Genomic DNA, 55,803 nt, shown 5'->3' on the forward strand with positions numbered 1-55,803 from the left:
GGCCGCTGGTTGACGGCCGGCTGACAAGAGAAGAACGTGTGTTTTGTTGTCGATCACAAGGCTGGTTCAAGAGAGAGTCCTCACAGGTTTTTACATTTAACATGATAGGCGCAAGCTGTGCAACTTTACATTCAAACCAGGAGACTCTGTGGCATTTTAACAGTCAAGGAAATGAGTGAAAATCCACGCCAGTAAACCTATTCCTTTATTCTTTTTATTTCTGATGATTCTGATAAATCCTATTCAGTCAACTATTAAGCTAATAGAGTGTGTAACTTTGTGCTACTCTTGTCCAATAAAAGCTAAGTGGATCCATAAAGCTCTTCTTCAGCAAATCAGGGTAATATCGTTCTTCTATCTGACATATGTGATGACATATAAAATCAAAAGAAAATATATTTATGTATTCCAATTATTGTCGCCATTCTTTACTCTGTACAAAATATTGTGCGTGCGTGTGTGTGTGTTATGAATTATCAATGTCAATCAATATGGTGCAATGATCTCTACACAAACTGAAAAAAAAAGGCCAACAGACTTGTCACAAGAATTCACACAGGTTCTCTGCTTTCTCCAGATCCGTATTCAAACAAACACAAACATTTTCCTTTCACGAAGGATTTGACTCTGATTTCCAGCCGTAGTCCAACTGGGGTTTTGTCACGTGGTGCTGATTACTTTTCTATATCCGAGAACTAATCCAAGAATGAAAACTGGCATCTGTATTTAGATCCACTCTCAGACAACATTGTTCATCTGATTATTGTCCAATAACTTATCAGACAGAGACCCCCCTCCCCCCCCTCAATCATTTTTCACTGATCTGACTGTCAATTAATAGCATGATTTCCCTGTTGGACCAATCAGAAGAAGATTCACTCTGATTCTTGCTCTAAACAACAACAGATGGGTGATTTGTGTATTAATGACTTGTTTGATCGTTATCGTTAAGCGTACTGTTATTTCTTTTGTAAAAGCCAGACTCCTGGATTTGACACCACTACACAAAAATTATGGCGGATATTTATTCCGTTTGAGAGGTACAAAATATTCACCATAACTGCAAAATAATACACATATTCTGGTGCATTAGGATACTGCTGTTGTTGCCATGATAGAATAATTTGATGAAAATGCAACATGGTGGTATATATTCAATTTGCATATTCAACGATCTCCAGAGGAAATATTCGGTAACCCTTTGTTTTACAGTCTAATTTTTGAATAATTTCTAAGAGGTTTCTATGAGAGAACTGCACCATTTGGTACAAGGGAAAATAGGGAGGGTGTTAAATTGATATAGTTCCAGTTAATTAATTCGTTAGGCAGTGCAAAGCAGGTCAGCTGAACATGCCAAACATACTAAATTTGTCCACATGCAAACATAATTCAAATTTATCAACCAGTTGGTATTTCTATTTAAAAAAATAAAATAAAATGGTAATCTGCTCTACAGAGCGTTTTAGCACCTTTCAGCCCATTGTTTTGGTTTATTGGCAGCAACTTCACAGTTTTGCTTCTCTCTCTGCTCTCATCTGCGTTGTCTGTTTAGCAAACACAGTTAGCATCTAGCTGGTGAGCATAGTGTGAGTGTAGCAGCTAAAGAGCCAGATATTTCCCTCAGGAGTTGGTGGAGACCAAAAAAAAAGAGCTAAAAGAGAGTGAATATTTGACTTGCATTCATCATGTGGCCAGAAACACGACTCCAAATGAAAGATGTTTGCTAAGATGTTCAGCGTAACAAGTTTAATGAGGTGATAATATGTCAGTGTTGTGTTTACAGTGTGTTGAGGCTGTAATGGAGCAGTTCTTTCAAAAATGTTCCTAATTTCCCGACAACCGCTACCAAAATACTTACAGTACTTGTTATGAAATTTTGCATCTGTAAAATACGTTTTACCAAATATTTTTGATAAATTGGATTTATTAAAAAAAAAAACCCCAAAACAAAACAGAAGCTAGAAACAAGCTGACCTCCTGCTGGCTGTGATGTCAGAGCTCTGAGTCTGGCTTTGAGTGTCTTTCGAGGCATTTCAATTGTTTTCCTGTTCAAACCCTTGTTGCTTGTAAAAACACCTCATCTCCAGAGGCTGTACGCTTACTACCCTCCACATTTTTCTCTGTGTAAATTAGATACATACAGAAATGTACTCACATGCATTTGGAATTGATGTTTCTGCATGCCGATTCCCTGCATAGAACTGAGAGAATCAAGTGACGTCTGGAGTTCTTTGCAGATTGGGAAATAATTTGGCCAATCGTCAGAAAGTGTATTCATCGTCACAAGGTTGTTGCACGACTTTTTGGCTCACTGTACTCTCAAGTCGAATGATTTCATACTCGCTGCTATTGAATGAGCACAAAGAGACTTTAGATTTTGGTTTAGGGTGTCGATGACACAATAACAGTATATTATTACCACCACACACACCCCTGATTTTCTTCACACACTTTTTTTCAAAAAAAGACCAACAGCATTACTCACCTTGCACTTGGTTTTTACATATACAATGAAAAAAAATATTTTGAATATGATGCCTGCTGAACCAGGTGCCTTAATCAAATATATGAGAACACAAATCTGCACCTTCTTTCAGTCTGGAGGGGGTTTCCCTACAGAAACAATGGGCTGGGTTTCCCAAAACCTAAACTTGAAGTACAACAATGAAATGAAAACCTCACTTTATCCCCAGATCAATACAGTTCGTATAATAATCAGCCTTTAACCGCAGATAAAGGTGTTTGCCTTTGGATAGAAAAATTAACTCTGCATGGGAGTTCCCTTTTGAAGTAATACTGAAGAAGAGCATAAATGACAACTTGTAAACTAAACTGATGTTTTGGGAAACCTGGGTCTGTTTTGAACTCTTTCTCTGCCCACTACGCCACGTTATTGTGTTTTCTGTATTGGCTGCTGCTGCTATCACCGCTGGTGTGTCCATGTAGAGAAGAGCAGACTTCCACTGTGTCTGAGGCAGAGGGAGACTCGGGCCTGCTTTTTACCTAGTCAATTACAATGCATTCTTCTTCTTCTTCTTCTTCTTCTTCTTCTTCTTCTTCTTCGGTTTCGACACGGAGCACTGTGTTGCTGCCTCTCGTGACCTTTTTGAGAAAGGAAAAAAAAAAACAAAACAAACAAAACACACACACACACAACAGAACTTTCCGTTTCTTAACTTTGCTATTAAGAAGTGCCAGACCCTCCTTGAAGTCAGTGTTGGCACTGAGTCGCAGGTTGCGAATGAAGCGACAAACTGAGCATGGAGGTAAACTGTGGTGCTAATCTGTCAGTGGCTGGGTGCTAACATGGCTGTGTTAAAAAGCTGTATTAGCCATATTATTCCTTCTGTTGATGACTCTGGTCAGTCTTGTGTTTCTGACTGCTGCACTGCTGTATGCTGACATAGCGAGGTATAACTCTGCTGCTGCTTTGCTGATAAATGTAGACTAGTCTTCTTGTTGTCAGGATCCAGAAAGATCATGAATGTTGTATCTTTATACGGCCGCTGTCCTGCTTGTATTGTTAAACCTTTTTTATTAATATTATGGTTTGATATTTATGCTCTGACTCTGTCAAATGTTGCACGTTTGAATTTTTTTTCCTAAATTATATTTTATTGCCTTTTTTCCCTGATCCCAGTGTTCATGCCATTTGTTTGATATTTATTTGTTGAGTCCTGTAAATTAACATGTAAGGAGACAATTTGTTTAAAGTAGACTTTATAGCTTTTCCACTGAAGCAGGCTTTGCCACGAGTCAGAGACTTCACATGAGATTCACAGACACCAGTTACAGTCACAGTGAAACATAATGTGATGTCATTGACTTTGACAATATCTACATAATAACTACAACAGGTATTTTCTCGTATTTTCACATAAAAATGTTGTTAGATTTACTTAGAGTACATCTGTGCAATCCTGCTACTGCACATTGCAAATTGCCGTCGCACATGCAAATGGTGAAAGACAATCATTAATTAATATTTAAGTAGACATTAAAATAAATAGATTGGATTGTAAAACAATGAATAGACACTTTGACGAGGCATTGAGTGGTTGGTCAGATAAAACAAGTCAACTGAAGACGTCAACTTAGGCTCTGTGAAATTATAACAGGCATTTTTTGTAGATAAAACAAATAACTAATTAATTAAGAAAATAATTGGCCAATTAATTGATAATGAAAAAAATAGTTAATCGCAGCCCTAAATCAGTTCAAAAATTGATTTATAAATCATTGAATAAATCAATAGCTACAATAATTTAGATACATTTCAATTAAAATGTGTAAAATCATAAGAAAATGCCACTAAAATTAACGACTTGGAGCTTTTAATATGGGCATTAAAAACTTTCAGGTCGGGGGAAGTTGCTCCACATGCTAAAGTGACCATTTGACCTTTCGGACAATATATTGTGCACTTTTTTTTGCCAAGAGTTGCATGAGAAGATTGATTGCTTTTATCATGTCTGTACAGTAAATATGAAGCCACTTGCCAACAGCAAGTTATCTTAGCTTAGCATAAACACTGGAAACAAGTTTTCTTGATGCAGACTGAATCTAAGATGAATAGGCTAAAAGCAACACATGGCAAGCAACACCAGATGTGTCTATGAACAAAACTTAATTTTAAGCCATTGGAATAATTTGAAAGAGTTTCGTTGCGACTGAGTAATTGTTGTCTGTGAACCCCATGAAGTGTTCTGTCATTGGAGGTTTGACGCGGTAAGAAGGGGCAGTAGAACCCTAAACCAGGCTCGCTGAGTCAGCAAACAGAACCTCCCCTTGACACAACTCTTCTTTTGTCTTGACTCCTCTGGGCTGAGGTTCGGATGCTCCACAGCCTTGGAGCTCTGGTAAGGAGTCGGCTCGCCTGCTCTCTCTATCTTTGGTGGGGAAATTTGAAAATTCGATCACAATCATTTGATCGAGTTTTCTGGGAAAACTTCACCACTGCGCCAGATGATGTTTAAGCCCCTTTCTGGGTGCTTTTTTTGTTGTTGTTGTTTTTTCAGAAGGGCTTTGGTTTGCAGTTGTCTCGTCAGGGAGCTCCTGAGATTAGGGTCTCTAAAGGCTGGTGGGCAGAGACCCCTTACCCTCCTCTGCAATGAATTATGGGGAGGGGTTTCATTTCCTCTTCTGCAGACTGATCTGATTAAAGCAAATGACAACAACCCACCCTTGATAATAAAAACAAAACCCCTCTTTCTATATTTACACACGTCCAACTCATCCAACACCGCAATGATTTACATCTCCTTCCAGACTTGCCAAAATGCATAGGGCGAGAGACATTTATCAAAAATCTAATGTTTATCCTGAAACATCTGTTCTGTTTCTTTTCTTTTTTTTCACTTTTGATAATAACGACAGACAGTAAGAAGATTTTATAGGAAATCCATACAAGTCCAAACATGTAGAGGATGTGTGAGGTATCGGTCATTCTGAGCTCCACAGCTACATGCCATTGTTATGATGCTTCTGGTCTTGTATGGTAACTTATTTGACTAGATCAACAGCATGGGATCTTTCTGTAGTTAGTCCTGTGTGTGTTCCTCTCACCAGTCTCAGTAGGAAGGCTGTACTTCATTGCTAAGTGCTCTATAATAGATCTCTTGGTGATTATAATTTCATAAAGAAGCAAAACCTGCAGAAAGTGTATCCTGCTGAAACTAACTTGATCCTCTCTTTAGCAATGACGTCTATATTTGTAGTTCACATATATGCCTGTTCAAATACAATATCTTGACAGTTGTTATATTTATGTTGTGTAATAAATGTCGTGCTGGGTTTATACTTTTGTTTTAACTAACTTTTTCTTTTACATGGTATTTTTTTTTTCTTGGAGGCACATTGGGTGGTTTTATGCACAGGCATGAAAATGTTCAAAATGTTTTTTGTTTTGGTTTGTACTGTAACAGCTCATTCTGTTTCAGAGCTTCTGACAGTTTTTGTCTCTGGCTGCTCCACATCCTGCAGACACCTGCCCTGAATCTCTGTTGTGTTTTTGTGCCTCTCTCTCTCTTTCTTTTTCTTTCTTTCTTATTTTTTTTTTCTTTTGAAATAATTCTTTCTCTGTTGTATCAGCCAGGAGTTGGTACCACAGCTTTGCTTGTAACCACAATAGTCTGATTATGTTTATTGATTTTAATATCAAAATAATAAAACCATTAGCACCCCATTCCAACTCTTGTATGTTCTTGTATGTTTAACTGTGTGCAGGCGGGTTTCATTACTGAAATGAAGACTCAACTGATTTATAGCAATAGATAGTTTTATTATTAATCCTTACGGGATTAATTATCTATCTATCTATCTATCTATCTATCTATCTAGTTATTAAAATGGTTTCTTTATAATTTCCTAAAACAATTAGGCACTGTAATTTTAGCAACGGTTTGTCAAACAGATGGAAATATGATTTAATACAGTATAAACTGGTACTCTAGTATTGAGCATTTACAGCACCAGGATGACTTACGTGGGACTGACTTAAATAAATACATAAACTACAGAATTTACCATAATGAAAGAACATGTCACCCAGTCAAACAGTGTAGCTCAAATGTGTGTGGTCTTCAGTTAAGGTCCCATAGTGTTTAAAGTTCACCAATAAATAATTTAAACCAGGGATTGGAAAAGTTCTTATTGTGAAATTTACCAAGAAAAAATTAACCAGCAACTGAAGGAAACATTTAGTTCCACAAGAAACAACATCACATCAAATATCCGTTAGTGGACATTAGTTTAGTTCCCATTTTTCTGTTGGTAAAAAGCGTAAAATCATGAAGACAGTTTGCTCTTGTTTAGATGAAGCACTATGAAGTCGGCTATACTCGCCAACTGACACAACACATCTGACAGTTATTTTTCCCACTGAAGCTTGAGGTGATTTAACTTATTTTGTTTGTTTTCTAACTATAAAACAGTATATTCCGAGAACGGGGAAAGATGTGTTAAAATGAAATTGTTTTACTCTCTTTTTAATTCATCTTCTATCGTACATTAACAGAGCTTCAGAGCGGCCTTTTTCAAGCAATGTAACCGACCGTTTTGCGGCAATGTCACGTACCCACGTCAGTTTACAGTTAATGTTTTACGATTTATGTCAAAAATAACTAGCCTGATATTTTAAAAGGAAGCGTGAGTAAAACTTTACGGTCGTGATGCAGGTGGAGCAGCAGTGAACACCGCCGAGGAGGACAATGATTCGCCGTGAAAGGAGATCCCTCAAAGTTGTGAAACTTGGCGTGAACGTGCAAAGTTCGGTGCTAAAATGAAACGAAAATACAACACTGACTACATTAAATTCGTTTTTTTCTGGACTGCGGATGAGGAGGAAACGGACGCAACGTACCGCGAACGACTGCCTGTGAACACAGCCCTGGGATGACTCCTCCCCCCCCGCCAACCCCCTCATCAGGGCCAGGTTATTAAGTGCACCTGCTAGCTGCTGAGCAGTCGCGTGCTGGTTCCTTTCAATTGTGGCTGGTAGCATTGGCCTGCAGGTAAGTGGTAAAAGAAACATAATTTTACACCCAACATCCAGTCATTCTACCACTTTAAATTGCAGTTTTATACAGTATGATGAGCCAACTAATTCTATTTCTCTTTTTTAGGTTCCCCTGCTGTTGTTTTGCCTTACTTCTACATACTGTGTTTGGCTTTGTGGCTTATTTTGCTTTGCTGGTGTCATTTGTTTAGTCAACTGGCTTGTTTTGTTGTTGGTTGTTCTTTAGTTGTTTATTTACTTGATTGTTTGGCAGTGTAGTCGAGTGCTGCAGGAGGCTATAGGCACCCATGGTGAAATCCCCACATTTGATGCGTGCGAGTAAGAGTAGTGGGACACAGGTGTTTTTGGGTCAGGTTTGCTCAGGGTTTGCTGTGCTGTACCTGAGGTGAGTAAGTAGTAGCACCCCTGGGTACTCAGCAGTCTGCCTCTTCCGGACCGGCCTCCTTATTTTGCTTTGTTTGTGTTGGACTGACTTTTATTTTTAATAATAAACTTGAGTAAATTTCTAGAAACTTAAGATATTGTACAACACCACCTCCCTTTTTTTTTAATTTTTATTTTTTTATAAAAGCAAATCCATACATTTAATAAAATAGTTTCATCTCAAATGAATCTTTAAATTTGCCGTAATATAATTTTCCAGTCCCTACTACATTATATATTTTTGGTTTTAATAGATTAAAATAAAACATTTTGTTTGTCTTATCGATATACGGGCCTGTGTCCTATCAATTTAACAGCTAAGGCCCTGCTCAGACCTGATATTAACATGCGTCCTCAGTGTGCTCCAATCACAAGTGGTCAGCTCTGTACGTCAGTTCACACCTGACTTTAAAATGCGTCTCCACATGCGTCTCGATTGACCACTTGTGATCGGATCTCACTTCCCCGCTTTACATGCAAATAAAAAGGTATTGTTTTTAGCCAATCGACAGATGGACCCGTGGTCAATCGAGACGCATGTGGAGACGCATTGTAAAGCCAGGTGTGAACTGACGAAGTTAGAGCTGACCACTTACGATCGGATCATTGAAGACGCACATTATCAGGTCTGAATAGGGTCTAAGGTTTAATAATATATCCTGAGGTGTGATTCCACAGGTGGCGTCGTTGGCCCTTTTTTCTTTTTATTTTGAAACTGAAGTTGTAGGCTCTACTTATATTTGGAGGGGGGCTGGGTGGTTCGTAAGTTTCATTTTAATGGTTAAGTGGTCCTTGATTTGAGAAACACTGCTTTACAGGATCCAGGCCACCGTAACTAACATTGTTGCTTCGCCTTCAGCAGAGCGCCTTGTCTTTTGGACGTCCAACGTGCCGTACAAAAACAAATATGGCGTCTTCTATGGATGTCCATGTCCGAATTTGTGGACAAGAAATTATAAAATATGACCTAGAAATCAAGGCTCTAATTCAGGTAAGAGCCGAAAAGGTGTTCTTTGTCAATTTTTTCTTCTCATGTTATCAATTTTATTCTGGAGAGGTGTCCGTTAAGCTAACGTTAACCGAACCTACTCGGTAAATGTGATCAGTGGGGAAAGTTGAAATTGTTTTCATTATTGTAACGATAACAACTGTTTCCTTCAATCACTGCCAACGCTTTTATAAACTCGATATCACTGTTGAAGCATTTGCAGATGTGAAAAGTGAGCTGTCACCAACGGGAGGAAAACATTTTAACGTCTGTCTGTTCGGGGCGTTTTTGTTGTGCGTCAATGATAAAGCATAACGACGCACAACAAATATACCTATATTACAGTAGAAGCAGAAACGCTATTCTAGCTCTCAAATATAACTTAACTAATTTCTCACCATTTTGAAATTTTACAGACCAAACAATACAAGAGACTATTATATTTTACATCTTAATAAAATCACATGTACACAAGTACAATTCAGAAATTGCTAATTGAATAATCGTCAGTTGTAGTCCAACTCAGTACCTCTGCATGTGAACATGAAACACCAGACAGTATGCATATGACTTATAACATGTATTTAATTTTAATTTGATATTTTATTTATGTAATGATTTAACAGGCTTAAGTTCGACGTGTACTCCCACAGTATGGTTTAACTCGGATTGTATTTTTCAAAGAAATTCAAAATCGGATTTAGTTAGTTTTGGTCAGACAGGCATTTGTTTGTGATTTACCTACTGTATACAATGTGTCTTGATCAAGCTTATGTACTCATTAATATGCAACACTTAAGTGTATGTATTACCTGCAGGACATCAGGGATTGCCCTGGACCTCAGTCTGCTCTCAGGGAGTTCAACTCTCAGGTCAAAGAGAAGTTCAACAAACTCAGACTCAGGATACAGGTCGGCCTCAGCCACACATGCATCCGTGTTGCACTTGACAGATTTCTTGCTTAAAATCCAAACAGTTTTATTTGATGTTTTGGTGTTGTCGTCAGGATCTGGAGCAGATGGCCAGAGAGCAGGACAGAGAGACGGACAGACAGGCCATTCAGGCAGAGACTGCGAGCCAGCGAAGGCAAATGCTAAGGTGTTTTAACTCACACACAGCCACCATCTTTAATTTCCCCATTGAAATCATCAACATCATTAATCCCACTAAAATGCCAGGGATCAGTCCAGTGATGAAGTGAGTGAACCGACTGGTGTCTCGCTCTTAGTCAACGCATTAAAACAAACTATTGTTTTAACCTTATTGCATGTCAATATTGTAAATGGGGGGGCTTTGTTTTTTTTTTTTTTTCTCTTTAATTTTGTTTTGTTGCTTTTGGCAATATGTCACATTCTTGGTGTCGACCCTTTTGAAGTTATGTATTGGTTATGATGCTACTGTGAGCTTGCAGTTGTCAGTAAGACCAAAACTGTTGATTTTACTGATTAAGTCACTGTTGTGTAATGAGCATGACATTTGACACCTACATATTTAAAAAAAAAAATTCACTTTGTAACCGGATTCTTCTTGTGGCAAATTTGTGGAAATTCTATACAAATATATAATTCCTCGTTAATCGTGAAAGCAAATATTCACATCAATGTTCCTTCATTTTCTAGTTATAGTGAAATAGAAAATCTGCAGAATATCCACATCTAGAGTTAACAAGATTTGAAAGGCAGATAAATACAAGTAGTAGAGAAAAAAATTTTTTGGCATGGTATTGTTATACAGCATGTACACAACATCAGACGAGCTAAAGAAAGTTCTCAAAGTTGGTTTCTGTGTTATTGTTCCTGTGGGTTCCAGTAACCAGACGGCTTGGAGAAAAGCTAACCTGGCTTGTAAACTGGCCATAGACAACATGGAGAAAGAGATGCTGCTGTGTGGAGGAGAGAACCAGACCACCAGACAGAGGTAAGTGCAATTCTGCTGACAATATATTGTGGAGGTGAAATATTGATACAACCATCATACTGTTGTGTATATTGAAGTTTTGGAACTACAGTTGCCACAATTTGGGTGTAAACAGGAAGTATAATGTCATTGAGTCAGTTAGCTTTTGGGGTGGCTTACAACCAAAGCCTCACTGTCATGCCTCTGCAACAGCGACAGCCAACATGTTACTGCTAGTCTGCTGGATTGTAAAGTAAAACATCAACCCCTCCATCACTTGGCTTTGTCTGTGTATTTGTCTCAGGAAGGCGACTAAAGAGAGCCTAGTGGAAACCAGCAGTGACATCACAGAGAGTCTGATGTCCATCAGCAGAATGATGTCTGAACAGGTGAAGCAGAGCGAGGACGCCATCGGCACACTGGGTAAAAAAACAAACACAAAACTACCTTGTCCATATGTTTGTATACTTGTGTGGGTAAAAATTTCATTTTCCCAGTGAAAATCCTTTTCACATAAAATCCTGTCTCAATCTCCAATTTTCTTCCCTCTTCAACCATTAACACCTCTCCTCCTCTTCCTCACCTCAGCCACTTCCTCTCGGACGGTGCAGGAAACCAACGAGGAGTTTAAAAACATGACAGGAACCATCCACCTGGGGAGGAAACTGATCCTGAAGTACAACCGGCGGGAGCTGACGGACAAGCTGCTCATCTTCCTGGCTGTGGCCCTTTTCCTCGCCACCGTCCTCTACATCCTCAAGAAACGTCTCTTCCCCTTCATTTAGCCAACTGGCCGAGTCACACGCCTGCTGACAAGAAGAGTGTTTTCCAGGTATTCTACTCAGCAGGAAGTTAGCACAAGAAAAACTAGCAGGTATAGAGTTTAACTATCAACTAAATGGGGAGTTAGAAGCTGCGTTCAGAATGGACTGCTGCACATATAAAAATGTATTTTACCTTTTTATTTAGAAGCCTCGATTTTTAGCGTGAACTAAATACAGTATATGAGTTTACAAAATGGGTATAAAGGACTTTATAAGATCAACTTAAGTGGAAGGAGCATAGTGACTAAAACTGGAATTATGAGGTTTCATGCGACGACAGTGATGGGTTTAAAGCCTCAGCATGCTTCAAACAAACTCGGTTATACATGTTGTTTGACAGTGTCTAAAGGCAAGAGCTTCTATACCTGATATGAATGAACGCACTTAAAGGTGGGGTGAAAAGTTTACTGTAATGACCTCCTCCTGGCTGCGTCACACTTGCTCTCTAAGAACGCTGCTGTGTAGTCTTGATGTAATGATTTGTATAGTTTGGGACGAGGCTGCACATTTTCATACAGACTCTACTCAAAGGCATTCAGGTGACAACAGTAGAAAAGACTGTTTGAGAAGTTTCTGCCTATTTTCACACCTACACCCCCACTGACGAGATGTTGCATGAAAATGACACATTGAAGGATCCTGAGGCATTAATACTTCATCTGGTATTCAGGACTAACCAGGGTAAAGGCTATAGTGTGCAATAACCTTTTTGTTTACTTTTTGTCAAACTGCAATCTGTGTGTTTGGGTGGCTATTTCAAAGACATTGTTGTTAGTTATTGATGAGTGTACCCTGTGCCTTTCCTACATCCAATCAGACGTCCAGATCAACTAAACCAGAAATGTGATTCCTTGCTCTTTCTGTGAAGGATGTCTCATGCCGAGTGAGTGAACGTGTGAATGTTAAACAAAAAGTCTTTGTTTGAATTAAGTTGAATATATTTCCAACATATTGCGGGATATGTTGCAGTGCAGCATTACCACAGCTGTGCCAGTAGATGGCAGAATACCCAACATTATATCACCATTAGAGAATTTATGTGAACAATGTTAAACAGGTCATTAATGTCTTAATTAACACACTTTAATTAACACTCTCTGTTCAGTGACATCATTGTAGTTTATTTAATTTCAATCAAAATTGCTTACAAATGTATTTTTCCATTCATTTAAATAAAAACTTACAAAATATAGCTTGAAACCTGGGGTCTGTATGAAATGTGATCGTTCATGTAGAACATCAAAAATACATATTTATTACACGTCACAACCGAAGAGTGCTTCCCTTCCTGCAGACTGCACCCTGACTGTCTACAAGATAACGGCTGATAGTGTGCCAACTACATGGTGCATAAAATAACAATGCTCATAAATACAAAAACATAACAGAATACTGACTTTCAGCTGCACTTGAGCTAGAGACAAATTCCCTGTAGTGTTTACTCGTGTGTCCATGCCCGTCGCTGCAGGATACAGCCACTGTGGTTTACTGTGATGAAGTGAGGTAGATAATTGGTTTTCATCCTTGTACAAAGTCAATGTAAAGAAAAATATTAATAGCACAAATACCCAACAGATTAAATAAGTTATGTTGCATCACTTTCACCAGCAATACTACACTGAATACTCTAGTAAAACTACCACTACTTTTACTCATCCTACTATTATGATGGTGATAAGTGCACGATCAATGTGTACCGCGTCTGCACCTCTGCGTGGCTCGCCGGTCGCTCTATGATGCAGTAACATTGGTTTTCTCAGACACTGGGAGACCAGATTCGGTTGCGTTGTCAATCTGATTGAGCCCACTCCTGTTGTCTGATTCGGCTACTCTGGTTGGCTGCTGCACGGGTCCCTGAGCAGTCAAAGGCCAGGGCACAGTGGGTGTTGGAGTGGTGGTATGCTGCGGAGCGTCCGATTGGCTGAGAGAGCAGGTGCTGCTGAAGCTTCTGCACAGTGCCCCCCAGTGCTGCTCGCACTGTTCCCGCAACCGCCGGCTGACCCACGACCTGACCTCGTCTCCGCACTTCAACAGGAAGTTCACCAGCTCCACGTACGGTCTGGTACGACGCACACACAAGAGAAAATGATTTTATTTTTGTTCATGTTTGTTCAACTTTCAACAAAGTCAGACTAGAAGAACTCTTGGGGACAGAGGATACTGTGGCAGGTTCTGGATACTGAATTTTTCCTAATTTCCCAAGTCAATTGCTTTAAAGTCACCATCTTTAGCTGACTAGACATTTTGATATGTCATAGCATGAAAAACACACAACATAAATACCAATGAATATCACATTTCCATGTTTTCTGCATTTTTTGTTTAAACTTATTTCATTGATTTTTCATAATTTTAATGGCACCTGACTGTTTATCTTGATGAACCACCTCCTAATATTTGCATAATGATAGTGTCTACATTAATTACCATTTTCTTTTGCTGATTTTCCCAAACCTAGCTAGTGAGCCACAACACCAGGACCCTTCTTTGAAAAAGGAAATAACAAACATGGCTCCTGGTGATAAAACCATTGAAATATCAAATGAAATTTTAGTTACCCTAGTAGAGGAGTCATTACATCAGCATACTGACTCTAATGCCAGTTAACACAGCAATACCTGTGTAAACACTGACATTAGCCACCATAAGCTACTTGCTATGCAAAGAGTGCTGCATCATTCACTGAGGATGGTTTCGCTGACTCCTCTTTTGGTTTTTTCATTGGGGTGGTGATAAAAGCTTGCTGGTTAATTGTTAATGTGTTTCTCTCTCTCTCTCACCCTGGGGGAAACATCAAGTGGAACTGGACCAGATTGCCCATGGTGTCCATGTGGTCCCGTAGTGCCAGGCACAGCTGGTGTTTGGAGTAGCACTCTCTCTGGAGCGAGAACACCATCTCTTTTACCGCTGAGCACCGGCGGCTCACACAGCTGAAGCGATGTCGAAGTCCCAGCGCCATGCACCGCAACGCATCCTTCACAAATGACTTGCCCTGGGGGGAGGAGGAGGAGGAGAGCGACAGGAGGAATCAGTGGGACATTTCTGATGGTACGTTTAGCAAAGCTGCATATTCTGAGACTGTCAAATCTGGCCTGGGATGTGTTTCTGCCCATTCTTTGATCTCTACTGCATTTTTGGAATAAAATAAAACTACCTTCATCTTTTATTGGCTGTGTGCATTAGATCCATTAGACATGCTTGAGTGTGTCATTCTCTGGAAAACAGTTTAGAATCAGATTTTTTTAAAGTTTCTTAATATAACACGTGCTATATGTACTTTGAGGGAGTTGTTAGTTGCTGTAGTAATCCCTCTACAAAGTGATTGTGACCACCAGTCAGTATGGAGAGGAGGGATGATTACAACAGTCTGTAACTCATTGCTGCTTTTATAAAAGTATGGTTAATGTGTTGGCAATCATGGGTCTGTACTAAGAGTGATACTTGATATCTGAATATTTTGGAAGGTGGTATACTTTTCTTTAATCTTTCAGAGCTTCACTGCAAAAACAAATCAAACAATGTTTGTCTGCTTATTACCTACAGCAATAATCTAGCATGACTTCCAAAGCCTAGGAGAACATCATGACCTAACTACATTAGTTTGTGGGGTTACAGGTTACGTAAAGACGGACAACTAGCTCATCCACTATGTGGAAGCCGGCCCTGGAAGCTGGAAGGGTAATGGGTAATGTTAGCAACGCCGTCCTGCTCGCCATTGGATTTGGGAGCTTTACACTGCTGCAACCGCAGCTGTTAGTTACTGGAGATAGAATTACATTAGCTGACCACATCTGTTGGTTCTCATCCCAGTCTTTTCTCTTGTAACACGAAAAGATACTGTTTGTATGTAGTAGTAAGTGTGGTTATAATACTTGGACTAGTCAGCTCCTATCTATTAACTCATAACAATACCAGAACAGTGCTTTATTTATATCTATTGTATCATCAGTGGATGAGGCTCATGGTGAGGATATTGACTTTCTGCCTGGGTCATGCAACTTTAGCAAAACGTCATGTACATAACCATGACCTAGATATTTATTAAATATGCATTAAATGCATATTTAAGATGCCTTTACAGGAATGTACAGATCACTGAACTGACATACTGGGCACAGGCCCAGGAGCCCAAGGGGTCGGAGGGGCAGCTGTATGAAGTGACTTAACATTTCTTGTCGGGAAGTCGATTCAAATAACTACAAAAAGTGCAAAATGACCAAAGAGAGATGCAGAGATAAAACACCCAAAAAGACGCCTCTTTGAATCTGTGGCTCTTACTCCTGTGTAGGAGGGGTAGGGACAGGCTCATTGTGTCCTGATCTGTCCATGTTTACAGGGAACTCATTTTCAGCTGGAAACATTAAAAAGTCAGGCAGATGGTTTTCTTAACCAGTTCATGGAGCGAACATATGCTTCATTTGCTAGCTAGCTACAGCTGATAATATCTGCTCACGACAGTTGCAATTTCAGCAAAACTGACGGCTAGAAATGAGAAGCTGCTGTCGTCTACCTCGGTTTAAAATCAATGGTGGCAAATTTATTACTCGATTTATCATTTTAAACTGCATGGAAAGTTTACAGTGTGAAAATGGAAAGCTTGACAGCCATAACAGCATGACTACATCTGTTGTAGTGGCCTACTTGTTAGATGACCCACTGTGTTAACTAGTCCTTTATGAGGCTGATGAAGGTGGAGTTCGAGAGTTGGACTGCGAGACAATGAGCTAAAAAGAAAATAAAAAAAGCTGAGCAGAGCTGCAGTTGGATGATAATTCTCTGTGGTCATTATCCCAATAACACATCCTCACATGTTGTGAATGAACAGGTCACATCTATAGTTGGGGTTATAGTTTGAAAGATTGTATTACAAGAAAATAAATCAAGGCAAGTGCAATATTTTCTTACAGTGAGTTATACTGTGTGGCCATTAACACACTGTAACTTAAAGCATCAGTAATGTGTGCTATGGTGACTTTAATTTGACACCTCCCAACCAATCAGAGACAAGTACTTCCTGTTGCAATTCAATGAATCTTATGATATTGTTTGTATGGTATTGTTTGTGTATGGAAGTGTATAAGTCGCTCACAGATTGTCACTGAACATCATCCACTGCCTGTTCATGCTGGAGACGCATTAGACCTGCATCACTCTCTCATGCACTTCTATTCTAGTAAAGTAGACAAGCTGTTCCCTCTCTCATTTCACTTCCCCTCTCAGATTGTTCTGTAACTAGTGCCACACATAACTATACACTGCTCCTTATATGACAAACATTCCTCACAAATGACTGTAATGACTGAAGGGATTAAATGAAATAACGACATGTATCCAAATATGTCTGATCTCAGTCTGCCCTCAGTGGCTGTTGCACACAGTTTCAGCCAGTGTTAGCGAAAGTGAGGTCTAATGGTAAACAATTACTTTAATTTTTTTTTTTTTTTTTTTTTTTTTTTTTTTATTAAAGTGTTGTTCTAATTGAGTGTGTGAAATGAGGTCAGACTCTCGTGCTGCTCCCACCTGTGAGTCGTAGCGCCCGGCGTTGTGCAGCAGGGTGAGACAGATGTGGTGCAGCCCTTGGATTTCACAGGAGTTGTTGTTGAAACACTGAAATGTCCCGCAGCCAACGTCCCCTGAACTCACCAGGCAACTCTGAATCTCCACTGAGAGGGACAGAAACACAGACAGATCAGCGTTAACTTCATTGATGAGACACCACAGTGCAGAGTGTGTGTCCCACACATGTACTACTGTGCTGTTATCTGCTGCACCTTTTCAAGGGAGTACACTACAATAACACCACATCAGGATGACCTACAGTACATCAGGTCAACAGAGAGAAGTTATCTGCCTCATCATGTAATTTAAGTAGTTGTGAGTTGAGTGTTCCTTTTGTGAGGCCATCTTGTTGACTTCAGTTTTGTTTTCAGAGAAGTTTAACCTTGCACACAGTCTTGGTTTTCGTCTGTACCGGACTAAATCCTCACACAACCATTTGAAAGCTCTAAATCTCCTGATTTACATCTGAGCATTTCAGGATCTTGCCCATATCACTGCAACACCTGCTGACACAGAATCAGCTCAGACTTGCAGCTAAAGGGTTTTCCCACACAAAAGGCAATTATACAAAAAAAGACACTGTTCAAAGGAGCGGGGTAATGATTGTAATCAAAAGCGTTGAAGAACAATAACCTTTTTATTTTGGGTACATTATATTTGGGGCTGTTTGGTCACAGGTTCAGTACTTCTACTTCACAGGTTACACTGTGGTGGACAGCAGGGATGAGCTGAGACTGTCCTGCATCAGTGATGGACAACAATGCTTTTACTTTTGCTTAAAGCAATATCTCTTTACAGTTAGACACATAAATACAAATGTTTTGAGAGAGAGAGACTTTTTTTTTTCTTTTTGGCTGAGGATATTCTGGTCACTAGGCCGAAGCAAGCGACATGAGACTGATCACGTTTTGCTGCGAGGCTTTAGTTCGTGTTCAGTTAATCTTTAACCAGCACACGGGACTGTTATCCTGCTGCTGTTCTTGTTGTGACGGGCCTCTTCTGACCGTTGTTGCTTCTCTTGATGTTGTGCAGCCTGCAGGTCAGCTCCGGGCCGGAGGTGCCGTCATGCACCGCCCTGCTGGTACGGAGGGAATGTGCTTGGACAGGATCGAGCCGCCGGAGCTGCGCATTGAATTACAAGCCACCAACTGCGCAGGAGAGCAAACGGAGAGGTGCGACCCGGCACGGTACGGCCCGACGCACAGCCCGGTCTGTGGAACCGACAGGCTGCACGGAATGTAAACCATCCCGCGGGAGCATTATTTTAACGATGCAATGGGGGGGGAGGGACCCAAATATACACAAGTACACAAATGGGGTCACCTCACTTTCCTGCAGACACTATGCAACCGTCACTATTAATATATTAATTATCAGTATTATAGCCTAATGACATGGCAGCCCATGTGTTACCATCAAGGCTACTGAACATTTATAATTCAGGTGTTCTCCAGTGAGATCCAGACAACAGACAACAGGCAACAGGCCCATCATTAAAGCTGCAGGTAGAGGAAGCACAAAGAAGCACTGAATTATTTTTCTGTTGTCGGCTGCAAAATACAGACATAATCCTGTGCCTGTCCATAAACAAGCTATAAACTTTTCAGTGCCTACAAGCTACAAACTTTTAGATACACGTTGAGAGATCTTCCTGCAGAGACAGCTCTGTGGGGACCTGTGCTGCGAGTCGGGCTACCGTGCACTTGCTTTGAATTCAGTATTTTCTAATAATGAAAAAGGTAAACGACCGAAGATTAATACTTCTGGAGAGCATCCATATGCGAGCATCGGAGGCGCAGCTCGGGTCCCAACTCACCTGTGCTCTGCAGAGAGAGTCGTCTTTTGGCCTGGCTCGCTTGTTTCTCCTGGGCATCATGCGGATCCACGGTCAGCACCTGTTGACAGGCCACGAGCAGGAAAAACACAAAAACCAAAGCGGACAAGTTGACCGGCATGTCTGACACTAACTGAAGCTCAGTGTTTTCTGTCTGGTTTGCGGGCTGTAGCAGCAGCAGCAGCAGCAGCAGCAGCAGGAGGAGTGTAGCCTTGCAGAGGGGTTTCCACTACACAGCATGACCGCGGCATGAAGGGCTGATATATATATAAAGCTGAACGGGAGTTGCGCGTCCACGACGATCTGAGTGAAGGGAGCTTGTGTCTCCACCAATCACGGCGCAGCTTCGTGAGCGCGCAGCAGACTGGAGCTAAAAGTTTATCATTGATGAGAGAAAGAGAGGAGCGACAATAGCAGAATGGATTTGATGTGCCTGAACAAACTGGCTTGACTGATGACTGGGCTCCGGTCTGGTTTCGTTTTCCTATTTCATTATTAATCCAATAACTGAATGATGAATGGAGGAGAGAAACGGGGACAGGCGGGAGGCGTGAGGTTCATGCTGAGAGAGAATTGGCCATAAAATAAATCCCACATTCATAAACTCCCCAAAAAGTAAAAAAAAGTTCTTATAAGGTCTTCCTGTTCCTCCGGAGTCTGCGGGGGTAAGTGAAGGTCAGCCACTCAAGACATCCACACTCAATTAACCCGCCAGCCAGCCGTGTGTGTGTGTGTGTATGTGTGTGTGTGTGGGTGTGTGTGTGTGTGTTTGAGGGTTAGCAGCTGCCTTCTTGGCAGGGAGACGTGCAGTGAGGAACGTATCAGAAGCACCCAGACTGAAAGAGAGAGCAGGAGTATGTGAAGAGGGTCAGGTTTTTCAAATTATTAGAGTGCTGCATTCCTGTAAACTTACTTTTGTTCACATTATGTCTGTCTAATATACTGCAGTGCACCTATAGTAGTCATAGTTACACAAAAATATTCAACTTTCTCGCAAGGCTTCATTTATAAAGGGTTTAAACTTGGGACTGATTGATAATAATATTGTTGGGTTTCTGTAAATAATATAAAGAGAAGGTCTAGATCTGCTCTATTTGGAAAGTGCCTTGAGATAACTTCTGTTGTGAATTGGCTAGTTAAAAGTTAACTGGAAAAATGTTGGGCTGCCTGGTTGTGTAAAATCTTTATTTATTTATTCACTTATTTCTAGAGTCAATGCACAGCAGTTCTTTGAGCTACATGCTAACAATGACAATGCTGATGTTTAGTCTACCATGTTCACCAACTTAGTTTCACATGTTACCCTGCCAATGTCGGCACTGGCTGTTGGGAATATTTTTGCAGGCGTTTAGATCAATTTAATTTTTAACCTGATGATGATGCTACTAGATGAAATGTTATAGATATTGCCAAAATTATTACAATTCATCCTCTGGGCACCATGAATGTGTGAGCTAAATTTCATGGCAATCTGGCCAAAGGTTGAGACATTTTGCCCAAAACCACAACACGTCAACCTCATGGTGGCGCTAGAGGAAGAAGTCAGAAGATCACCAAAGCCATTAGGATCCATCCTCTGAGGACCATGTAACAGTCTAACAGGACTACATGTTGAGATATTTCAGTCCGGACCACAGTGGTGGAGTGACTGAGATGGACCCTATAGAGAGAATAAGACTGAGACAAACCAAAATTTATAACTGCAGACTTCAAGTCTTTATTAATGACTTATTAAGATTTGTAACTACAAAAATGAGAAACCCATGAGCCCTTGATTGATTACCAACATTTATATTGGTGGATAAACACTTTCTAACTGCTCTGTAAAGCTCTATAATAAAACCATCACTTACACCTTATAAGCCCTCTGACTCTTCATAGTATATTTCCACTACACATGCCTACTTCAGATTTTCACTCGTTTTCATTTTACAAAAAGTGCACACATAAATTTGTCTTTATATACACGTGAGGACCTTCACTGACACAATGCATTGCTTGTAGCATCTACTCCAAACTATAACTAAACGCCTAAGCCCAACCCTTACCCGAACCCCAACATAAACCTAATTCTGACCTCAACCTTAAAACCAATCAATCCTTTTGAAGTAGTGAGGACTGGCAGAAATGTCCTCACTGATGGTTGAATTGAAACTGGTCCTCACATTGACGGCAATAAAAGCCTGCACACACGCAAACGGAGACTTTTTGGTACATACTCTCTTGTCAAAATGTTTATAAATGGTGATGGTTTTTATTTCTATTTTCTACTTTTTCAATGCTTAATATTTATTTCTGATGGTTTAATTTTAACTCAGATATATTATGAGGCTGTTTCTGGCTCAGTATTTTGTCACTATAGCTCCCAATGTTTGTCTATTCCCTAAATGCAACTTGAAGTTGAGTTACACTTTGTCTTCTTCACGATGTGTTCAGATCTTGCAGCATAGTTGTGGTTTGTATGTTTTGATTCATAACGGCCATGACCTCTGGCCCCTGACATCCACGGAGGGACAGGTCAGTCATGTGACACCATGACATCATCATCTTCATGTGAGTCAAACAAATACCTCATACCTCTCCCTCCTCTGCCTCCTTAGGTTTATCTACCCTGCATCCAAGAGGCCTTCACTGAACATGGGTGAGAACAAAGTGTGTGTATGTTGCAGTGGGAGGTCAAGGTAGAAAAGACGGGTGTGTTTATGTGTGTGTGTCCGTACAGGGGCCCAGTTGGGGAAGACACACTCTTACAGGGGCTAATGTTTGGACGTCGGTTGGAGGACTTTTTTTTTTTTCGCAACCTTTCCCACTCATTCTGTCTCATCTTGCTTCAAAACAACATCCCACAGCTTCCCTCGCACAAACCGATGACCACCCACACATTGACCCTTCACCCCGACACAGAACATACACACAAACACAGACTCACATGCCCAAAATGGCACACTAACGCACATAGACACTACTGTGCAAACAGCACACATGCAGGACCCTCTTGTCTCTTACATGATCATGTTGTAAACAACACTTTACATGTCTGCCTCTGTATGTGTGTGTGTGTGTGCGCGCATATAGATCAAATTCACGAGTATCTGCTTTGTGAGAATTGATCTGAGGAGGAAGCATTGCCATAACCTTTGGGTTTAATAACTCTTTTGCTCTCATGTGTTCTTCTCACTACAGTTCATATGGCAAGATGCAAAACTTGGAACAACTTCAAGGACGATGTTGCTGGTCTTAATAAGTGTCTGTTCATGCAAATCAAAGGCAGATTTGCTACATTTTCATGTGCTGAGGTTTTGACACATTTACCTCCAGTGCAAGAGAAGGAGAGTGTAATTTCATTTACATGAAGAAATGCTTGTGATAACCTCAACAGCGTCATTATTTCTTCAGTAAAAAGTAGTTCCAGTGAAAACAGGTCAAGGTGAGGTCTACAGATCATTCTTTTTCCAGGACTTTATTTTTTTTAAAGACAAGCTGCCGCTGGGTTTCTCAAACACATTTTTGATGCTTTGAGCAACACCAGGTGTAATTAAGAACATGGGCAGATGTCATGTCCCAGGTGTCATGGTTATAAAGCACTGTATTAATTGATATCTTATACAAACTATTGCATATTTAATCTTTAAATGGACAGATTATTTAAATTATTAATTTATTAAAAAAATGAATGAATATACTCTTCCATCAATTCAATTTGTTCTGTGCATCTGATACAACACTCACCACTGACTTCATAGGGAGATGACTAGGATTTCACTCTCACACACAGACAGACAGACAGACACATGAACAAAGAGCATTATATTTACAGACACACTCTGACACACATACTTGTGTTAAAGTATGGCTCAGTCTTCTGCCAAAAACAAGCAGTTAAATCGATAAAGTTACGCAACGTGTGATGACGCACACACAGACACTCAAACCTAACTGAGGTTTAAGTCTGGATTTATGGAGGCTCTGAGAGTGACAGAGAGTGACTACTTACAGCTTAAGTCTATTACTTTTACCTGTTGACATGATGCACATATAAATATTTTAAGGCTATTTTAAAAACACCATTACGCATGTCTGCAGGGTTGGTGGTATATTTTACAAAACAGGATCAACACAACTAGTTTGAATGTACTTCCAACTTCTCTAATATGCAGATAGGGAATGTATATGAGTAACAGTAAAACCAATTCACATGATGGATTTAAGAGATTTGTCTCTAAAATGTCAACCTTGAAACTTTTTTTTTTTTTTTTTTTGGTGGATTCAGCCATACAATACCTACATACGAGAACAACTACCCCACCTGGTGGTACTGGGCTCTCCTCTTTTTTTCACTGCAGCAAACACACAAACCTTCTGCCGACACTCAGAGGAAATGATTGTGTTGCTTAAAATCTTTTCACAGACTTACCCGTTATCTTACATACAGTCCATCACAGTATCTTTACTGAGAAAACGCCCAAAGGGGTACAATAAGAAAAAAAAAAAGAAAAAAAAAAGACAGAGAGGAACATATTGACAACCGTGTTTAGTAAAGAAGATGGGACGCATAATCAATACTACATACTCAATACATGCACAAAAAGGAAACCTGACATGGTGTGATGAAAAATTAAGACCTCTAAATACTGAACAAAATATATTTACATACCGACTTCACTCATCAGTCTGAATCAGAGTAGACAGAGTTTGAAAGTTTAGATTGTAGTTATTCAACATGTTATTAGTGGAAAAGGTCTGAATATGTCTACATGTTCACAAACACCCTGAGTGGAAAACAACACACAGCACTCCAAAATAAAAATCTTGTTCGATATCCGATTTAAAAAAAAAAAAAAAAAAAAAAAAAAAAAAAAAAAAAGCCATTGACAAAAAGATTCAAAAGAAATAATCCAGGTTTGTGCCATGCAGTGCAGTAACAGTGCAACTTCTCCAGCTGTATCCTTGTGCAGCACAGACGGGCAATGAAACAACATCTGATGCTGAACATTTTGAATGCAGTTACACTCCTGACTCTAGTCCCTTTAATGAGGCATAGCAGGAAACAACCTCGTCCTCTCGTGTGATGGCGCACCTTTCAAAAATGCTAACACAGCCATACAACATTGTGTGTAGACCAGCATGTGTACCTGCAGGAGGAGAGAACATACAGATTTCTCTACTGTATTTCTAAACCTTCTTGATCTTTGACTGTACTTCAGTTTTTAAACAGACCTCATGGGGTTTTGGGGCCAGAGGCAGAGGGGGCCTCCTGAGGTTCAGTCTGTTCAGATGGTGCAGAGTTAGAACTTAAGGCGCTTTCCTCCCTCCTGTCCCCTGACAGGAAGTCATGGATGGCAGTTTCTATGTGCGGCCGGAAAGTGTGGTTCATTTTGGGGTCCACAACCTGTGTGATGATCCTGTCCACACCGGACTCCAACATGCCCGATCTAAAAAACATGACACAAACAGGAGTTACACCTAACAACAACAAAAAAAACAAGTGGGTGCTGAAGAAATAGGAGTGGAAAAAAGTACTGTTATTTGGATTAACAATTACTCATGAAAAACTTTCATTTTCATCTGTAATCAAGTTAGTTAGATATGGTCCCCATTAAAAGAAGTTGAACTCCATCGACTTTACAAGTGAGAAATAGTACTCAGTGGAGAGTAAAACATAACCTGTGAAAAGAGTTGTACAGCTAGAGATGGGACAGATTCCCATTTACACAACATGTAAGCATTCATGTCATCATGACAGTTGTATGGTAGAAAAGTTGCTTGTGCGAAAAATTAAAATCACAGTGAATTGACAATATTGCACTACATTTAATTTGTGTTGAATAACCATGAACGACAGACTATGACAAACCAGGAATTTGTTTTTACTTCCAAACAGGGCGGGTAGTGAAGTCAAAGACAAGGTAACACTCACTGAACAACACTTTGCCTCAGTCCATTCCTCATCTGGTTCTTGTTGATAGACGGGTTCCAGTCTTGTGTGCTCAGGTGCGACGTGACATAGTTGTCTACTTTCTGTCGCAGGTTTTGATAGGCAGGCTGGCAGCAATGACAGTGACAGAGATGTAAGCGTTGGTAGTCGGTATGAAAAAGTTTGGCAACCACTGGGCAAATTACACAAATTTCCTTTGGAAGTAACTGTGCAATAAAATTTGAAAGGCTCTTTTTAAATGTGTTTTCTGCAGGAGTTGATCTACTTCTTTTCACTCCAAAAACCAAACATAATACAACTACTACTATACTACACTAATACTGCAGTAATAGAGCTTATATGGAGGATATACACTACTCACAATAAGTTAGGGATATTGTTATTTACATGAGTGCTTTTCCTATTTGGTCTGAATTTTAATGAAATAAGTAAAAGTTCCCTTTGATATTACTAATAATGAATGAGAAGAAACACCATTTTCATTAGTTTAATATTTATTACCCCAAAAATTTAGACAATAACAAGGATAGCCCCAAATAACAAAAATTGACAATGTCAGTAGCAGGTGTTTCCACCATTTGCCGCAATGACAGCTTGACAGCGATGTCTCATGCTCCTCACTAGCCTCATGATGTTGTTCTGAGGCAATGCGTTCCACTCTTCCACAAGTGCTACACGCAGTTCTGCCAGGTCACGTGGGGGTGGAGTACGATCATCCAGTCTCTGCTTCAGCTGGTCCCAGACGTGCTCTATGGGGTTCAGGTCAGGGGACATTGCTGGCCATACCATATGAGGCACTCCGACTTCCTGAAGTCGAGCTGTGACAATTCTGGCACGATGTGGTGGAGCATTATCATCCATGAACAGAAAGTTGGGGGTGTGCTGGCGGAATTGGGGGATGATGATGGGTTCTATGATGTGTCTGAGGTAAGAACGTGCAGTGACTGAGCCATCTACAATAACCAAATCTGTTTTGCGCTGACAGGTGATGCCTGCCCAGACTGTTGCACCTCTTCCACCAAAGCGAACCCTGGGGACCATGTTGACCTCGGCGTATCGCTCACCTCGCCTTCTACAGCAACACGGACGACCATCATTTCTGTGCAAGGAGACCCGACACTCATCAGTGAACAGGACGGTAGACCACTGCTGCATTGTCCAGGTCACATGGTCTTGTGCCCACTGCAAACGTTCACGGCGGTGTCTTGGTGTCAGTGGAGTCACCTGCAACGGTCGTCTGGCATTCAAGCCAAAGCGGTGGAGTCGGTTGCGAATGGTTTGTCTGGAAACCCTAGTACCCCTCACATCTCGTAAACGGGCCTGCAGCTGTGTGGCAGTTGCATAACGATGTCTGAGTGCATAGGTCCTTAGGTACTGGTCATCGTTGCGGTCTGTCACTCGTGGGGCTCCACTTCTGGGTCTGTCACGAACTCTGCCAGTAGTTCTGTGTCTTGATGCAAGTCTGCTGATGACACTTTGAGACACACCAAGTTCACGAGCAACATCTGACTGCCTGCCACCGACCCGAAGGCGCGCTATGGCCAGGTGGCGCTGCTCGTCCGTTAAGTGACGTCGTGTGTTCATGGCTGTTTGAATGATGAACTTGGAATGACTTACTGACAATGCCAGCTTTTTATACCCACAGAATGTTGAAATTGATGCCACATTGAAAAGGGTTGTCTTTTAGTTTTTTGGTATTGGCCCCAATATGTAAGGCACACTGTACACAGTGAGACCATTACGTGGAAAACACAAAATGAGGTGTCTATCACCCCAATACAACTGCCTCCCTATCCCAAAAATCTCTGAAGTGAAACAAACACTGTATGTATGAAATCCACCGAGTCTCTCACAATATCCCTAACTTATTGTGAGTAGTGTATTTTAGCAACAACGAAAAGAACACAGCTAAATGTATTCCAGTTAAATTAACAACGGGTTAACGCCGATCAGAAGCTATGTCAACACTTTCTAGCGTTAGCTTGGACTCTGGCTAAAGTTAGCTGCCTACCTTCGTATCAACGTCGGCCAGGCAGTCCCGACGGAACTCGTCAAAAAGCCCCCGGTTCTTCAGATGCTCCACAATCATCGCAATTAGCTGAGGGTCTCCCGGAGGAAGGTTGGCCGGTCCCACGTTAACGTTACCTGTACCCTCCGCCATGCCAAACCGAAGATCTGCTACTTAACAATTATTGCAACATTGAAAGCTAGGTTAGCTAGCGAAGGTGTCGGCGCTCACAAGAGATGCGGTCGATTCGTTCTCTCGCTGACAAACTGCGGGCGGAGTGATCGTTAATTTTGGCTCTCCTGTCCACCACTAATTGTAAAACGGTAGAAGCTGTATTACAAATCGAGTGCTCCATTTCCAAATGTCACACATGCGCACTCTGAATCTGACATCGGAAGTACTTCATTCAACTGTCGTCGCGGACTGGGGGTTAACGTTAGCAGGCAGTGAAATAACGCTAGTTTCAAAGTATAAACTAATTTTAAAAAGCTACAGTCTCAAAACAAAGAAAGTGCTCTGTTCCTTGCTCTTTAGACGGGGGGAATCTGTTCCCTTAACCTTCGCAGATTTTGGTTGGCCAGGACTATCCGTGTACAAGGTAACGCTAACTAGCTATGTTGGACAGTAGCATATGTGTTTATTATCCTGCTTTGGCCACAGCCAGGCGTCATTGTTGAACCACACTGCCTTTATTTCAGTTGTGTTGTCCATTAGAGGTTTTTGAGTTAACTTATTAACGCAGAGAAAAGACGGACCCCTGTTGAGCTTCTAGCTTTTCTATTCTGACTTTTGTTGATAGTAACAAAGTCATTCTAAATATAATGTGAGACTTTGACAGCTTCATATGGCAACAGCTTCTGAAATATTAAACAAGAAATGGTAAAGTAGGATATTAAATCAAAATGACTCAGGTTCATAATATAACTGCTTTGTACATGCTTTAATGTCATGGCTAGCTGACCTGGGTAATTACACATTTAACATTGTTATTGCAGATGAGTGGTGACTCAAAAGCCAACAAGGAGTTTATGGAGCAGTTGCGGATGCAGGAGCTCTACGGTCAGAGAAATGAGGATGGCTCTGACCCCTACACCTACACCGATCCAGAGGACGGGACTGTTTATGACTGGGACCATGAAAAGAAAGCCTGGTTCCCTAAAGTATGAACCTTTCTTTGCCTCTCAGTTTTTTTTTTTTGTTTTGTTTTTTTACATCATTTTTCTTTAAAGTCTCTAAATCTCTTTCAAGTCTATGGACAAATGTTATATGTATTTATTTCTGTTGAGCAGCATTTGCTTGAGATGTATCCTAATTTCATGTGTGAGCTGTAATCCAGTGCATTAACTTGGAATGCAAAAACTGGCCGGACACAGTTTCTGTGTTAATGTTAAGTAGGTTTGCATTGTTTTCATAGATAACAGAGGACTTCATCGCAGCCTACCAGGCCAACTATGGCTTCACTCAGGAGGGAGATCCAGATGCCAACAATGCAGCAGTGAGCACCACCGACCCAGCAGCCCCCAAACCAGACAGCAAGCCTTCAGAAAAGCAGAAACCAGCAGATGCCATCCAGAAGCCGAACAAAGACCAGCAGGAGACCCTAGTTAAAGAAGCCAAGCAGAAAGGGGAGAAGAGGAAAGCAGAGCAAGGTAACACAACATCCATAACCAGTGAGGAGAGAGAAAACCAGTGCAGTACAAGTAGAATTCTTGTTGTTTTTTCTTTTTTACACTCATTGGTGTAAAATCCCACCTTCCTCTCTGTCTAAAAATAGTGATTATGTTTGTTTACAGTTTAGATGTATATGTACAGTTTCTGAGTTTAACTTTGTATAAAATGCATCCTTTGATAAAGGCCTTTTCCCCTTTTTTGTCCATGTAGGATGGTTTGATATTGATGACACCAAAAACACAAACGTCTATGTGTCAGGTTGGTATCCCTACCATTTTTTTCTCATTGTCAAGGAGACAGCTGTCCAGTGAGTAGCTGACTGACTATTTTTCTCCTGGTCTCCTTTCCTCAGGTCTGCCCCTTGATATCAGCACTGAAGAGTTTGTTGAATTGATGTCCAAGTGTGGCATCGTGATGCGGGACCCCATCACCGAGGAGTACAAGGTTAAACTCTACAAGGACAAATACGGAAATCTGAAGGGAGATGGCCTCTGCTGCTATCTCAAGGTCAATTTATCCTTATGCTTGATTAATACTTTAAAAGTGTTCTCATTCTCAAAGAAATAAAGAAATAATAATTGTGGAAACTTATCCTAGAGAATAGAAGAAGACCTCCAAAACAAGATGACAGACACACAGCTGAAATTATTATTTTCTTTTTTATATTATTTTCTGCAGAAGGAGTCTGTGGCACTGGCTATGCGCCTGATTGACGAGTCAGAAGTCAGAGGTTACAGACTCCATGTGGAAGCAGCACGGTTTGAGCTAAAGGGCCAGTATGACGCGAGTAAGAAGAAGAAGAAGAGCAAAGATTATAAGAAGAAGATGCAGCAGCAACAGAAGTAAAACTTCTATTTCCTGTTCTTTTTATTTATTATATCCCACTCTGCATGCAGGTATAAACTCCACTTCCCACAATGCTGAAGTGGATTAAGAGAAGACATGTGACTGAGCATTTTTATCTTTTCCCTCTGTGTCTTTATCTGTGTAGACAGTTGGACTGGAGGCCAGAGAAGCAAGGAGACGTGAGGAAGAGGCATGAAAAAGTAGTCATCATCAGAAACATGTTTCATCCCAGTGACTTTGAGGTGTGAAGAGGAACACACATGAACATACACACACACTCTCTCTCTCTCACACACACACACACACACACACACACACACACACACACACACACACACACACACACACACACACACACACACACACACACTGTCCATTGTGAGTATTAATCTCTGTGCTTTCTGTGTTGCCTTTTTCCAGGAAGACCCACTGGTGTTGAATGAGTATCGTGAAGATCTGCGGACAGAGTGTGAGAAGTTCGGTGAGGTTAAGAAGGTCATCCTCTTTGATGTGAGTTTAACATCATTACTGCTTTTTTTCAAAGTCACAGCAGAATGAATCTGAATATTCCATCAGTGGCATCAATAAAGAGCTGGTATGTGGTTGTGTTTGTGCTGCAGAGACACCCAGACGGCGTGGCATCAGTCGCATTCAAGGAGCCCGAGCAAGCTGATGCATGCATCTCGTCATTCAATGGTCGCTGGTTTGGAGGAAGGCAGCTGTCTGCTCTGCTTTGGGATGGAACGACAGACTATCAGGTACACCAACTGCAAAATACAAGTGTCAAAAATATTTTTAGATTTTTGGAGAACTGGGGATGCTCAGCCAAGCTAATAAAGAAAGCAGAGTGATGTTGGCCACAACTTGTAGGAGAGAGATTGTATATGGTTACTATATGAGGCTGCTTGTAGCTCAAGCCTCTTGCTTTGCATTTTTTCCAACCCGTCATGTATGTACATAAACACTAAGATGTGTCTGTTAATGGGACCTCAGCAGATTTTACACATGAAGATCAGTGTCCTAATCGTGAGGAGTAATACTCAGCCTGTGGAAACATGTAAAATTTGTTCTGTGGCTCAGGAGCAACTCTTACAAGTCTGAGAAAATGTGATCGGGGTTTTCCTGGTGTTCAGGAGCTGGAGAACTCTACTTCTGGTCAGAAATGATGTTAATTCTGTCCGTGCAGGTGGAAGAGACGGCACGGGAGCGAGAGGAGCGACTGAAGGGTTGGTCTACTTTCCTGGAGGCAGGCGAGCAAGGCCAGAAGAGCAACACTGCCACCAAACCGGCAGAGATGGGCGCCGCTGCAGAACCGGCAGAGGCCTCCAACACCACGGAGCCAGAACAGCACCCTGAAACAGAACCACAATCTTCACAGCAACAGGAGCAGGATTTGGACTCTACAGACAGCAGCCTGGCAGGAAGTGATGAGGAGGAGGCCTAGACACTTACATGCACATCTTTGGTCCCCATGGCAACCAATTAGGACAATCGTGCTTGAAGGTGAACTGCTGCAAGGCTCTGTGTTGATCGGTGGAGGAGGAATTTGAGCTGTTTTGTTATGTAGAAAAATAAAATCCTGATTTTGTCTACTCTATTTTCATCATTTTGGTTCAGCTTCAGTTCTCATTACATTTATTTTTTAATACAGGTAATTTGCTCTGATTTGTTCTTTACTTCTTGGAGCATAATATTGCAGTAATATTGTTGTCTAATCTCATTTCTATTTTTGCAATCAGGCTTTTCAGTTTTTTTGATTTTCCTTTTCAAGCACTTGAACACATCATAGAAAACTCCTGAAACAAAGGTCATCAAAAAAAGTGCTCATTGTACAATTTTGTCCATGTCTGGATGCATCTGTACAAACACCCAGAATCACCCACCTTAATCATAGAGGTAATCAGCAATACTGTGTTTACAATCACGATGGCAGAGATAACGGAGCTGTTTTTAAAACATGCCCAGCTCCATTTTAGTGTTCAGTTAATGAGTCAGTTTGTCAATCGACAGAAAATCAACTGTTTTGAAAATCAAATAATAGTTTTTTTCATTGTTTTTAAGCAAAAATACCAAATATTTGCAGGTTCCAGCTTTTTAAATGTGAAGATTTGATGCTTTTCTGTCATATATGATAGTAAACTGATTATCTTTAGTATGTAGTTTTATATTTTCTTTCATTTTACAGACATGGTGATTAATTGAAAAATAATTGGCAGATCAATTGTTAACTGCAGCCCTAGTGTCTAGTACCTGGATCTCTGAGGGGGTGACCAGTATCATCTGTTAAGGGACCCAGACAAACTAGTTATAAATACTTTTTTTTGGAATGCGCCAACGTAAACTGAAAAAAAATTAAAAATAAGAGCAGTGATGTGTTGACGTTTGGATTTGTAGGGAGAAACTTTAATATTTCATATAATGTTTAAAAAAAAAACTTGAAGTGGTTATAATATGTAAGTGTAGTTGTACTTCTTGTATTTTTTATGTTTCCAGTAGAAATCATACATGTCACATGTCATGACACATGAGGAAGCCAACACTGGGTTCTCATGATGTCATCACATTCTGAACCCAGTTATGATGTCATGCAGCACTGAAGTTCTCTTGCCTTTGAATAACATTTATTCAGCATCAAAGGCAAGAGACCTTCAGTTCACACCTGACCCCTGACAGAGACGCATCTCTTCGTGGATACAGTGACCGAACGACATCAAGTACGACATTTCAACCACTAGTTACGTTATTTGAACTTCTACTACACACACTCTGACAATCCCTTGTGGATTCAAAGAAGGAAAACCAGGAGCTTGCTGCAGAAGACGCTGCTCTTATGGAGCAGCCCGCAAGCATGCAAAACGACTGGAGGAAGCGGACAGATTACACGGTGTCAATCCTCTACGGGGCTATAAACAACCTGGACACCCTGGTAAATGATTATAAGTCTGCAAAAGCCTTGGAGAAAGAGTTTAACACCAAGGAAAAGGAGCTGGAGCAAAGACTGAAAGAAAAGGATGAGGAAGTCCGCTCCCTTAAAGAAGAGCTGTTTTCATGCCAACTTGAGACAGAGAGGACCAGAAAACAGCTAACCGCAATGTGCAACCAGGTCACAGCGATGGAACGCTGCCTGCCGAAAACCATCTCACAGCTCAATGCGGCGTGGCAGAGCAAGATGACTGCCAAGGAGAAGAAGGCAGTCGCTGAACTTCAAGCGCTGCAGAAGAGCTGTGATGAAAAGGTGAAGCACATCATTCAGGACAAGAACCAAGTGATCACCAGTGCCAAAAATGAAAACATAGCACTGATGAGGAAAAACCTTGAGAACTTGGTTAACGTGAAGAACCTGACATCTGAGCTGCACCAGAGAGACACTGACTGGAGGTCAAAGGTCAAAACTCTGGAGGAGAAACTCCGATGCCAGGAGAAAGAGAAGGAGGAGCTGCAGAAATATAATGCAGACGTGCAAGAGAAGTGGCTTGCAAAGGAGGAAACCTGGATCCAAAAGACCAGCAGGATGGAGGAGGACATCCAGCGCCTGACCCAGAAAAACACTGAGCTGGAGGTATGTCACATCAGCTGATCATTTTCATTTGAATAATAACATGTTGGATTGTAAGTTGTTGTTTTTTTTTTTTCAAATTGAGCCTTTGGAACAGAAAATACTGAAACATTCTGTCTTTGTCTTTTCAGGAACTCACAAGCAAAACTGACAAGGAGGATGGAGAGATGGAAAAGGAGGAAGAGAAGGAAAACGAGGCAACAAAGAGGCTGAAGAAGGAGAGGAAGGAGCAGGAGAAGAAAGAAAAGGAGGAGAGAGAGAAGGAGAGGAGAGAGATGAAAGAGAGGAAGGAACAGGAAAAGAAAGACGAGGAGAGAGAGAAGGAGAGGAAGGAACAGGAGAAGAAAGACAAGGAGGAGAGAGAGAAGAAGGAGAGGAGAGAGATGAAGGAGCAGGAAAAGAAAGACGAGGAGAGAGAGAAGAAGGAGAGGAGAGAGATGAAGGAGAGGAAGGAGCAGGAAAAGAAAGACAAGGAGGAGAGAGAGAAGAAGGAGAGGAGAGAGATGAAGGAGAGGAAGGAGCAGGAAAAGAAAGACAAGGAGGAGAGAGAGAAGAAGGAGAGGAGAGAGATGAAGGAGAGGAAGGAGCAGGAAAAGAAAGACAAGGAGGAGAGAGAGAAGAAGGAGAGGAGAGAGATGAAGGAGAGGAAGGAGCAGGAAAAGAAAGACAAAGGGGAGAGAGAAAAGAAGGAGAGGAAAGAGAGGAAAGAGCAGGAGAAGAAAGACAAGGAGGAGAGAGAGAAGGAGAGGAGAGAGATGAAGGAGAGGAAGGAGCAGGAAAAGAGAGACAAGGAGGAGAGAGAAAAGAAGGAGAGGAAAGAGAGGAAGGAGCGGGAGAAGAAAGACAAGGAGGAGAGAGAGAAGGAGAAAGACAAGGGTTAGCTCACCCCCCCAACGCAACCCCTTTTCAAACCCCCACACCCCTTCCCTCCCCCACTCCTCTATCCCTCAACCCTGACAACTATCCCCTCATCCCAACTCCCCCCACCCTCTTACACCTTCACCCCCCAAACCCCTTCCTAACCCCCTCCCTCATCCCTTTACCCTTTACCCCCCAACCCACTTCCTAACCCCCACCCTCTTACCCCTTTACCTTCACCCCCCCCACCCTTTATAAAAAATAAAAATAATTCAGTATAAAATAATTCAGTCATATCCACCTCTTTCTGTCTTTATCAGAGACAGTGAAATTACACCTACAACAACTTGACAGCAAAGTTTTCAGATATTTAACTGTAAACTGTAGATGATCCTTCACTTTCACCTTAATACAATAAGAAGTGTTTCCAGTCTGAAAGTTTTACTGCAGCTGATATCTTCCATACAGCAGAGAAATACCACTCTCCATTGGTAACAGTTTAGCACTGCATCAAAGATCATCAGTGAAGATGAAAGATTTCATTTCATTTTTAACCTTGCCTCCAAATAATGGTTGGTGTACAAGCCCCTGAATGATGAAATGATTATTTTATGAAGCAGAACCACAACACTGAGGCGGTCGGGGAGAACATACATTAACCAGGGCTTTTTTAACAGAAAATACTAAGTTTTTTCCCCCTGTGTCTGGGTCTACAACAGAACTGAAAAACGGGTCATTTCAAGTCAGTCTGACTCATTTAACCATTTGAATGAATCTTGCTGCTGCACACTGAGTGAACATGTGCATGTGTTTGGTTGAAATACCAGCCTCGGTAGTATTGCTGCTCAGTTATTCTCGGTTAAATTTTTTTCTTGTTTTCATTGTTTTACAACATTGAAACACTGTGGAGGTTTCACACCGATCAACAGAAAGGACGTGACTACTGCTTCCACCCCTGTGTCGTTCTCTCATGTGAAAGCAGACAGTCCAAACAGTGGGGGTACTGATGACAGCAGTGACAGTGGTATACTTAATCAGTTTGTCTTCAGCACATTAGAAACCACCGGTAGCTCCCTGTTAATGACTGAATGTGAAGAGCTTTACCCTGCCTCACCACTAGAGAGCGCTGTAATCCTGCTGTTGGTGAAACTTGTTCTCATAGACAGTAGATATCACAGTTATGTCACACAAGGACCATAGCAGGCTTGTTTGAAGGCCTTTTTGAAACGTAAAATATTTTCACAGAAAACATGTTCTGCTTTCCCGGTTCCTGCCTTTATGGTCATCTGAACAGTGAATCCGCTATTACATGTTTTACATCTGGTTGAAACACACTCACGAAATATGGCTTGCAGACGGTGGTGGACAGTAACTGTACATTTACTACAGTACTGTACTCTTAAGTGATACTTTGACCATACCAATATTTATATTTTATGTAACTTTATACTTTTTTTTGTACATTACATCACAGTAATAGTTACAAGTTACTTTCCAAATTCAGATTATTCAAAATATAATCAAAAAAGAAATGACAATTATTGTACATTAAGCTACCCACAACACTGTAGTCACAATTGGCCCCTACACATTAATGCATCAATAATTAGTATAATCTGAATATATAACACATCTTATTCTGAAATGGCTCAGTATGCATGATGACTACTTTTGGTAATTTAATGTCATTTCTAATGTGCTTCAGTAAATTTTGCATGCGGGAGTTTTTCTCATTACCCTAACCCTCTCTATTGTGTTATTGCTGCTTTTATTTGATGAAAAGATCTGAGCACCACGGCTGGCAGATTATTGCCATTTCGAATGAGTTCAAGATGATTCTAATGTAAAGATAATGTAAGTTAGTGTAAGTTTCTGCTGGTCTTGCAGATCGTGTTGATCAGTATTTTATTCACTGAGAAGATAAAGTGCACAATGCACCTTCTGGGTGCATTTGTGTTTGCAGTTTTTCTGGCTGTGACTGAATGTGCTGCAGTCTTGACCAGGTCTTCCTTGTAAATGAGATCTCTAATCCCAGTGGTACTAACCTGGATAAATAAAGCCTTAAAACACCAACAAAGCATGCGATGTGCAAATGGGAGTACGTGGTACACAGACTTCAGCTGGGCCAAGAACACGATAGTTGATTTTGAACATTGTGTTCTCAGTTCTCCAATAAACTGTGACTGCAACATAGTTTAGAAGTAATGCAGCAATATTGCATGAGTCAACAAGGAGGTGCAGACAGAAAAAGATATGGGATAAGAGCAGAAACAGAGAAGGAAATGGACAGAGCATGTGAGGGGAGGGTCTGTGTTTGTGTGTGTGTTCGCTCTGTTCCCTGGAGTCCACCCTGGAGATCGCTTGGGAAAAAGACCTCTAGGTCTGTCTGAGGTCTGACTAGGAGCCAAGAAAAGCAAAACTAAAATAGAGGGGGAAGGAGAGAGAGAAAGAGAAAGAGAGAGAGATGGAAGATGGAGAGGGCGTGAGAGGAAGGAGGAGCCAAAGAGATGGAGAAAGAGTGTGGACAAAGAGCTTTGTATCTGAGTAGAAAATGTATGGAAAATAAAGACATTCACATGGTGACACACACACACACACACACACACACACACACACACACACACACACACACTGCTGATTGGAACCACATGTTGACAGATGGAGAGAATAATGGGAAACTGTGAAATGTTTGATTTGTTTTCCCTCTTTGTTGCGCTGGGATGGAGAGTGGGCGAGATGTCGGGGGTGGAAGGTGTCCGTGACGATAGATGATGATCAGCCATGGGAAATTCCAGTGAGTAGACATGTCCCTGCGCCGCATAGACAGGTCCGGTCCATTAACAGCATGCACAAGGGAGGAGGGGGGGGGGGGGGGGGGGGGGGGGGACTTCCACTGTGTGAACTAGGAACTTGAGTGGTGGGGGTGACCAAAAAGTCAGCACATAGAGTATAAACGGTGGTTGTGCCAATACTCCTGCTGACCAGTCGAGTCACTTATCTGCAGCTCTGTCTTTCCCACACACACACACACACACATAAATAACACACTTTTACTGTTCCTGTGCAACAAACCCAAAAGCATGTTTTTTTTTTTATGGCCAGATTCAATTAACTGTTTATGAGAAAGCAATGCAATACCTGCGTATTTGGCATCAGCTAGGATAAAGACATCTCAAGGACACAAACATAGCTGCTTCTGTCAAGTAAGACACACTACTTTACACACATATATAAACAGTGGGTGACATGGATTACAGTAATACCACCCTATGATGCAATTGAACAAGTTGAGCTCTGAAGAGAGCATGGGAAATTCATCTAGCAATTCATTTTCCTTTCCTTCTGGAGGCTTGTTGCAGCAGTGTGACTGATGAGACAAGACAGGCTGAAGAATAACACCTGTGCATGACAGAAAGTCTGCACTAGAAGCCAATATGTGTGTATGTGTGTTTCATAGATAGACAGAAAGGAAGTTTTGGTCACTTTCTCTTGGTCCTCCTAACAGAAAAATGCATAGAGGGAGAAGAGGGGAAGTGAGTGGGAGATAGAGAGGGAGAGAACAGAGTGAGGTGACGGGAAAGTGAGGCTGATTTGCTGCAGATGCTGCAGTCTACTTGGAAAATGACATAAGGTTGATCTTTTATGGAAATGGGTGTGTTTATGGGTTTACTGGTGTCTTCCATATTTAAAACATAGTCAGAGCAGCTGAAGGGGCTAACAGTAGCTTAATGGTGACAGAAGTGAGTCTGCAAAGTTTGTGTTGGACAAAGGGATGAGATGAATGACGAATCTAACGCTTCTGTTACTGTCAGTAACTGCTGATGAGAGGCCCTTGAGCGAGGCAGTTTCAGTCTCTTCTTTCTCATTGTTGCTTTGGTCTTGCAGAACGGTACAGAAGAGGGCACCACACACATTTTAATTTGCTTCAGTGAAATCATTTATTTTCTGCTTGGGTTTTTAAAACTATGGCTGATTTAAACATCTTCAGTTATACATCACTGCAGAGCATGATGGCATATTGATTAAACATTTTATTTCCAATGCGAAAAACTGTGCAACATCTCAGCTTCTGCATACACTGGTATACCATCATTTTCACAAAAAGTCAAGAGGTTAAGCCTTCTGTAAATGACTTATTTGGCTAAATGGAGGCAGCATAAACAAGCTGTAAACACAACACTGACAGATCTTCAAGAGTTCAGATCCAGAGCTTTTGCAAATTAGTTGTGCAGTATCTAAATGTCATTTCTAGTAGGCGGGGTTGGCAGAATTGAGTGATTACTCTGCGGGTTTGTCACTATGAGAAACCCTTTTCACATGAAAGTAGTCATGTGACCCAGTGTTAATACATTTAATATTGAGTATAGCAGCTTTAAGGTCTAAAGATAGATATAGAGTTCTTCTCATATGATCAGCTGATTAAATTAATATTTTCTGGTGTTTTCTCCAGATGTATGGAAATGTTATTAGAATGTATGTTCATGGGGAGACACATGGATAAAGTGTCTTAGCACAATTAAGAAGGGAGGAAATGCTGAAAATGAGTCAAACCTGAAACAGGGCTGCGGGAATCTTTCTGGATGTGCACATGGTGTCGACCATTTATTTCAGCCAGGACAACAGCCATGTGAATGTTGTTTGGAGTCATGACCACTTCTCTCTTTCTCTCTTTCCACGGTCTCCCATGGGAAGACTTGTGCTGTATCCTGTTTGTCTGATGGTGAGTCCTCTTTTTACACAACAACACACACAAAAACAGTGTTTTGTCACTCAGGAGGACGTTGCATTGTATGAATCCCCTGGAGATATATACCTAAAACAAAAAAAAAAAACATATCTTAACTCTAAAGTTTAATGATTTGTCCCCACAATGTGATTACCACAAGTCACATAATCTGTACATGTATGTACAATAAACACACACTCACAAGTTTTAGTAAAGCAAAAATAGTCATAGTTTATAATTTTCCTTTGGGGCAGTTCATTAGTTTTTCTTACCCCTGGTCCTAAAACATGGCCAACAGCATTCACTTACAAAATGCAGAGTCCACAAATTTAATGGGCCGTATTTTAATTAATATTTTCCTCATCAAGTCAGTATTAAATACAACCAGAGAGCTAATCCAAGAGCTGTAACCACTTGGTGTTGGATATCTGAGCACTACAACAGTGTCTCTGTTTCTCCTGTGAGTTGGAATCATAACTCTGACTCTCATTATGTCTCCTCTGCTTTAACACTACGCCTCAGGCCCTCAGTTGTTATTTTAAATCTTTGCTAATTGTCAGACTTTGGCTTGGTTCCTCTCCATCAGCTCATGAAATCCAGTTCATGGTGAGTTTTACTGGCTGGCGATATCAATGTATTGAGGGCATGCTTGTGTAAATAGAGTGAAGTCACATGCAGGGATCGTTTCCACTTTCCTTTACATGAATAATATTATTGTAAACTATCTGTGACCTAACCTTTTCTGCCATAACTTTCCTCCTGAATAGAAACACATGTGGCCGGTTTGTGGAGGGCTGGACGCCGTTCGAACACTGGGTTACTGATTGATGACATCACGGCTCCCCGGTGTGAAAGTGGCAGATTAGACTAACTCTAGGCACTTGTAAAGTTGGAGTTTGTGCTGTATTTTAGCTTCTGGTCATGAAAACAATGCCATGATTTTCTCCCATAGGAATTTATTTTTCATAACTGATAATTACAGGTTTGAGGCATTTACGTATTTATCTTCCATTGGTGATTGTTTTTGCCAACTCCATTTTTAAATTTTGGCATTTATCAGTGCTTAATTGAACTATTCACAAACTCCTACACTGTCCAAACACACAACGCCCCTTGTGTTTTTGGACAGTGTAGGAGTTTGTGAATGTATGTGTGCATGTTACGTAAAAAGGATCTATTTTCTTTAAAATGCACAGAGCATATGGGGAAATAGAGAAAACGTGTATATGTGTGTGAAGTGATGGTGGTGGTGGGAGAAGGCCTGATTTCAAGGTCGGACAGGAAATGCCTGTGCAGATGGAACAGTAATGTGGACACACTGAGAACGGTATACAGGAAACAGCCCACTCTGCAGCTGTGTGTGTGTGTGTGTGTGTGTGTGTGTGTGTGTGTGTGTGTGTGTGTGTGTGTGTGTGTGTGTATTTATATATGTGCTCAGTTTGCGCTTATATACAGAAGAGGAATTAGAGGAATGCAATAACAGTCAAGTGAACTAGGTGGCATTATACACCGCTGCTACTGAAAATGTTTATCTCTCTCATTGTCTCTTCACCTCATTTATTTATGCAAGACTGGAGGAGAACTGGCTGCTCCTCTCAGACAAATGGCATCATGGCATTTATGTTGTATAGTTTCATATTTGTGGGTTTTTTATTCCAAAATGACATATCCACCATTTGAAAAAATGAAATCCACAATCTTGCAAAAGTATTAATGGCACAAAAATTGAATAAACATTAGTACATTTCAAAGCGTAAAATGAAAACTAAAGCAGTGGTACCTGAGGGCTGAGAAAGGGTTGTAGGGAAAAAAACTACCAAACTTAACTATGTTTTTTTTTTTTTTTTTAATTTGAGGCATGCTAATGGCTTGGCTCAAGAGCAGGCAGTGTTTGTCAGTCAGTCCACCGCTTAAATCCTGACTGAGCTACCTTAGCAACTGGATGGGTTGCCATGAAATTTAAAATATAATTGATCCAGAGGATAAATCCTATTGACGTTGGTGATCCTCTGATTTTAGTGCCACCAGCAGGTCAGAGGTTTTGCTTATCTCAGCATCACTTTGGTAAACCCCTGAATGACACTTTTGTTTTTTTAATGAAATAGTGGAATTCCATGAAATCTTTAATTTCTTTAATACATTTGGTGATCCCTAATTAGGTTCACCAAGTAAAATCTATTTGTGGTTTATTGTCCTTTCATAGCTTGTAGCTTAATACAGCCTCACAGAGCTGTTAGTGTGTCTGTTGACTCTCATTTGAATAGAAACTTGATGTTATAATAGATACTTTATTCACTGGTCTGTGGTTATAATACGTCCTCTGGTAGTTGAGATTATTGATTTTTAGATCAATTTCTAAGAAGTTCAGGCTCTTTGTTCTCTTTTGCACATTGTCTTCTATAGGATCCTATTAGTTGCTCCGTGACTTTCTGTGCACCAGCATGACCCATGTGTTTCACGTACCTTCATTTGTGGCCATGTTCAGCAGCTCATAGCTGACATCCCACAGCACATTAGGTAACTGACAGACACTCAGTAATTAAGTCTTGCTGCTGCTACACTACAGTGACTCTTTGGCTTGCACTGCATATATCTAATATATTTATGTTTAGTTGACTGTCACTGTGTATATTCTGCCTGTGCTGTGGGAGCCCCAGTTGTGCAGATAATGTTAGTTGTGAATAAAAACTATAATTGTGCTCTCATCAGTTCAGATTCTGGCAAATGTTGACTCTGTAGGCATTTCTCACTCCTTCTGTGTAATAGACCCGAACCCGGGTCAGTCACGCAGGAAACCATACATCTACCCGTCGGGCAAAGGGGAATTCCCTCCTCAGTTAAAGGAGAGAAGAAATGTTTAGAGGAAAAACACATTAATGGGGTTTCACAGTTAACAGATTTTCATATAAACTGACTAAACAGTATGTTTAAACACCTAGTTCATATATCCATTTATCTGCAACACAGACACCATGTAAAGTAAAATAAAGACATTTAGACTAAATTTTTATGAGTCTGAGGAGTGATTTTAAGGATACTCTCACAGACACTCAAACCTTCCTTCACTCGGTCACTGGTTTGATTGACAGACAGACAGGTAAACCACAGGGCATACCAAGGCTGCTCAGGTGTGTGTGTGTGTGTGTGTGTGTGTGTGTGTGTGTGTGTGTGTGTGTGTGTGTGTCTGTGTGTGTGCGCGTGAGTGCGTGCGTGCGTGTGTGCATGTGTATGTATGCGTTGTAGCCTCATCACTATTCATCAGGCTCCGCTGTATTTGCGTCTCATCTGCATACTGGTCCAACAGGGAACAGATTAGCATTAGAGAGAGAGAGAGAAGGAGAACGATGGAGGGAAGTAGAATCACTTTAATTTTTAACAAGATGATATGAAGGAGACACAAAGACCCAAGTACTGCTGGTGCTGCTGCTGACGCAGCCAGAGAGAGAGACAGAGAAAAGAGANGGGGGGGGGTAAGGAGCACTGCTGGCATCAATCATAAGAGAATGAGGGTTGTGGAAATGGAAATAAACAGTGGATCTGTGTTTTCCAAATGAAAATAACATTAAAGACAGTCCTGTGTTAATGTTGCATATTGATCTCTCTGTCTCTCTGCCTCGCTCATTCACGTGTGTGTTTGTAGGAACTCAGCTGAACGTACACATCAAATGTTCATAAATAAATAAGTGGGATAAACAATGTACCACAGTCACCATGGAGTCAATATCTCATTAGTGGACTGCACACAGGCAGGCAAACACACACATAATTTATTGTAAAATGCTGTAACTCGTCATGAGTTTTATTCAGCCTTCATATTTTATCTACATACAATGGTGTAAGTAAGAAACTAAGATTTTAATGAGGTCCTTATTAAACTGCAGGTGTCTGAAATGTTTACATGTTTATGTTTATGTGCGACTAACTTACATTTTGCAGTTAAATGTAATTGCTCCCTGGATTATGGCAATGCTCGTTCAGAGCAGGAACTTCATTTTTGTGCTGCTCTACAGCTCCATGAGGGGGCCATGCTTGTGGTTTTAGTTAAATGTCAGCAAAGTAAACACCAAGATCGCCAAAATCTTTCACTAACCTTGACCCAGTGATGTGACTGCCTAAATATAACCATAAAAAAGTTAAATCATGCTTCATTTGACGGACTATTAATGGAAAACAAATCAAAAATATGCTGTCAGCCAACATTTTGTAAATATGTTCAGTATCAACATTTTGTAATTTGCTGCTTATGTTCATCAAAAACGTTTCCTTAGATTTCTTCCATAATGTATTTGCTGTTGCAAATTAGTGGTAGGCTAGTTTTTGTAGGAGAAAAGGTTGCATTATAATTTGCACCAGCTGTGGCACTTTTTCATTGCAGTTTCACAGGTAATTTTTTTCCCTTTTACATTCATGCTGAAATGTTCTAGACAGACTTAAAGCTGCAGTTTGTGGTGATAATATGAATGCCACTTGTTAGCAAAATGCTTGTACAATTAGTGTGATAATGTTTCTTTGATCTTGAAAAGGAACCTATGTTTTTGCATCAAATGCCAAACAACTCTGACTATACACTATCGCCAGTTTTTACTTTCTGGCGAGCAAACAATTTGTGTACAAAATATGGCGGTACATACAGTATATCTTTGCCGGGGGCTAGCTTGTTAGCGTGCTAACTTCAGTAGGAGAAAAGCCGCGATAGAGACAAAACTTTAACGTTGGTGTTTCTTTCCACCTCTGCAGTCAGTTTTTGGTGAGTAAAGGAATGAAATTTGATGCTGAACTCACAACATTTCTCCTAGACTGGTAAGTAAACAACTGTAAATGCTAACATTGGCTGTGTAGCAATAGCAAAACTAAATAACAAAAAGTTCCTTTAAGTAAACACACTGGTGCAAACAATGTAAAAATACTCCAGTGCATTCAAAATTTTTCTTGAGAAAAAGTAAATAGATAACATCAGCAAATCGTACAGTACTTAAAGTATCAAAGTAAAAGACATGTTCATTTGACATTAACAGCAGCAATTTACTGTTGGTTTTAACTACTTTATATATGCTGCTGTTGGATACTTTAATCTAGTTTTTCCCAACTTAGGTGTACATTTATTTACTTATTTGAACAGTTATTTAGATGAAACTATCTTAGAAGTATCACATGTATGACAAGACTTGTTTAATAATTGTTTGTAGCAATACATTTCATTGTATAAACTAACAATGTGTAAAGTAAATATAGCGAAGTAGAATGTACTATATTTTCCTCTAAAATGTTGTGATGTAGAAGTATAAACCAATATAAAGTTGATGTCTTTCCACCAATGCCCTTTCAGATGTTGATCTTTTTGTCCTGATGGTCAAAGACCTTTATTCATGTCTTTTGTCAGTTCCTAGAAACAATGTAGAGGCAGGTGTATTCTCTGCCTCTACATTGTTTCTTTAAAGATCAATCAAATCCCAGTTTCCTCAATTTCTGTGAACTCTGAAACATTCACTATGAACCTCATGCGTTCCTCTGAACTGTCACACTATCAAGGTGCTTGATATGCATGTTCATGTCTGCATCATGAGAACATCAGGACCGTTGGGTGTTCACATCAGAGCCCTGGAAATAATTAGTACCCTTCCCTGTAAGTTTGTCCTCTCATTTGTCTCTTTGTTTCAAACTCTCCCTCCATCTTTCACTGTCACACCATCCATGCCTTTCCCTTGTGGTCCTCACACACCTTGTTCTCTTATTCCCTCACTGCTGCCTTCACGCCACATTCAAACCTTTTATCTATATAATGTGTCTCTTTTTTAAAAATCTCTTTCTTTCCATTTAGATCATTTATCTCCCTCAGTTGTTTATAGTCATTTTTATCCCATAGATTTCACCTCATTTCTACGTTCTTATCGCACTGAAGCAAATAATTTACCTCACTATAAATCTGAGCTGTCTCTATAATAAAAGGTCTCAGACTGTAGAGTGTGAAGGCTTGTTATCTGTCCAACAAACTGTCTACACGAGTACTGCCAAAAAAACAAAAACAAACTGAAAACAACAACTTGGCACTGTTTCCACAAATGTTTACAGTCTGATTTGTCAGTCTGTAAATCCACAGTGCAATTCTCAGGTGGGTGACAAATTAAAAACCGACATAAAGTGTCTTAGTAAAGGCGTTGAGCCACCAGCCTCCAGAACAGCTTCAGTGCTTCTTCACATTGATGTTTGGAGTCTCTGGAAGTCGACTTCAAAATCCTTTAAATGTGTTCAGTCGGGTTGAGAACTGGCGACGGTGAAGGCCAGAGCAGATTCATATCCATTTCAAAACATTCAGTGGACCCGTGTTCATTGTCACCCATCTGTAGTCTTGCAGTCAGTTTTGCAGCAGTGTGCGCTGCAACAGAGAGAAACAGTCCAATTATTTTGTGTCTTTTTTGCAAATGCATTTCCGTGTAGGAGGAATTGTGACATGAAATGTTTTTATTTTGTTTTAGTTTTAGCAATTTTCCCCATCTACTCCCTTTCTCCTGATTCATCTGGCAAATGTTTCTTTTTATTGTTTGACTCTGCTTGTTTGCAGAAAAGACACAGCACCCCTGAACAGCTGACTACAGACCGAACTCCCTGCAGGTGAAAATGTCACAGATTTATGAGAAAACGATTTACATGTAAGTTAGAACTTACTCTTCAGGTTACGAGCACGTGTGTTGTGTGTTTGCTTTGTTTCTGCCTTCCTGTGGTTTTCTCAAAATGTTCCCTCCTCTTACACTCCTGTTGAAGTGAAATGTCAGCCAACAAACAACAGTTGTAAGAAGTATATAAGAAGTGATATGTTTGACTGTGGTTCAGTTTTACACAGGTTCAGTTACCTTGACAGCTTTTCTCAACCATCCCTTCTTTCATTACACTCTCAATCTTTTATCCACCTTTCCATCCTCTCCTTTTACCCCCCGATGATGATCTGGCCCCAATGCCCCCCCGCTCTCTCTCTCATTCTGCCCCTCCATCCCTCTGGGCCCCTCAGCTGCGGTGCTGCCCCACTCTAGTGCCACTCCTAAAGTGTTGAGGCTCCCTGAGGACGTGGACTGGATGGTAGTCCCTGAGGGGGGCCTGGCACTGGCATATCCTCATCTCTCTTTTTCCAACACACACACACACACACACACGCTTGCTCTCCTCTTCAGGCAGCAGTGGTCTCAGTGGGGCTGCCCTGGAGCATGCTGGGTACCTGAGAAGCCAGTGATACCAGGGCAGGGCCAGAATGTTAAGTGGTGTGCATTTGTGCTATGTGTGTGTGCATGGGTGTGTGTGTATTGCCTGAGTGGGGTCACAGTGTTAAGTGGTAGATTAATCAGTAGTAATTGTGTGTATGGTCCATTAAGGCAAGGGCTGGCTGACAGACAAGGGTGAGATAGAGAGAGAGAGAGAGAGAGAGAGAAAAAATGGGTGGCGATGGGTGTGTTTATATGTGAATGTGCATCCGTGTGTGTGTGTGTGTGTGTGTGTGTGCCAACAGAGAAGTGAAACTGGTAGAAATAGCATTTTAACTGTACAATCCTTTCTATTGCGCTCTATACTCTATATCTTTTTATAAATCCCTGTTCTTGTTTGCTTTTCATGCACCCCCATCATCACTCTTCCTCTCTTTTTTAGAAATTCATCCATCTGTGCCCAGAGCTGTTGCGAAGTTGCTCTCCTACTTTTAGAAGCAGGAGTTACTGAACAACGGTCACCACTGGAAAAACAAAAAACTATACTCTCTCTCTCTCTCTCACACACACACACACACACACACCCACACACACACACACACACACACCCACACACACACACACACACACACCCACACACACACACACACACACACCCACACACACACACACACACACACACACACACTACACCTTTCCCCCAGTGATCTCTTCTGGCTGATTTGGTATTCAAGTGCTGTTGCAGGCCCAGCAGGCCTAAAGCTCTCTTTGTATTGTTTTATTACCCAGGGGCTAGGCCTTGCCACACACACACACACGCACACACACACACACACACACACACACACACACACACACCGAACATATGCATGCACGCACACATACACTTTCAGACAGCATACAAGTGCAAAGCAGGATTAGCATATTAGCGTATTAGCATCCTGTCTGTCAATTGGCTCTGTCTGGTTTTCTTTCTCTCACATGCTGTCAGAGAGGAGAGGAAGAGTTTCTTGAGGGGGAGGCGGAGGAGGGAGAGGAGAAGAAATGAAGGGAGATAAGGAGGAGAGCGAGGAGGAAGAGGAGAAGTAGGTGGAGGGCCGTTCACTCCTCTCCAATAGACAGATGGTAGTCTGACTCCTACTGAGTTGTCAACTGGCCAAGAGAAAAAGACGGAGAGAAAGGGATCGAGAGGAAGAGGGGGAGAGAGATGAACCTTTCCTCTACTTTTTCATCTCCTCTTTCAACCTCTCACTCAGTTTCACTGCCAGCTTCATCTCTTCTTACCCATCTCTCTCCTTCTGCCCTCTATTTTTCTCTCTGCAAGCCATCAATGTCTTGGTCTGCATCTCTGTTTTTGTCGCTCATCCGTCACGTTACTATTTTTCATCTACACTTTGTCTTCTTCTTCTTTATGTGTTCATCCATCTCTCTCTCTCTCTCTCTCTCTCTCTCTCTCTCTCTCTGTCTTTCTCTCTCACCCTGTTCTATGAAGCTCTCTCTACTGCTACAGGAGGAAGTGACTATAGCTGGCCAAGTTTGGATACATGAAACAGAAACAGACAGAGAGAGAAAGCGAGAGAGAGAGAGAGGAAGAAAAAACTTGAGAAATGTGGGGTCATACAGTACAACCCTGCTTTTAAAAGTGGGAAACTTAAACTCTTAAAGGAGAATGCCTCAGGCCAACGAAAGTACAATCAACTGCAACTGTGAATGTATATTAGTGATAAGACACTAGTTATGCAGGCCTTCCTAACGATGACTTGTGACCCTCCAAGAGGCCCTTTGTCACAGTTCAGATGTGCAGTATAAGAGTCATTAGCAAATCCCCTCTAAACCTCTCAGATCACTTCATTTAAATAACAGTTTTAGGCCCCAAGAAGTAAAATCAGAGAGAGAGAGAGAGAGAGAGGAAGAAAAACATGAGAAATGTGGGGTCCAATATTTAAAATCCAATATTACAAAGATTTGAGAAATGTCAGAAAATAATACGTTTTTATTAATATTTTTCTTATAATATTATTACTTTGTTTGTACTTAATCATCTGAGGACCCTTTGGAGTGGCCCGGCCCCTGGGTTGGGAACCATTGGCCTAAACTAGCTAAGTGTATTGTTTATAAAAATGTTAAAATTAGCTCCACCCCAACCGACCAGAGTAGTAAAATGCTGTTTATATATGGTTACTCCAGTCTAATTATGGTATATATAAAAATACATCAGTCATATAGGAGCTATCTTTCTACAGAATGAGTGCTTTTACTTTTCTTTAAGGATGTTTTGCTGTTAATACTTCTGAACTTTTACTTAATTGGGATTTTAAAAGCAGGACGTTCATCTGTGATTTTTGGATTATTGATGTCTCTGCACTTAAGTCAAGGATCTGTATCCTTGTTCCATCACTGCAGGTCTCCCAGAGGTAAAAGTCACGTATCTTCTTGAACATATTGAACAGATCTCTCCTGGCTTAGACATCGATGATACTTTTCACTGAGTCTTTATTTGAGATAAGATCTTACCGAAGATCCTGGTGACTTGTGAGCTGCTTTATGTTTAAATATACTCTGTGCCATGATGTGTCTGACACAACAGGGGGCAGTATGGCTCTGTCCATCACCTCCTTCAGACTACTAAAATACTCCTATGATGTACAAGACAGCATTTTACATACAATGACTTGTGTGCTTAAGGCAAATCTACGTGATCTTTACAGCTGCTTAAAATCTCATGAAAAGACGGATGGACTTAAAATAAAGAAAAGGTTGGGATAAGTTTGTAAATATATCTTGAAATTTCAGCGTTGAACCCCACTGGCGCAGGGTTAAAGAACACTGCTCTCAGTTTTGCATGTTTTACATCATCTTTGTCATGTCAGGGAAAGAAAGCAGCAGTGAGCTTTTTATTAGAAACATGAGTCAAGCTCCTGACTCCTCTGTTCTTTCAGCATCCTTCTGTGTTAGAAAAAGGGCCTAATTACTTCAGAATAACAAAAAGGGAACATTTGAGCCAACAAAAGATCAATCTTTATTATGATTCAGGGTTTTTTAATCGCAGTGGAAAATTTGGATTTTGTGTGTCGCAACTCAGGGGTCAAAAAGTGGTAAAGAAATCTTAAAATCATAGTTTTAGAGCCTGTTTTGTAGTAACACACACTTCAGTGAGTTTGTAGTGGTTTTAATCATCTTTGCTGAAATTGGCTGATGACAGTAAATGCTCTGATTAATCCATAAACACATGTCTATTTAGTATGAGCTCACCAGTGAATCAAACTTGAAATTCAAATTAAGAGATTTTGTTGACAAAAAAATTGGTTAAAAGTGAAATCACAAATTAGTTCTGAAATGTCGATGGACTTTTAACAAAACATGATCATCCATGTTCCTCTGCGGAGGTAAACAGTCCTGACATATCAGAGTGCTGAACGCTATATGATATTTACACTGAAACCACATCTTATTTATACTAGTGGTGTTTTGCTCCCTTGAGAGAGTAGAACTGTCAGTTTTTGATGCTAATATTACCCCACATGAACATACATCCTTGTATCCATCATATCTGTGTTTGTATTCATTAGCAGTCGCTGTTGCAGCTTCATCAGAACTAAAAAAGGCAGTTTGTTTTGTAGAAACACAAGAGTGTTTGTAACTCACTGGCTGCGCATTTGCTGTTTGTGTTACAATGAGTTTGCGCACTTGTTAGCTTGGTGTGGTAGAAGTGTGTGTGAGTGTGTGTGTGAACACATTTTTGTCTGTGTGATGTACTGATGAGAAACACTAAAATGACAGCCGTGAGCTGTGTAATGACAGTGTGAGACTTCTGTCACTTTTCAAACAAATTTGCTTGGAGTGTGTGTCTGTGTGTTTGAATATGTGTGTGCGTTTTTTTTAACACGCGTATATATAGGTGTATGTGTGTATCGATGTGTGTGTGCTGTCATTTATTTGTCATCTGCCAAGTAAGACATAGTATCTTTCATCCTTCTCCTCTCATCCCATTCCTGATAGAGAATGTAATTGTGTTTGCACACACACACACACACACACACACACACACACACACACACACACACACAGAGGCGTTGGTTGTTTGTCTCAAAATGAGCCCGTAATTATACAGCTTGTTTATACTTTGTCTGTGAACAGAATGCTACAAAGTGTTGAATCCTGTTTTGTTTTTGCAGAACAAAAATAGTTTGCTTTGTCTCTCTGAAATGATGCACCACATCACTGTCGCACATTAACAGCACAACAGAGTTGATGTGTGCGTGTGTAGAACATGCATGTTATTTAAACAGAGGTTTTCTCTGTATGTTTATGTGTGTGTGTGTGTGTGTGTGTGTGCGTGCCTCTGCTGAGGTGAAGTGAGGAAGTTGCTGTGGCACTAATCACTGTGGATACAGAAGGCTGTGGTTACTCACCTCACCCCAGAGTGTGTTCACATGTCAAAGGTGTTTCCAACTTTTTCTCACTCTGCTAGACACCTGAACTTGCCTGTTTCACAACAGGCGCTTATTCCTGTCAGACAGCTCTGCAGTCTCCAGTTAAAGGTAGAAAAGTGAGCTAAATGAGAACAAATGAGAGTCCAGCAACAGTGTACCATATGGAATTACAAAATATCTTAGAGAGTGAGTACTTGGAGGGTTGCATATTCATTTTCTTTGTACAGTAAAAAAGCACATTATCACTGTTAAGCTAAATAAAATAAATTTCACAAAAGTGAACTGGTGAGAAACCTTCTCAAGTCATCAATGTCCCAGTCAAGGCTAAACACAAGAAACCAGAAACCAGAGCAAGTCAAGTGTCTCTTTATATCAAATCAAGTTTTAAAAATATGTTCAGCTTGATTGCAAAGTGAATTCTGGCATCATGTTACAAGAGCCAGAACTGAACAAATGTTATACCTAGAAGAAAAGTTGCGAGTTCGGCATCAAACTTCATTCCTTTAGTTACAGAGAGCTGTGTCCAGCAGTGGGAGGCAACACCAATGCTAACTCTTGTCTCTATCACGTCTTTTCTTCTACTGAAATTAGCATGCTAACCAGCTAGCCCTGGTCCATCTCGTCACTGTGGTGACCTACAGCAAAATAATTAAATTATGTAAAATTATTATTAGTTATTATGTTAAATTAATGGTTATATAAACCTAAGTTTTACGTGAATGTTCGTATGGATAAGTTGCTGCAGTAGTTAATAGGAAAGTGATAGCGGGAATACTGGTGCGAATGAACTTCAAGAGAAACATGAATGATTTTGGTCTCTCTTTTTTAGTCTCCAAAAACCTTGGTGAGTTCATTTAACGGTGGTTAACTCTTCATATTTTCTGTTTGTCCAGCTACAGGAGAGTGTTGATATACATCTCTTAACACTCTCTGGTATTCAAGTGTGTGTGCGTCAGGAGCTCTCTGTGGTCTGCCTGTGGTAGATTCCATCCACTCACATACATATTCATGACAGGAAATGGGAGCGATGCCCAAATATGGAAGAATGTGGCTTACATTAACAAGAGGATGTCTGTCGGACTTATGAAGCCAAGATACTGTAGGTTGGCATGCATGAGCTGATGCACAAATATGCAAACACGCGCAGAGGTGAAGAGGTTTATCTTTAACACTAATCATGCAGTTACAGAACTTAAATCAATTTCAATCAAAGAGGGAAGCCGGCTGCACCAGGAGGAATATGACCTTAGATGTTCGCACTATTCTTTCTTCTCTCGATCTCTTTCTCTCTCTGTTTTCTACCCTCCGGCTACCTTCTGGCTGTCCCCCGAGGCATCATGGTTAAATGTCTATCTGCTGGGCAAGTTGTGGCCTGTTTGTGTATGTGAGTGTGTGTGTGTTGTGATGTGGTGTGTGTGTGTGTGTGTGTGTGTGTGTGTGTTGGGGATAATGAGTATGTTAGCAGTTGTGGACCAAGGGAAGGTTAGCAAGAGGGTGTGGGAAGATGAGCGAGAGTGGCAGGCGCATGTGTGCACTCCTGTTTAAACGAGGATAGATAGATAGATAGAGAGATAGAGAGATAGAGAGATGGATTGATGGATAGATGGATGGATGGATAGATAGATAGATAGATACTGTAGATAGATAGATAGATAGATAGATGGATGGATAGAGAGATGGATAGATGGATAGATGGATGGATGGATGGATGGATGGATGGATGGATGGATGGATGGATGGATGGATGGATAGATAGATAGGAGCAGAAGGACAGGAGGGTGCATCTATAAATACCATCCGTCACTTAATTACTTGTTGTGTGTTTAGAGAACAGATTCCTGATGCAACCAGCTGTAACCAGTACAATGGACGTGGGCCCAGTTTTGTAATATCCCAACTATGGTTAATGGTTGTGGGACATGGTGCAGAGAAGCTGCTCCCTTGTCAGTATTCAAGGGCAAATTTCCCTGGGGGGCCATCAAAATGCAGCATGGGACGACAGATGGAGGGAGTAGTACTTTCCCAAGTTTGGTGTAGTGTCAACCTCCCTAGTTCAGGATAAAATACAAGAGTGGTGTGATTCTTTTTTTGGCATCCATATGTCTGATCTTTTAATGTGAGGCTGCCAGGAAAGGTTAAGAAGTGAGGGCTGAGCAGTAGTTCAGTATTATTACAGGCGAAATCATAATGTAACATTATGATCATATTGGGTTTCTGTTTTACAAAGTTCTGTTGATTGCAAAGGTTTTTGATTTAAATATGTGAAGAGTTTTATTTATGCATAATAATGGAATAGAGTTAATTACATTAAAGTTGCACTAATCAATATTTTCCATATTCACACGTGTAAGGATTCCTTTTTAGTGTTCAGGTTTTTGGGCCCTCACCCACATCAGCATTTTTTCTTTTAACAACAAAGCTCTGAAAACCCAGTGTACACTACCTGCAGCCAGACGGTCAGAGGTTGCACACAATGGGGCATTAAGCAAAAGATATTTCCCACATGAGTTGGTAGAGACCAAAAACAGTTTAAGAGAGGGAATATTGAACTGAGATTTATCAGCTGCCCACCACATGGCAACTGTTTGCCAACATATCAACTCTATGAAGTGATAATATGTCAGTTTTGTATTTACAGCTTGTTCTCCCACAAGTGGCCAAAACATCAATTAGTGTTGCTTTAAACATCAATTGAAGTATTTTATATTTAATCTTTCATACATTTACCACACTGTGATGTTGGAAAAATATTGTGATGATCATTTAAGAGAAATTGTCCAGACGTATTTGTTCCTCTCTCAGCAAGTGTGATCCTCTTATGATCCTGTTCATCTTTATGTTTCATCCTCTCCTCTCCTCTCAGGTGTTGTCCTCCCTCCGGATGATGGGATTGTTGTAATAGAACGATGACGGTAGAACTGACAGAAATAAGTCAGAATGATGGAGCGATGGCAGGTTTTCAGAGCACGAAAGAGACATCAGTCTTGGTGCACTATGAATAGCCCACTGCAGCTGTCCTGCCTTCTCACTCAGTAACATGCACACACACATACACGCACACACGCACATGCTTGTCCTGGGTGGCTACAAATGAGTGGCTGCAGCTGCCCCTGAGCGTCGCCCAGCACCTGATCTTAGCCCAGAGCTGCGCTCCACGTTCAGCAGTATGACCTACCGATCATTCCCTCCAGGCCACAGACTGATGAACACATTATGGAAACCATTAGACCACTGTGTTTAAGTTTCTATGTGTCAGTGTGGATGTGGTATGTTTGTACTTAGCAGAATACTGAAAGAAAAAAGGTCAAAGGATTAAGTCTGTCAGTGTGAGGCCAGTTTGCTTTATGATCTACAGTGTCAAGTATGAATAAAAAAAGTGTATGGTCACCCCGAGTCAGCAGTAACACTAAATCTTCTAAAATCTCCAGTTGTTTATGAGCTCTGTGAACTCAGTGTTTTCAACCTTGATCATAAGCATGGAGATTTTAAAGGTGATAAAAAGACCAAAGCCAACAATGAACTGATCCTGTTAACAATTATTGCCTGATAAATCTTATTGGTGTCCAAAAGCTTTTAACATTGAGCCACACTGTCACAAGGTGACATGTTTCCTCATCACCATGTAGATGGGCACTGTAGTGTTATTTTTTAGTCAATTCGGGTTAAATAATAGGGTTAAATTAAAGTGGGTGTTGCAGCATAATTAATAAGCTACAGTTTTATTCACTGTGGACTCTGACTTTTGTTCTCTTAAGATCAGCACTGTTAAGACAATTTGCTATTGGTCAACAGTGCAAATTTAGTAGTCAAATTAAATTCAAGTTGACTTGAAAATTCATGAGTGAATCCACTGATCGTGGCGATTCTACTGAAGTGAACTGATTTAGCCATGAAATTCTGGCATTTTAAATGGTGGTATGACTATAAATCTCAGTAAAAGTCATTTTAATTGTCATAGTCAAAGAAGCATTCTTGGATAAAGATTTAAACCCCAAAAGCTACTCAAACCACATGTACTTCTACCAGTAATACTGTCTAATAAATAAACTGAAAGAGTCTCAGACATTAACTGTAATGAATAAAAGACTTTCAGTACTGTGGGAATGAACCAGAAAACAGACCCCCCCCCCCCCCGCTTCATTAAGTGGTTATTGTCACTCATTACAGGCTTCATAATAAGTGCAGGAGAGGCCCTCCAGATAAGACCATGTCCTGTAACCCAGAGACCAAACCTGGCAACCCAGATCGTTATCATACCTGACCTCTCCGCCCTGATAAACATCACAGCCATTACACACAACTGCTGCTCAATTAGAGCAGCACACAAACAGACATGCAGGGCACTGTAACACATGTTCAGACACACAAACACAGAGATACACACACACACACACACACACACAGTTACACCACACCACACCACAGGACATTCTGTCAGTTGTCTCTCTTTCTCTCTCTCATTTGAACACACACACACACACACACACACGAAATCTAAGCACTACATGTTGTAGTAATTTACAGTGTTGTGTTAACTGTGTACACTAACCACAACTACAACACAGCCACCCATGAGTCAGGTGTACTGTAATCATGGGGAGTGTGTGTGTGTGTGTGTGTGTGTGTGTGTGTGTGTGTGTGTGTCTCTGTCTCTCTCTGTGTGTGTGTGTTGGTCAGATTTGCCGAGGGGTGACACAGTGAATTAGACAAATTCTGCTGTTTATAGCATCACTTTTATAAACTGAATTTAAGGTCATTGCAGCTGAATGGTTTACACAATCTGGTGTATGTGTGTGTGTGTGTGTGTGTGTGTGTGTGTGTGTCTGTGTGTGTGTGTCTGTTTTCATGCACAACCAGTGGAACTGTGTTTTTCAGGCTGACATGCCTCAATCAGTGTGATTACACAGAAGATATTTATATTTATACTATTTGTTGATATTATTTATATCTTCAACTCAAAATCAATTGGATTGTTAGATGAAAATTAGATTAAATCAGATGAAAACTATGGTTCATTATTTTACATCATTTCATACATGCATTTTCAAAAAGATAATTCATGTTATTTTTTCAATGTGTTGAATACTTGCAGCAGCTTAGTAATTCATTTCAAAGCAGTTACTGTTAATATTCTTGACAGATACTCATCTCTTTCGTCCACAACCTCTTTCTATTTTCCCTCAGAAGTATAAAATGAGGGTTAATACAAGATAAAAACATAAAGACACATTCAGTCTCTTCGTATTGTAAATCCTAACTATTTACATCATAGTTTGGTTGAAGAGATCCGACATTCATATTTTTCTTGCCACCTGCCTAAAGGAGCAAATAACTGACTCCCTGTATGGTTTAATGCCTCCGGGTCATGTAGGAAATTTCAGTTGCACCATGTTGTACAATTGAGATACATTTACGTAACTCTCATACTTTAGTGTTGCTCTGTATTTAATGCTCTCCTCTGAATCCCTCCTCCTATTTTACCTTCTCTCCGCTTCTGTCAGAAGAAAATTTTGACATTTTTATTTCCATTATGTAAAACA

General features: G+C 40.7%; 3 protein-coding genes across 4 annotated transcripts; 2 read left to right on the forward strand and 1 right to left on the reverse strand.

Moving 5' to 3' along the window:
* Positions 1-7,429: 7,429 nt before the first annotated feature.
* LOC111217073 (vesicle transport protein SEC20-like) lies at positions 7,430-12,808 on the forward strand. Of its 2 annotated transcripts, none has more exons than XM_022738770.1 (7): positions 7,430-7,511; positions 8,802-8,930; positions 9,746-9,838; positions 9,934-10,025; positions 10,737-10,844; positions 11,128-11,246; positions 11,412-12,808. In XM_022738770.1, the coding sequence occupies exons 2-7, from the start codon at positions 8,847-8,849 to the stop codon at positions 11,606-11,608; spliced, it is 693 nt and encodes a 230-aa protein (XP_022594491.1). In that variant the 5' UTR covers positions 7,430-7,511; positions 8,802-8,846; the 3' UTR covers positions 11,609-12,808. The 2 variants fall into 2 exon arrangements, with proteins under 2 accessions (XP_022594491.1, XP_022594490.1); XM_022738769.1 differs by having other exon boundaries at positions 7,445-7,511; positions 8,799-8,930.
* Positions 12,809-13,378: 570 nt separating this feature from the next.
* LOC111217040 lies at positions 13,379-27,329 on the reverse strand. Its single transcript, XM_022738722.1, has 7 exons — positions 26,987-27,329; positions 24,958-25,082; positions 24,262-24,472; positions 19,023-19,269; positions 17,168-17,310; positions 14,428-14,639; positions 13,379-13,706 (listed from the first exon to the last, which is right to left on the reverse strand). Exons 1-7 carry the CDS (start codon positions 27,134-27,136, stop codon positions 13,379-13,381), a joined length of 1,416 nt encoding a protein of 471 aa, XP_022594443.1. The 5' UTR covers positions 27,137-27,329.
* Positions 27,330-27,410: 81 nt separating this feature from the next.
* Positions 27,411-31,091, forward strand: LOC111217074 (HIV Tat-specific factor 1-like). Its single transcript, XM_022738771.1, has 10 exons — positions 27,411-27,581; positions 27,979-28,143; positions 28,398-28,632; positions 28,865-28,912; positions 29,007-29,161; positions 29,333-29,496; positions 29,646-29,742; positions 29,921-30,010; positions 30,121-30,258; positions 30,687-31,091. Exons 2-10 carry the CDS (start codon positions 27,979-27,981, stop codon positions 30,942-30,944), a joined length of 1,350 nt encoding a protein of 449 aa, XP_022594492.1. The 5' UTR covers positions 27,411-27,581; the 3' UTR covers positions 30,945-31,091.
* Positions 31,092-55,803: the final 24,712 nt, after the last annotated feature.

The sequence above is a fragment of the Seriola dumerili genome, unplaced genomic scaffold, assembly GCF_002260705.1.
Source record: "Seriola dumerili isolate Sdu_G_001 unplaced genomic scaffold, Sdu_1.0 BDQW01000040.1, whole genome shotgun sequence".
Classification (NCBI taxonomy): Eukaryota; Metazoa; Chordata; class Actinopteri; order Carangiformes; family Carangidae; genus Seriola; species Seriola dumerili.

Bases quoted from the DNA above. Each gene is read 5' to 3' on its own strand.
- LOC111217074 (XM_022738771.1), top strand. From the start codon at position 27,979: ATGAGTGGTGACTCAAAAGCCAACAAGGAGTTTATGGAGCAGTTGCGG. The intron at 28,633-28,864 runs GTAACACAACAT...TTGTCCATGTAG, and splicing joins GAAGAGGAAAGCAGAGCAAG to GATGGTTTGATATTGATGAC. The intron at 29,162-29,332 runs GTCAATTTATCC...TATTTTCTGCAG, and splicing joins GCCTCTGCTGCTATCTCAAG to AAGGAGTCTGTGGCACTGGC.
- LOC111217073 (XM_022738770.1), top strand. From the start codon at position 8,847: ATGGCGTCTTCTATGGATGTCCATGTCCGAATTTGTGGACAAGAAATT. The intron at 9,839-9,933 runs GTCGGCCTCAGC...TGTTGTCGTCAG, and splicing joins AACTCAGACTCAGGATACAG to GATCTGGAGCAGATGGCCAG. The intron at 11,247-11,411 runs GTAAAAAAACAA...TCCTCACCTCAG, and splicing joins GGACGCCATCGGCACACTGG to CCACTTCCTCTCGGACGGTG.
- LOC111217040 (XM_022738722.1), bottom strand. From the start codon at position 27,136: ATGGCGGAGGGTACAGGTAACGTTAACGTGGGACCGGCCAACCTTCCT. The intron at 25,083-26,986 runs GTAGGCAGCTAA...CATTGCTGCCAG, and splicing joins TGGCCGACGTTGATACGAAG to CCTGCCTATCAAAACCTGCG. The intron at 24,473-24,957 runs GTGAGTGTTACC...CATGTTTTTTAG, and splicing joins CTGAGGCAAAGTGTTGTTCA to ATCGGGCATGTTGGAGTCCG.